Raw genomic sequence first — 67176 nt, forward strand, 5'->3', positions numbered from 1 at the left:
GTGGCAGGGCCCTAACCTCTCTTCTCTCTCCCTCCCCCCACCTGCCCCCCTGGGACAGTGACGAGGTGAGTACCTGCTTGGGGGTGAAACACGGAGGGGGTGGGACCCCCCAACTCAGGAGAGGGCAGAGGTCGGCGTTCCAAGGCCCAGGGAGGCCGCCCAGCCCTCCCCCTTCTGTGAAAATGCCTCACCGCACCCCCACCTCCCCCAACGGAGACACTGACAAACAGGAAGTGGCTGCCTGGAGCCCCAGTGCTCCCGGAGCAGGGGAAGTGCGGCTGCAGCCTGCTCACCGGGACTCGCTTCTTCTTTCTGATGGCTGCATCCCCTCCCCCGCCTCCTGGGCCCCGCCAGCATCCCCCTGCCGCAGAAGCACAGCCCCTTCTCCCGACCCCAGACCTCCCAACCCGAAGGGCCACCGGGGCAAAGGGTCACCGTGCAGCGCCGTGTCCTGGGCCCAGCCTCCCCTCCAGGCCCAGGCCCAGCCGCCCCTCGGGCAGGACCCCCTGGCTGGACGGCTGAGCCCCGCCGACCCTGACTCTCCCTCCTGCATCTTCTCCCTGCCCTGCAGAAGCGCAACAGGGCCATCACGGCCCGCAGACAGCACCTGAAGGTAGGTGCGGGCCTGGGGAGGGCCGCCCGGGGGGTCTGCAGGCTGGCGTGCCGCAGCCCCTCACCACCGCCTACCCCCCGCCCCCCCAAACCCCCCAGAGCGTCATGCTCCAGATCGCGGCCACGGAGCTGGAGAAGGAGGAGAGCCGCCGGGAGACGGAGAAACAGAGCTACCTGACTGAGCACTGCCCGCCACTGCACATTCCCGGCTCCATGGCTGAGGTGCAGGTACCCAGGCCCCCACCCCGCCCACCCGCCCGCCCAGCAGGCCCTGCTCACCGCCCCGTCTCCCCCTCGGTCCAGAGGGCAAGCAGAGTGGTCAGGGCGGGCGGAGGCCACCCACCCACCCACGGTGCCCGCCGCCCCCCCCCCCCCAGGAGCTCTGCCAACAGCTGCACGCCAAGATCAACGTGGCCGAGGAGGAGAAGTACGACATGGAGGTGAAGGTGCAGAAGAGCACCAAGGAGGTGAGAGGCCGGGGAGGCGGGCACGGTGCGGGGGGAGCCCCGACCGCGAGGTCTCGGCCTCCGCCGCCTCCCGCCCAGCCTTGCTGCCCGCCCCGCAGCTGGAGGACATGAACCAGAAGCTGTTCGACCTGCGAGGCAAGTTCAAGCGGCCCCCGCTGAGAAGGGTGCGCATGTCGGCCGACGCTATGCTCAAGGCGCTGCTGGGCTCCAAGCACAAGGTGTGCATGGACCTCAGGGCCAACCTCAAGCAGGTCAAGAAGGAGGAAACCGAGAAGGTAGGAGGGTCCCCACCGCGCGCCCCGCCTGCCGGGCTGGCTCAGACCCCACCGCGCACCCTGCCTGCCGGGCCGGCTCAGATCCCGGATGGGTCTGCCAGGAGGGGACTGGGAGGGGAAGTGAGGCTGGAGGCGGTGGGCCTGAGCCCTCTCCCGGTGCCCCTGCAGGAGCGGGACCTGCGTGACGTGGGAGACTGGAGGAAGAACATCGAGGAAAAGTCGGGCATGGAGGGCCGCAAGAAGATGTTCGAGTCCGAGTCCTAGGCCGCCGCCGCCCGCTCCCGCCCGAGGCCCTCCGAGTCGGGCTCAGCTCCTGTCAATAAAGGATTCCAATCCCCGACTGCTCTGCTCTCCTCGGGCTGGCCCTGCCCCAGCCTCTCTGCCCACGGGCCGCCGTGCGAAGGCCTCTGAGACCGGGGACCCTGGGCTGGAGGTGGAGGAGCCACACACGAGCTTCGGGGGGCTTCGGCTGGGCTGGGAGGGCCACTGCCAGGGCAGGGACCCCACCCACCCGCCTGCCGCCTGCCGCTGCTTGGTGATGTTGGTGTCAGACCCTGGAAGCTTGGACACAGGTGCCCGGGGCCGTGTCAGAGCCAGTTCCCTAGATGACCATTGGTCCACTGTCACTGTCACCATGAAGGTCCCCACAGGGCCCAGAGACCCTGTCCCTGTGGCACAAGTCCAGGCAGGGGCCTCGTGGGCCTGTGTCCCGTGCCCTGTGGGCAGCCCCTTCCTCCCAGGCTGCTCCTCCCCAGACCCCCCGCCCCCACCACCAGGGGGCACGCGGGGCAGCCCTGGATCAGCTGGCCCTCTGGGGAGTCTTGAGCGCATGGGGCGGGGGCACGCCGGGTAGGGTCCGTGCTCCCACTGGAGACTGATGACAGGCCCAGTTGGCCTGACACCGGGCCCAGTGAGAGGGCTAGCTTCTCCCTTCTGCACAGCCCCCGGCCCTGGCCCACGCCACACATCAAGGGACGATGTGCCCGACAGGCCCAGACACAAATGTCACAGCAAGGCCGCCGTCAGCCTCCTCTGTGAGGGATGATGCCGTGGCCCGCCAAGGTCCTGCGCTCAGATCTTTGGTGGGGAGCCCGGGGAGGCCAGGCTGCCGCCCCTGATGGAGTGGCTGTCCACCCTGCCCTTGCCCTCCAGAGGCCCCAGCGATTGATGTGCCGGGGCCGGAGCCTTGAGCCTCAAGGGACAGACGTCAGCCTGCCCCGCCGGCCTTGGCCAGTGTACTGTTCCCCGGCCCAGCGGCAGCCCAGGGGTCAGCTCCGTCCTTCGAGCAGCTCCCCACAGGCCCTGGCTGCGCTCGTCAGGCCCTCGGGCCCAGGCCTGGTGCCTTGGCTGCCTTTCCCGCTCACGGATGCAGGGTAGAGGGGACCCCTCGACGTTCCTGGCTGAGGCTCAGCCTGTGCGGAGTCCAGAGCAGGCAGGGCAGGCAGTGAATTCAAGGAGCGAGTGGGTTTTGGCAGTGAGAGCTGCCAGTGATAGAGGCAGTACCTGCCTCGGACCCGGCAAAGTGAACCGGGCAGCTGCGCAGGAGCCGTGCCCGCCGGGAAAGGGAGCGCGAATCTATGCCCAGGGCCATGGCGGGTGCAGGGATCCCAGGGATGCGGTTCCCACAGGCAGGACCCAACTCGGTCAGATGTGGAAAATGGTCTTCTTTTCAAAAGGCAAGGGAATGTCAAACACAGAATTCCAGACAGTGATCCCCCGGGGTGGGGGCCAAGCCGGGGACAGGTGGGGTGGAAACACGGAAGCAGAAGTAGGTTTGGGGGATGATGTTGTAATTCTTGGGCAGAGCAGTGGATTTATGGGTGCTTGTTCCATTTTCCAATGAATGAGTGAAGTGAAAGAGGGCCGTGCAAAGCAAACCAAGGCAGAAACACCTGGCCAGCGCCGCTTGGCCTGGCTCCACGCCCCTCTGCGCCCCTCTGCCACTGCCCTTGCTGGGTGGCCTCGGTGCCCCTGCAGCCGTGTGGACGCGGGGCTGAATGGGGCAATCCTGGGCAAGTGCATAATCCAGCACCTTCTAGAAAGATCTCTGCAGGGTGGAGAACGGTGGGGGCTGGAGGTGGGAGAGGGGAGAGGGGCCACTGTCACCTCCCGGGATGGGTGGAAGGCGGTGGTGGATGGAGAGAGATTCGAGAGGCGGAGCCCCCGGGACTTGGTGGACGAGGGAGAAGGGGCACCCAGGCCTGTGCTGAAGGGGAGAGGGCGGAGGGCTGTTCTCCAGGGCAGGAGCCTGGGGCAGGTGAGGGGCTGGCTTTGGGCTGAGATTTTGGGGGGCTGGGGAACGTGGCAGTTCCCAGGCACAAACAGCTGGGTGCAGGGGTCCGGGCTGGAGATGGGGTCTGGGCGTCCTCAAACGTGAGTACTGGGCGACGTCCCTGACAAAGGACGGAGTGAGACAGCAACCCCTGGAGGGCGCGAGCTGGATGCAGGGCAGCAGAAGGAGGGCAGCAAAGGTGCAGGGGACACGGCCCGCTCCGTGGGTGATGCTGGAGGTCAGGGAGGGAACGCAGACACAGGAAGCCCCGGGGCATGTGGCTCGGCTGGACTGCGGTGGCAGGCGACGCTGGCGGGCATGCTCCTGCGTGGTGCGGGCCGTATGCGGGATTGTGCCCTCAGCTCTCTCCCCGGCCTGCCCCTGCGAGTGTGCCTGGGCCCCCGGGCCTTGGTCCCTACACTGTCCTCCAGGAAGGGACCAGGTATCCGGGAGGAATGGCTGACAACAGGGACAGCCGGTGCACAGAGAGCCTGCACCCTCTCGGTGAGCCAGAAAGGAAGTGGGCAGAACAAACAAAAAACAAAGTCACCGAGGGGAGCCGGTCACAAGGACACAGACTGGCCGGTGAGATGACGGTGGTGTTTCACGTCCGCTAGACTGAGGTTGGTGTCGGCACTGTGGTCAGGGGAGAGGGCGGCTCCAGTTTCAGAAAACAGGCCACGAGGGCCTTAGGAGTAGAGGAGGGGAGAGAGTGAGAGGCAGCGACAGCAGGTGACAGAGTTAAAGATGCTCTTTGCGTTAATCTTGAAACTTTTCTGTCAGTTTGAAATCATTTCCCCAGATTAAACTTTTAAACGTCAAAACAAGAACACTTTTTAAAAAAAATTAATTAAATTTTGGCTGCGTTGGGTCTTTGTTGCTGTGCACGGGCTTTCTCTAGTTGTTTCGAGCAGGGGCTACTCTTCGATGCGGTGCGCGGGCTTCTCATTGCGGTGGCTTCTCGTGTTGTAGAGCACGGGCTCTAGGTGCGCGGGCTTCAGTAGTTGTGGCGCAGGGGCTCAGTAGTTGTGGCTCGCGGGCTCTAGGGCGCAGGCTCAGTAGTTGTGGCGCACGGGCTTAGTTGCTCCACGGCATGATGGATCTTCCTGGACCAGGGCTCGAACCCGTGTCCCCTGCATTGGCAGGCGGATTCTCAACCACTGCGCCACCAGGGAAGCCCCTAAACGAGAACACTCTTAAGCCCAGACTTCTGAAGATGGAGATGTGGGCAGACGAGCCCAGGGAGCTCGGGAGACCGGGCGGGGCCCGTGGGCTGATGACAGGGCAGCGGGCTTGATGGACGTGGGAGACCCAGACAGGGGTCTCGGGAGGGCTCTGGACACGCCCTTCTTCAGCAGGTTGGGTGAGTGCAGTGGGCCAGAGAGACGGGGCAGGGTGGGCGGTGCCAGCCTCGGGGGGGGGGGGGTTGGGCGGAGCCGAGGGTCCACTTGGAAGTGGGTGGAGCCGTAAGGACTAGTATGGGTTGCGGTCCCCCTGGGTTTCCTGCACCTGTGGGACAGGCCTCCCCTCCCCCTTCACCTGTATCCCCACCTGGCCAGGGGGAAGCCAGCGTGGCCTGGAGGACACAGAGCCTCTCCGTGAGCATCCACCTGCAGGGCTTCATGGTGCCTCACCCTCTCTCCAGCTTCGCCCGTGACCACCTGTCCACACCTGTCCCCTTTGGTCCCCAAGCACCAGCTCCATCCAGGCCCAGACCTGCTCCCCCTGCCCCTTAACCAGCAAGCCACAGGCCTCCCTGTCACCCTCCTCCTCACAGCAGCTGGACCTCGGTTTACCTGACAACAAAATGGGTGTGCATGTGAGTATACCCGGCTCACAGGATGGACAGGTGAGGAGGGAGCTCTGGCCCCTTCTGGGAGTCCTCCAGCTGCCCCCAACCTCTCTGCCATGCCACACCCGCCTCAACGCCAGTTCTGGAAGCGTCTCCTGGGCTCTCCCTCGGCTGCCCCCTCCCCACCTCCTCAAAGAAGCCTTCTGTGAGCCCTCAGCCCCGAGAGCCCGGCACATGGTCCAGGCCATGGTAACCCTGTGTAGAGGGCAGGTAGCCCTCAGGCGGGGCAGGAGTTTGCGTGCCCACTGTCCACACTGGGTCCCGGGGCTCCTCTCACATCTGACCCTACCTCCTGACCACCCCCATCACCAAAGTCCTTGCTGGACTCCCAGTTTTCATCCTCTGTCGTCCTTGGTGGGGGGGGGTGGTGTGCCCGTAGGAAGACCTTCTGGACAGCTTCTCCCTGCTGTGCCCGCGGGGGTCATCGCGGACCCTCCACCTGGGCCCCCTCCTCATGGTTTCTCCTGCTTCCGGAGCCCACTCCCTGACTCCCTGGGGAATTTCTGGCAATTCCAGGCTCACCTCAGCTGCCCCCTTCCAGGGAGACCCGGCCCGTGCAGGGGGTCTCAGCCGCACCCCTCTGCCTGACCCCCAGACCCCATCAGGTGACACGTGTGTGCACAGACACCTTTATCTGCTCCTCTGTCTCTTCCGCTGTCCCCTGTCCCTGGTGGCTCCTGTAACCCACCTGCCGCCCCGGACTCTCACCTTGCCTTGTCTCAGTGAATCTGCTCAGCACAGCCACTCCTGTCTGCCTGTCATCGTCCTCCCGGGCCTCCCTCAGACCTGTCTGTCCCCCGCCCACCCCGCAGACTCCCTGCCCTGTCCCTGTCTGTCCCCAGGCACCTCCGGCTCCAGGACCCAGCTTGCCTGATGGGGAGCGTGGAGGGAGCTGCACCAGCAAACCCTGCAGTTCCTCCCCAGGGCACACACACAGCATGTGTGCACACGCGCACTGGCTGACTGGCCTGGGAAGCCTGAGCGCAGGAATGAGGGTCAAGCCCCAGCGGGAGACCCTGGGCATCCCTGCAGCCTGCGGACCCGCTGACCATCTCCCTCCCCGCATCTCTGCTCTCTGCCCACACCCACACAAATGGCCCTGGCCACCTCTGCTTGGGTTTCCACAGCACCTCAGTCCCGGGCGTCCATGTCCACATCCTCTCGTGCCCCTGACCTTCTTCTGCTTCGTACCTGTGCTTAATGATGGCACCCCTGGCTGGACCCCTAGCACAGCTGGGCACCCCATCTTCTCGCTCCCTGGCCTCTGTACCGCGTGGTGACAGGAGCTGGCTGGCTGCCCACCACACTGCCCACCTTTTCCTACTGGGCACACACTTTGAGGACAGATGAGGCCATAGACCCACCCCCCCAGCCTCCCTCATGGTCTCCCCGCCCCTCCCCTGCCAGCTGGGACTCTGAGGTCCTCGGAGGGAGAAGCCTGGGGTCACAGAACGAATGTGGACCACCTTCCCGCCCACCTTGGCCTGGACTGGGCTGGCTAAGCCCCCGAGGTGTAGGATTGTTTGTTACAGCAGCTTCTTCCTTCCCTGACTAGCACATCCCTGTATCAGTGTCTGGGGCACCCATAAAACAGCACCACAGCCGGGGCGGCTCAAACAGCAGCATTCACTGTCCCCAGTCCTGGAGGCTGGAATCCCAGATCCAGGTGTGGGCAGGGCCGTTTCCTCCTGAGGCCTCTCTCCTCGGCGTGTAGACAGCCGTCTTCTCCCTGTGTCCTGTGTCTGTGTCCTGACCTCGTCTTCCTATAAGGACCCCAGTCCTATGGGACTAGGGCCCCACCCTGGTGACCTCGTGTGACCTGATCATTGGCAAAGACCTTATTTTGTGATAAGCTCACGGGTCCTGGGGGTCAGGACCGGAACATGTGAAATCTTAGGGGCCACAATTCAGCTCATAGACCTCCCAGGCCCCCTCTCTCTCCAGCCGCACCCCCCACCCTGTTGTCTTCAGAGCCTCAACATTTCCCTCCTGGATCAAGACGCCCTTCTCCTCATCCATCCTGCTTCTCCCACTGTCCCCCCTCCAACCCACGGAGCCCCCAGTGGGCTCCTAAACGGTGCTCCTGTGGCCTCTGCCACCCCTCGGCCCTGGAAGGCCGCTTTCCGACCCTCGGCGACATGCCCTCCTCCCACTGGCAGCCGGCCTCAGACCCGTGCTGGCCGACTTGTGCCCTCAGCGCTCCAGATAGACCAGACTGACCACTTCTCCCATCCCCTCCCCAGCATCTAGTCACCCAGTGTCACTTTGTCACTTGAGCGTGTGGTCCTGACACTGGTCTCCCTGGGGACCCGTCCCACCTGGGCCTTGGAGGCCACCTGGTCCATGGACCCAGCCGCCCCTGGACGTTCCTCCTTGATGTCCCACAGGCAAGGCAGAGTCAGTGTGTCCCGTGTCTCTCTGTCCCCATCTGCCTCGCCCAGACCTCCTCGGGGTCTGGGCTCAGCATCTCTGGGGCCAGAAGCCTGCCTGGCGCCCACCCCGCCCTCCTGCAGAGCCTGTTGCGTCCGGGCTTCGGACTAGCTCGTTGTTTGCCTCGGTCATTCACTGTGTCGCTGGACACTGCACCGGGCTTGGGAGTGAGAGGGGGACTACAAGGGGCCTCTGCCCTCCCAACAGCCCCTCTAGCTTGAGTGAGCGATGCCAGTGGAACAGATGATGGTGTGTCTGCTTCTTGGGTGGACTCTTAGTTCTTCCGAGGAAGTCCGGCTCTGCTTAATCTGCCAGCAGGGCACAAAGGCCCCCAAACCTGGACACTGGGTCCCCAGGAATGCCTCTTGCTGACCTTGGAGGGAGGAGTGAGAAGGGCGGGTCCAGGGCGCTTTTGTTTGAAGGTGTGAGAGCTTCTAGAGACACACACAAAAGTGGGATCAGTGGGGGCGCAGAGGCTGGAGGGATGGGAAGAGGCCCTGGGATCTGGAGAGGAGCTGAGTGCTGGGGAGAGCAGAGTCTCAGAGCAGGAGCTGGAGCTTGAGAGGGGCGGGGGACGGGGGCCAGATGGCAAGATGGGAGATGAGGGCAAGGGGGGGGAGGCCTGGATGACCATGGAGGGCGCTGCATCTGGGGGCCCACAGCACCCTGTGGGCCCCCAGATCCCCAGAGCATCCTCGGGCACGGCCGCCATGCACTCCCACCTCCCACGTGTGGAGAACGGGGTGTCTCCCACTCTTAGGCCCCAGGAAGTGTCAGATGGGGCGGTTCCAACGTCTCCCAGTCTTGGAGGTGCCACGGGAGCTCCTCCTGGGCTCTGAGGGAGAACCTGTTCTGGGCCCCTCCCCCAGCCTCTGGTGGTTTCCTGGGGACCTTTGGTTTGTAGACGCACCACCCCCATCTCGCTTTCGTCTTCACATGGCGTCTCCTGGCGGGCAAGTCGGCCTGCAAATTTCCCCTTTTTATAAGGACGCCAGTCATGTTAGATGAGGACCCACCCTAATGACCTCATCCTAACTGATTATATCTGCAATGACCCTATTTCCAAATAAAGTCCCATTCTGAGGTGCTGGCCATTAGGACTCCAACCTATGAATTTGGCGGACACAGTTCAGCCCTTAACAGGAGGGATCAGTTGTTTCTGGGCCTTCGAGGGTGGGGATGGGCAGAGGGGAGAGAGGGCATGCTTTGGAGGGCCCCGGGGTCTGGTGAATGCTTGGCAGTTGAGGGCCAGTTCCGAGGCCCCTGAGCGCAGGAGGTGGCAGAGTCCAGGGGCAGCAGAGAGACTGGGGACTCCAATAGTTCAGGAAAGTAAAGAAAACGGCAAGAGAAGACACGGGGCCTGCAGACAGGGCAGCTCATGCTGGGCCCCAGAAATCGCCTGGAGAGCACAGACAAGTGAGGGGTGAGCCAGGCGATGGCCCGAGGCTCTGGGGTAAGTGTCCGAGCTCTGGGCACATATCCAGAGCATCTCCCTCCAGAGAGGTCACCATGCCTAACGTGGAGGCTCGGGGACCAGGACGGCGCCCTGTGCTTGGGGCCACCAGCCACGCACAGGTGGGCTTCCGGGCCAGGGCTGCAGGGGGCCCAGGGAGTCCCAGCCCCTGCACCCCTGCACCCACGTCTGCCTCCACCCGGTCCCTCTCTGCCCTCCAGGCCCCTGCAACTTGCTTAACGTTTCCTGATGGCTGTTTTTTTTTTTTCTCTCCTCTTGCAGCAACAGATTAAAAAACAACACCCCAACCCAAGCTCCGATATGCTCCAAACCTCAACCTGCCGCCAGAAGGGGGAAGTGAAACCCGGCCGGGGGTGAGGGGAGGCTCCGGGGCAGCCGCCCCAGGAAGCGCTGAGAGCTGCAGCACACACGCACAGCAGGGACCAGCAGGGACCAGCTGGACGCCAGCTCCAGCCCATGGCCATGGCGGAAGCTCCCAGCCACCCTGGCTCCGAGGAGCTGCTGGTGGAGGAAGGCACAGGGTAAGGCCCGGGCCGGGCCGCGTGAGCGCTGTGGTCCCAAGAAACCTTGGCATGTACACGTTGTTGGTGGGGGGTGGGGGGGCGATGCTTAACTCGGAGGTCGATGGCACCCTTGGGGCTCAGGGGAGGCACACAGGCTGCAGGGGACCCCATCTCACCCAGGGCAGGTAGACGCCTCTTCTGTCTGCCTCTGCAGCTGGGCCTCACTGGGAGAGTCCGGGTTCCCCACCAGCTAGTGGGATGCTGACCCAGGACCAGGAAGCCTGGACGCCTGGTACAGGTCCAGGATGCGGCCTGGACACCTGGGGAAGAAACCAGGCCGTGGGCAGGCAGTGCCGAAGCCGTGTGGGCAGGAGGTGGGGAGGGCCCCAGGCCAGGAAGCCTGGCCGAGAGGGATGCTCGGCCTCGGGATCCTCAAGGCCTGTGCTAGAGGCCTGGCCGGGCCCCCTCCCCCAGGCTGCCCCCTCCCGGTGCTGTTGGAGGCCGAGGTTGCCGCAGGTTCTGAGTGCCAGGCAGGCGCCGTTGGTCGGCGGTGGGATGTGAGGGGACACAAGCCGAGGCTGTGCCGCTTGCCAGCAAGAAGGCCCAGCCGTGTGGCCGCAGCCAGAGCTAGGCAGAGGAGCTATGTGACCCAGGCTCCCTCAGGAGGCAGCTGTGCTCCATGGAGCACTCCCCGCGGCCCCCCACCCCCACCCGGGCCTGTGCAGGGGCAGAGGAGGAGGGTCCCTGGCTGGGGGAGGGCTGCTGAGGGCAGGCATCCACGCTGAGCCACACCGTGGGGGTCCGACTGCCCCAGGGGGCAGGTGCCAGAGAGATGGGAGTGGTCGGGGCTTCAGGAGGGACACGTGTTCTGACAGTCAGGGGTGGGAGCTGTGTGGAGAGAGACCACCAGCCCAGGAGGAAGGGGGCAGGGGCTGCGGCTTCTGCCCCTGCGAGCCGAAGGGAAGGAGCAGGGGCTCCAGGCTGGGGGACATGAGACGCTTGCAGCCACAGCACGGGGCTGGAGCCGCCCAGGGCCGGCCCGCACTTGCCCCAGAGCTGCTGCTGGAGGAGGGGGTGAAGGGGGCGGAGGGGAGGGGAGGGGGTCCCACTAGGACCCCCGCTGAGCCCCCGAAGGCAGGGCCCCCCACAGCCTCAGGGTTGACTTGCAAAGTGGATCCAAGCCCAGCTCTTCTGCCTGATTCTGTGATGCTGCTTCTATTGACAATGAGAGGACAGAAATGTGTGCAGGGCATGTGTGTGTGTGTGTGTGTGTGTGTGTGTATGTGGAGGAAGATTGTCTTCTCCATGCTGAATACCACGGGGACCTGGTGCGGGGGCTTCAGGGGGCCGAGCCCTGGGGGAGTGGAGAGGCTGGGCAGCTGGGATCCGGCGGGGGGGCTGTTGTTGTGGGGGAAGGGCATGCTAGCTGGGACCCATTGCTCGCTTGCCGCCAAGGAGGGGAGGGGGGCATGGCCCAGGCTCTGTGCCCTGAAGAGACAGCCCCGTTCTTCTAGGGAGGCAGGTCGCTCCACACACAGCAGGTGACTGGGGAACAGCTGTGTCCCCGCTCAGAAACGGCTCCGCACGTCAGCGCTGTCCGGCCCTGGGCGCCTCCGGCCACCTCATGCCCATAGAAGGGCACGGCTTGAGCGGCCTGGCAGGGCCTGCCCCCTCCTCGGCCCCCTCCTTGACCCCCTTCCCAGCTGTCGTGCATGCCGAGGAGAGGGAGGCGGCGGTGGAGGGCACGGCCGCCAGCCCAGGTCCCGGCGGCTCGCTGGTGCCTGTCCCCGGGCCTCGGGCTGCACCTGTGCGGGGTCCATCGGGGGCTCGGTTGGAGAACCGGCTGGATGCACCCCCCGGCCCCTGGAGCCTGGGCGCCCCAGCGACATCACCCCCACGGGGGTGGGTGTGACGCTGACATTTCAGAGTGAAACTGAGACCCAGGGTGGGTGGGGTTCTCGTTTCACAAGGTGACTAAGGGAAGCGGGGATTTTCCTGTCCAGGGTGAGGGAGAAAGTCCCCGACGCCTAGGCAGGGGACTGAGGCTGGGAAGCCCCACCCAGGGGCCCCCAGGGCAGCCAGGGTCTGCTGGGGTCGGAGCCGAGCAGGTGAGACCTGCCCCCCGGCCCCCCTGCCCCCCATGTGCTGCCCATGGGGGCTTTCAGGTCTGTGGATCCAGGGCAGGCCGTGCCCCTCCAACTGGCCAACTTGGGTCATCCCCTCAGACTGCCCCAGACCCCTCGGGGGCCCCATGTGCACCCCAATCCTCCCCAAGGCCGGACGGAACCACGCTGGGCCCTTCCCCTGTCTGCACCCAGGCAGGACTCCCGCTGCCGCCGGGAGATAGGCTTGTCAGCCCCCTGGGCCTCCCCCTGTCGCAGCCCAGCCCTTCCCTGGTTGGCCCGGATGACAGGGTGGTCTCCAGGCCCCTGCCCCTGCCATGTGCTCTTTCTCTGAAAAGCCATCAGGCCACGTCTTCCCATGCGTGGAACCACTCACCATGGAGCGGTGAAAATCCGTGCCCCAGGGCGGCCACTGCAGCCTGCCCTGGCCACCCTGACCTCACCTCCCCCGCCACCTGGCCTTCCCAGCTCGTCCCAGCTCTGGAAGGTGCCGGTATCATCGCAGACTTTGCACAGGCCCTTCCTCAACCTACCTGGCCGCCCCACCCCCTCTGCAGGCTTCCCTCCCCTCCCCCGGGGTGGTCGCTACCCCAGGCTCCCTTCGCATCTGCCACTGCCCGTGGTGGGGGCCGGCATGGAGCATGGTCTGTCCTCTCCAGCACCCGCCCCGGGTAGGCTGGGCTGCTCTCGCCCTGGATGACCCTGGCTGGGGCGGGATGGGGGGAGCAGGTGTCTCCCTGCCCCAGTCGCTGCCTGTCGCTGCCTCAGTCACTCCTCTGTGTGCTGAGCTAAGGGGGCAGGCAGGGTGGGGACAATTTGCAGGGCCACCCTGGGCAGGGTCCCTTTCCCGGCCACCTGTCCCTGCAGACCCTCTCGGCCTTGCCCTCTGGGCTGCAGGGTCTTCAGGAGAGAGGCCACAGGTCCCCACGGGGCTGCGGGCAGCTGGCGGCTGCAGGGAGGGGCTGAGCCAGCCGGGAGGCCTTGCATGCCTCGGTCCCCCTGAGGGAGCTGGGGGTGGGAGGAGCCTGTGGCATGTGAGGGGCAGAAACCCACGGGTGGGAACCCCCCACTCAGCCAGGTACCTGGTGGCCCTCCCGCCCGCTTGCCCTCTCCGCAGGACCGGCACCACCTGGTACAGCCGGGCACATGGCCCTGGAGGAGCGGGCAGTGCCAAAGGCCACTCAGGAGGATGGTGGAGCCAGGCAGCATGAGGCCCCGGCCCCGGCAGCGGGCTGATGGGGTGGAGGGGTTGGGGGCCGCACGCTGGGGCTCCTTCCCCAGGCCTGCCCAGGGCCCAGACCCAGAGGCAGCAGTCAGAGCTGGGTCAGGCCTTGGGACCCCCGGGTGGACCTGGTCTCCTCTGCCCCACGTCAGGGGTCTCGGGCGCCTGGAAATTTCCCAGGATGGGGGGAGGCCTAGCTCAGCCCAGATGATGGATGCCCTCCTCCTCCGCCCACCTCCCGCCTCCATCTGGACACTTCCCATTCCCTCCTTGGGTGGGGAAGAGGGAGAGGACCTTGACACACACTTGGGGAAGTCGCTGCACGGCCCGCCCTGCTGATCTGGGAAGCCGGAAACCCTTCCCTGCATGCCCACCCCCTTCCCGGTCCCCAGTTCTCTCCTCATAAACAACCCCGGAGCCACCGGGGCAGAGCCAGGAGGGTCTCCGGGCCAGAACGGGCGGGCCGCCCAGGGTGGCACTGTGGGTTTGGGCATTGCTGCCCTCCCCCCGCGACCCCCCCTCCCCCGCCTGCCTCGGCCTCAGTGTCCCTCAGAGGCCAGAGCAATGGGCCAGGCCTCAGGGGGGAAGGTGAGGGTCCTGGCGGCAGCAAGAGGCCCCTGGAGCTGGCAGGGGTGGGCCCGTGAGTGTTGCCTTTGCTCTCCTGGGCTCTGAGTTCCAGGTGCAGGCGGTAGGAGGCGGGTGGGCACAGAGCCCCAGGGCACACGGCACCGGCTGCCGCACCTGGCCTAGTACTTCCTGGGGCGACTAGCCCCTGAGGCCTCAGTTTCCCCACGTACACGGTCAGAGTCGTAGTACTCAACACTGACTCAGCCACGCCAGCCTCGCCCAGCTCTGCAAGCCAAGGTTGTCGCTGTGCAGCCCGCGAGGCAGGTGCTGGGCCCTCCCTTTCCAGGGGCACAGGGGATGCTCGGTCAAACGGGAATCCGGGCCCGTGGTTGGGAAGCCGGCCCAGCCCCTGCCCCTTCCCCCATACCCTTGAGCCTGAAGGGAGGGGGCTGGGGCCTGTGCTGGTGTGGAGTTTATAGGAGATAAGAGGATTGAGAAAATCAGGCCTCCTAACACTGCCCAGCCAGCACAGCCCTGCAGTGCCAGACACAGGCAGATAAGGGGGGTGGGGGGTGGGCGGGCGGTGTCGGTGGCAGGAGAGGAAAGCCCCGGCCCTTTCCTGGGGTCAGGCCAGTCTGTCCAAACTCCATCAGCTAACTGCCTCCAAGCCGGGAAGGTGGGAGTTGGTGGGTTAGCAGGGGGAGCACTGTCTGGTCTCACTGGCTGGCAGGGAGGGGCTGTCTGGGAACCTAGGAACTGAGTCCACCTCACCCCGTAGGAGTGGGAGGGCCTCGGGGCTCTGGCCTCAGAGCCTGGAGCAGGGCCAGCTCTGGGGGTGGGCGTTTGCAGAGGTCAGCAGGGACAGCCGGCAGAGGGTGGGGGTGACAGTAACTGGGAGGTAGTAGTGGTGGGTGCAGCCTCGGCTTCCCCACTACCCCAGGAGCTGTTGGTTAGGACCAGAGGCTCACTGCCCTGCTCTATGTCTGGCAGGTGGCATCTCAGATGCTGCTCCTTCCTGCTCCCAGGGAAAAGCACAAGCCCCTCACTCTGACGGTGTCTGTACCCCCTCCTCCCTAGGGAGAGGAAACTGCTTTGTTGATGGTTTCCCTTCTGAGGTCCCAAGGCTGCCAGCTCACCCTCTCCTCCTCTCTCAGTTGCCTCCCTTCGAAAGATAAATGGGACATGGGACAGATGCACCTAGCTAGTTGATTCTAGAGGAATCTGGAAAGAAGCCTTCAGCCTTTCTCCTCGTCCCAGCCCTTCCCCAAATCCCAGCTTCATCTCTATACCCACCACTACACCACACTGGCTCCTCTCCCTTTGCTGGACCTAGGCACATATAAGACAGATGAGTACTCAGAAACACCGCTCTACTTGGAGTCACCCAGGAGCCACTGAAACCACCAGCGCTGACCCCTCTTCTGCATCCCACCCCCCATGGGCTCTCACTGCTTAATGCATCTTTCGTTGGGATACAACTCTATAAGCGTGGACTCGTGTGTGTGTGTGTGTGTGTGTGTGTGTTGAGAACATCTGAACAAGAGGGCAGATCCCTCCCTCTCCAGCTCTATTTAAGCTCTATTGTGGTACTCAGCCTACTGGGGAGAGGGTATGCTCTCTTATGTTCTTCAGCCACAAGCTTATGAGCCATGTCTTAGTCACAGAAGAAAGAAAAAAGGAAAACAAAAGGCTCGACAAGAGAGAAAAGTGTGAATGAAAGAAAAGGTAGATGAAGAAATGTAGGAAACAGGAACAACTGGATGATGGATGGATGAATGGATGGATAATAGGTGGATGGAGGGATGGATGGATGGGTGGATTGATGAGTGAGTAGATGGATGGATGATGGGTAGAGGGACAGATGGGTGGATGAATGGGTGGACGGATGGATGGTTGGATAGATGGGTGAATGGATGGGTGGATGGATGAATGGATGGTTGGACAGACTAATAATGGCTGAATTGATGAGTGATTGGATAGATAAATTGTTAGTAGATGGATGGGTGGATGGATGAGTGGGTGGATGGATGAGTGAATGGATGGATAGATGGAAGAGGGAATAGATGCATGGAAGGATGAAGGGTAGAGGGATAGGTGGATGGATGGAGAGGTGGATGGGTGGATGAATGGATGAGTGGATGGATGGAAGGATGAAGCGTGGATGGATAGGTAGATGGATGGATGGAGGGATTGATGGATGAGTAAATGGATGAATGAGTGAGTGGATGGAGGGATGGATGGGTGAGTGAATGGGTGAGTGAATGGATGGGTAGATGGATGGATGAATGAATGGTGGGAAGATGGATGCATGGGTGGGTGGGTGGATGTGTGAACAGATGGGTGGATGGATGGATGAGTGGATGGATGGATGGATGGATGGATGAGTGGATGGATGGATGGATGGATGGATGAGTGGATGGATGGATGGATGGATGAGTGGATGGATGGACGGATGGATGGGTGGGTGATGGGACAGATGAGTGGTGGGTAGGTGGATGGGTGGATGAATGGATATAGGTTGGTGGATGGATAGGTGGATGGATGAGTGGATGGATGGATGGATGGATGGATGGATGGATGGATGGATGAGTGGATGGATGGATGAGTGGGTGGATGGACGGATGGATGGGTGGGTGATGGGACAGATGAGTGGTGGGTAGGTGGATGGGTGGATAATGGATATAGGTTGGTGGATGGGTGGATGGATGATGGACGGATGGATGGGTGGATGGGTGGATGGATGAGTGAATGAATGGATGGAAGGGTGAAGGGTGGATGAATAGATGGATGATGGGCAGATGGTTGGATGAATGAATGGATGGATGGAAGGATGGATGGAGAGACGGATGGATGGATGGATGAGTGAATGAACGGGTGAATGGATGGGTGGGTGGATGAGTGTATAGATGAATGTTGGGTAGAATAATGGGTACAGAATGAAGGGATGGTTGGATGGATAGATGATGGGTGGATGGATGAGAAGATAGGTGAATGGATGGATGAATGAATGGATGGATGGATGGATTATGGACGAATGAATGTGTGGATGGACGGGTGAATATATGGATGATGGATGGATGGATGGATGAGGGGTGGATGAGTGGATGGCTGAATGGGTGGATGAATGGATGAGTGAATGGTTGGATGGATGGATGGGTGGATGGATGTTTGGGTGGATGGACCGGTGATTGGATAGATGAATTTTGGGTAAATGGGTGGGTGGATGGATAGGTGAATGGATGGATGGATGTATAATGGGCAGATGGACGGATAGATGGATGGGTGATGTATGCATGGATGAGTGAATGAATGGATTGATAAATGTATGAATGGAGGGATGTTTGGATGGATAATGTGTGAATTGATTGGTGGATGGGTTGATGGACGGATGGATGGATTGGTGGTTGGATGGATGAGTGAATGGATGAGTGGATGGATGGATAATGGGTAGATAGATGGGTGGATGGATGGATGGATGGGTAGATGGATGGATGGATGTGTAATGGGTGGATGGATGGATTGATGGATGGATGGGTGGATGAAGGAAGGGATGGGTGGATGGAGAATTATGGGTGGATAGATGGGTAGATGAGTGGATAGATGGATGGACGAGTGAATGGTTGGATGCGTGGATGGATGGATAGATGGAGGGATGAGTGAATAGATGGACTGATGAATGATGGGTGGCTGAATGGGTGGATCGATGAGTGGATGGATGACTGTATGGGTGGGTGGATGCATGAATGAGTGAATAAAGGAATGAATGGATGGATGGATGATGGATGAATGGATGTGTGGATGGATGGGTGAATATATGGATGATGAGTGGATGAGTGGATGGCTGGATGGTTGGATGGATGGATGGGTGGATGGATGGTTGGGTGGATGGACGGGTGATTGGATAGATGAATTTTGGGTAAATGGATGGGTTGATGGATAGGTGAGTGGATGGATGGATGTTTAATGGGCAGATGGGTGGGTGATCTATGTGTGTATGGATGGATGGATGAGTGAATGAATGGATTGATAAATGTATGAATGGAGAGATGTTTGGATGGATAATGTGTGAATTGATCGGTGGATGGGTGGATGGATGGATGGATGGATTGGTGGTTGGATGGATGGATGGATGAGTGAATGGATGGATGGATGGATGGATGGATGGATGGATAATGGGTGAATAGATGGGGGGATGGGAGGTTGGATAGGTGGATGGGTGGATGGATATGTAGTGGGTGGATGGATGGATGGGTGGATGGATGGATGAATGAATAGTTGGATAGATGGAGGTTGAGTGAATGAACAGATGAATGATGGGTGGATGAATGGGTGGATATATGGGTAGATGAGTGAATGGATGGATAGATGGATGGATAGATGAATGATGGGTGGATGAATGGGTGGATGGATGCGTGAATGAATGAACGGATAGATGGATAGATGGATGGATGAATTGGTGTATGGACACACGGAGTGGAATTATGAATTGGTGGATGGGTAAATAAATGTAATGTTACAGATAAACAACTGGACAGATGAATATAGATGTAATTGGATACTGGGTAGAGTTTTAGATGAACAGATAGGCAAATATAGAAAGGGACAGGATAGGAAGACAGATACTGAGTAAATAGATGTATGGCTTGGTGCTGGATGAACTATTGAAGAGATAAATTGGTGAAGAGTCAGACCTAAATCAGGGATTTTTCACTCACTGTTCTCTTTCCCTAGAGCACTTTCTTCCATCGATGTATGGAGCTACTCTACTCAAGTCTCTTTACAAGTAAGGAAAGGCTTATTCCTCCCCATGAGGCTTTCTTTGACTCTCATATATAAAATATCACCCGCCTCCATAACTCCATATCCTCTTACCCTGAATTCCATCTTCTATAGCATTTACCACCATCTGATACATTGCAATATATATTTCCTTGTTTATTTATTTTTTATTCCCACTAAATGTCATTTTGTGAGAACAGGAACTTTGCTAATTCTAAACAACTCCAGCACCTAAAAAGTGAATACAGTCAGCGTTCAATAAGTTTGTTGTAAAATATATGGATAAGTGGAAAAATATATAAAGATAAATTTAGAGAGGAATGACTAGGTGGTTGTTTGGATGAGATGTGGATGAATGAATAGATGAATGAAAATAACGGTAACTAACATTTATTGGCAATTTACTATGTTCCAACTACCGTTTTAAATATTAACTCATGTGGATGGCCTTATGGGCAAAATAATGGACAACTATGTATATGGCAGGACAAACATATACGTATTCATGCACAATTGGATGTCTGACTTGCTAGGTGGCAAGATGGTTAGACGTATGGATGGATGAATAGACAGACATACGAATGGATCTATGAATGGGAAGGATAAATAGTAAAATATTTAGATAAATGTGAGGACAGTAGAATATTTGGAGAGATAGAAGAATGTATTAAAGAATGAACAAATAGTTCACCAGTTGCATATATGGGCAGATAGATATACAAATTGATGAATACATAGATAATAGTAATTAACATATTGAGTAGATATTATGTTCAGGATAGGTGGATGACTAGCTAAATGCTTCTTTTAAGTGTTTTACATGTTTTACATGTATTAAGGCATTTAAATAAATGGATGCATGGATGGGTATGTACATGGATGGATGAATGGAGGGATAGATGAGTGGGTGGGTGGGTGGACACTTGCTCAATGAAGAAATGTAAAGAAATAGGGATGGACATGAGTATATACGCATTGAATGGATTGAATGAATTGATGGAAGAATATATTGCTTACATGGACAATTGAATGGATAGGTATATTGAGAAATTGATGGATTCATAGATGATACAAGGAAAAACAGATAGCTGTATAGAGAGGACAGATGGAGAGCATGGATGGATGGATGGATAGAGGATGGATGGATGGGTGGATGGACTTACGGAGTATGGATGGATGGACGATGGATAGAGGATGGATCAATAGATGATGGGTGGAGGATGGATGATGGAGGATGGATGGAGGATAGGTGGATGGTGGATAGATGGATGGATGGATGGATGGATGGACAAATAATGGTACAGTTGACATCAAATACTCTGCCCTATTGTTCGTGTTGGGACATGACCTAATTGGGAAACTGAGTCCTGACCACTGCATTTAAAGATCTTCTCTTGCTACCTCCCACCCATCAGTCTGATAAATAATCGTGCAACACTATTTAAGTTCTAGTGACAGGAAACTCCTGCCACCCCAAGGCAGCCCTCTACCCTGTGGAAATATTTTTCCTTCTTTTGAATCAAAATATACTTTGGCACATTTCATGCCTGGCTGTCTGTGACTGGGATTCCAGCAGTAAGAGCAGGAGGCAGGAGGAGACGGGCAGGTTGAGATGGAAGGGAAACACACGCTTACTTTCCCTGGGTGATCTGGCTCAGCTCGAGGTCTGGCCCCGTCGCCCTCCCTCCTCCCACCAGAATCCTGAGGTCTCCGCAGCTCCGGCTGGAGGCTGGGGATGGGCAGTGGGCACAGCTGTTCTCTGTGGCACACCCCACATTCTCTGGCTCCTCTGGGTTGTGCGGGGGGAGGGGCAGGCTGTGGGCCACGGGACACGGCCTGTTATGTGGGGGGGGCGTCTGAGCCGGACGTCCCGACCCCCACAAAGTCTTCACCAGACAGCCACCGCCTGAGCCACTGGGACCTATGGGCCGCGTGGAATTCTTCTGACGCCGCTGCCCCCTCCAACACCCAGGGATTCACCCACGTGTCCACCTGCTTGCCGGTCTGAGCCTAACCTGACCCTTTGTCCACTCACACATCTGCAGGTGCTCACTGGCCCTGACCGCCTGGCACAGCCAGAGGGCAGACTAGCTGGGGAAGCAAGAGGGCCATTGCTCTGCGTGCGGCCGTGGGGTGGAGGGAGGTGGCCGGGCCAGTGCTGTGGTGGCCAGCTGTCGGCAGATGGGCTTGGTCCCGGCTGTGCCGGGCCCCTGCTCTCCGACCTCGGGTACCAGTCTGAGCCTCGGTTTCCCCATCTGGGACACAGGTATGGTGATGTCTGCCTGTCAGGGTGATCGTGGGTGTTGGCGAGCCTGGTGAGCTCCTGGATGTGAGACGGCTCGGCCCGGAGCTGGCCCTCGGCGAGTCCCGGCGAGTCCCAGCGAGCGAGCCCGAGTCTGGTCCCTCCCTGGTCCGGCCACTCGCCTCGCGTGTGCTCCAGTGAGTCACGGCGACTCAGCCCAACCGGAGAAACAGTGGGCTGGGCTGCTCCTCCTGGGGCCTTGGCCAGAGCCCGGGGGCAAGGGGGGCCGCTGGCCAGGCCACCGCACCGACCTCGTGCCACTGGCCACTTCTGGGGAGCATGGCTCTCCCATCCCGACGGGAGAGGCTGTGTTGGCCTCTGCCTTGCGGGGTGTCGCTGCTCCGACCTTCCAGTGCCATCTGGCAGGGGACGGGGGAGGGCAGCAGCCTCCCCACTGGGGAGCAGACAGGATTCCTGGGGTGCCCCGGCCTCCCCTGTGAGGTGATAACAGGAGCAGAGGGCTGGAAAGAAACAAAGGGAAAATGGAGAACGGGAGGGAGGGGAGAGGAGGGAGGGGGAGGAGGGAGAAGAGGAAGGGAGGGGAGAGGAAGGGAGGGGGAGGGAAGGAGGGAGACAGAGATAGAGACAGAGAGACACCAGAGGGAAAAGAGAGGAGAGAGGGGCTGAGTGTGGGACCAGGGAGGCCGGGGGCAACGGAGGAAGGAGCACGGGCCCCGGGCCGGGCTGGGCAGGGCCGTGGAGAGGGCCAGAGGGCAGCTAGGCCAGGGCTGGGCAAGGGGAGAGGCGGGCAGGGATGGGGAAGCAGATGTGGGGGACCAGGCACCAGTGAGCGATGGAGATGGGATGCAGGAGGGAGGAGCCTGCAAGGCAGGGAGCGGCCGCCAAGGTGGCCAGGGCAGGGGAGGGGGGAGGCGGGAGAGGAGGAGGGAGGGAGGCTGCCGCCTGCCCATCACAGGCCTCTGAGGTCCTGCTAAGCCCCCAGGCTGCTGGGCTGCGAGGGTTTTCTCTCTGACATTTTTACTAGTCTCAGAAGGAGGGGGAGGTGGAGGTGGAGAAGACCGAGGGGGCAGGGGAGGGGGCTGGGGGGACCAACGGGGAGCAGCTGCTAGGCATCCTGGAGCGGGAGACGGGCCGCAAGACCCGGAGTCCGCGAGGCCGCACAGGCAGGGGCAGAGGGGCGCTCGGACAGCCCGGGGGCAGCCAGTGGGGAGCTGGCCCAGGGGACCCCCAGGGGCCAGAGGGGCCAGGACAGACAGGCGGAGGGTCACAGACCAACGGGCACAGAGAGGAGGCAGGGGAGGGGGTGTCAGAGCCAGAGACCAGCCAGCCAGCCAGAGGGAGAGACAGAGCAAGAAGGAAGGAAAGGGGGAAGGAGAGAGAGAGGGGGGAGAGGGTCCCAGTGGCAGGGGGAGTGGAGGGGGCAGGGCAGCCGCAGAGGGCCGCAGGCAGGAGCCTTTGAAGAAGCAGCCGCAGCGTCCCGTCCCGTCCCCAGGGCTGGGGTCAGGCCAGGTCGCCGGCCAGGCGGGCGGCCGCATCATGAGCAGCTCTGCGCTCCTGAGAAGGAATTCTAGCAAACAGGGCCTGGAGAGCCTCCTGAGGTAGGTCCCTCCGCCCAGGCTGGGGCGCGGAGGGCAGGGCAGGGTGCCCGCGCTGGTGCCACCCACGGAGGACTGGCACCGCGGAGCCTGGGCCGCCTGGGCGTGGGGCTCCCCAGCCTCCCCCAGGAGCCCGGCCCCAGCCCGGCAGCTCTGCGGCCCCTGTGCCGCGGGCAGGGTGTGGGGTGCACCAGGCTGTGGGCCTGGCGCGCGCACGTGCGTGTGGGTGCGTTCACGCGGGCCCGTCCCTTCCTCTGCGCCCCCAACATCGCGTCCTCTTCTCCCAACTGCACCGCCGGGCCTCAGGCAGTGGCCACTCTCTGCTCGAAGACCCTTCCCCGGGCCCTGGGTCTCTGAGCAGGCTCTGCACTCCCCGGCTGAAGAGCATGGCCCCAGCGTGGCTTCCGAGGCCTTCTCTGGTCCTGCAGTCCCTCGGGGACTGTCCAGTCACCCCTTACTTTACAGATGACGAAACTGGACTTAGTACCACATTCACCACCCCGGCCCTTAGGGCACCAGCCCAGCGTGGAAGGGGCCGCGGGCCACGTGAGTGCTTGGGCCTCAGAGCCGCATCTTCCCAAGCTGGAATCCTGGCTCCTGCATCCTTGGGCCATGGGCCAGTGCCCAGTCCTCTCTGGGCCTCAGTTTCCTCCTCTGTAAGGTCGGGGTGTGGTGGCACCTGCCTCGCAGAGTCCTGGAAAGAGAGCAGAAGCAAAGTGCCACAGGTGGGCTCAGAGCCACTGCGCACTGTGGGCGGCTCCCTGCCTCCCTCTGAGCCGCCTGCAATGCCCTTCCTCCTCCTCCACCCTTCCAGGCATCTAAGGCCCAGCGGAAACGCTGCCTCCTGCATGCAGCCCGCCTCGGCTTCTCCTGAGCTTGGAGGACTGCCCTCTTCCGCCAGGCCTGCGGGCCTGCTCCCTGCCCCCTTGGACGGCATGGCACAGGCTGGGCAGGCTGCCAGCTCCTGGAGGGGACCGGCGTCCCTCAGCATCCCCAGTCCACCCCTGCTCTGACTCTGGGAGGAGGGGGGGCAAGGTGTGCAGATGGGCTTAGCAGCATCTGAGGGAAGTTGAGAGCAGCCCCGGGCCCCGTCAGCAGGGTCTCTGCAGTCACGGAGGGATGGCTCTCTCCCTGCCCCACCTTGGCCTGGCCTTAGGGCTGCGACCCCAGGGTGGGGACCAGAGAGGGGGTTGGAGGGGGCCCTGCTGGGCGTGCTCCCTTGGGGCCCCGCTCTGCCCGTGGAGAAGGCAGGCCCCCCTGGGTCTCCTGGGCTTCACACATGCCCAATCCACGTGTCTCAGGCGGGACCTCCCGTTCCTGTCAGTTGGGATGTGTCCTCCCAGGAGTCACTGCTGTCCCCCTGTCCCCAGCCTGTGGTCCAGGAACAGAGGAGTGCCTGCTGGGTCAGTCCCCGGGGCTCCCCAGCGCCACGTAACAAATGGGGAAACTGAAGCCATGGGGGCGCGTTGCCCAGCCCGCGGTGGGGGGGTGGTGGTGCAGGGAGAGCCCCAGGGCCTGGCTGTGCGCACAAGCATCCGTCCAGTTACGGCTCTGGCTCAGTTCCCAGACCTGGTGCCAGGTTGCTGACTTGGGTGAGCCGGGGGCGAGCTGGAGGCGCCAGCGGGGCTCAGAGGGTGCAGCTGCACTGGGGGTGGGGGCAGGCTCGGCACGAGCCCCGAGGACCCAGACAGGGGCAGGTGGGCCTGCAGGTGGCCAGCCAGGGCAGGGACGGGAGGAAACCTCCCTCTGAGCTCCCCGGGGACTCCGGCTGTGGAGGGTGGGGCAGGGGGGGAGCACACGAGGGTCCCTCGTGAAGAGTCGTGGAGCGCGTCTGTCCGTCCGGCCACGCTGAGCAAGCCCCCTGCACGTGGTCATGCTCCCGACGACGTGCACAGACCCGCACACGCTCCAGGCCCCTGACCCAGCGGCCGGCGGGGCTACACACTCACACACCACACACAGAGCAGGTGGCACTTTGCCACCCTCTCTCCCGAATCTAATGGATCTGCTGAATCTAATGGGCCTGCCGGCCGACAGGCCCCTTGTCCCCGATTGGCAACAGAAAACAAGACTCAGAGAGGCTATGAGTCGCCCCAGGTCCCCTTGGGAGTGGGGAAGCCGTCCCCCTTGCCCCCTGCCTCACCCCAGTCCCTCACCTCGAACGCCTGGGCGCAGGGGAAGGGGGCCAGCAGAGGGGGCGCCGTCCCCTCCATGACAAGCGCCGCAAGGGTTTGCTGGCACCAGCAGTGGCTGGGGTGTAGACTGAATCCAGTTTAAGTGGATTAAAAGCGACCCTATGGGCCAGTAGGGAAATCGCCCTCCCGCCCCGCCCATACCCCTCACCTAAGTGGCTCACTCTGGGCTGCGGCGTGTGGCCACCCGGGTGCTGAGCGGGAGCCGGTAGGCGGGCAGGGCCGGAGCCCAGGGCTGACCCCCTCCCCAGCCCCCATGCCCCCAAGCCCAGCTCTGGCTGGGAGTCACTCCCGGACCCCTCCAGCCACCCTGGGGGATCCAAGCCTCTCCCCAGGCCCCCCCCCCCCAGTGTTTGGGGCCATCGGAGGGCAGCGAGGGGACCCTGGGTCCATCCACTCCCAGAGGATGCTGGACTCGGGGCCACCTGCCGGGTCACACAGTCCTCAAGGGCCTGGCTTTTTAAGGTAGGGGCTGAGTTGGCACAGTGCAAGGGGCTCCTGGTCCCCCAGGGGAAGCTCTGGGCGCCAGAGGAACCCCCAGCCCCCGGCTCCCAGCACACATCCACCTCGGACACATTGGTGATCTCCACGCCTGGCTCTCCCACCCTGGCCAGCCTGTCGCAGGAGGCCTCTAGGGAGCCCGAAGTGGCAAGAGGGCAAGGGATGGGGCCGGCTGTGTTCTGGGCTGGCCCATGGGGACTGGGGGAAGCCAGGCCTGAAACTACGGTGTCAGAGGGGCGTGGCTGCTTTGGGCCCACCCAAGGGCCCGCATCCGGGGGTGGGGTGGCCCCTGCCCTGGTCAGGCCGGGCGCCTGGTGGGCGGTGCTGCCACGGGTCCGGGTGGTCTGTCGTTCAGAGCGGGTACTGCCCTGGGAGCCCGGGCGAGCCAGCAGCAGGGGGTACAGGGACCAAGTGGCCCAGCCCCTTGGGCAGGGTGTCAGGGCCGGAGCCCAGAGCGCTGAGGTTCAGGCCAGGCTCCAGCCCCGACCCGCAAACCAGAGTGGGACAGAGCGGCAAGTGAGCGGCGGCCAGCGCGCACCGGGCACCTGGGGGCTGGTGCTCCTGTCCCTGCCAGAGCCTCGAGACAGCGCCCCACAGCTCCTGGGCCCTGAGGGATGGCTGGACAGGGTGTGGGCCCCAGGAGCGGCTCAGCACAGGTGGGTGGCCAGGGGCTGACCCACTGCAGGTGGGCGCTGGGTGGCACCAGACCCCGGCCCACCCCGGGAGGCGAGGGTGCCGGGGACATGAGGGACGGCTGCTGCCCATGACGGACGGGGAGGTCCTGAGGCTTGTGGAGGTGAGGCTGCGGCTGGGGTGTGCCCTGTGGACCCTGAGGCTCTCCCGCCGGGATGTGTCCTTCCCGGTGGTGGGTGGAAGAAGTGGGGGGAAGACAGAGTGGAGAGGGCAAGGGGCAGCGGGGCCCCTGTGAAGACAGAAAGGGGACGTGTGGGGACAGGACGGGATGAGGGCAGGGGACAGGACAGTGGTCAAAAGGAGGGAGAGGCAGCAAAGGAGGGGCTGGACAAGGCAGGAGATGGGGATGCTCGAGGGGTCCTGGGATGAAGGAAGGGGCCCCCGGGGGCCGGGCAGAGTGGGCACCGAGTACGGGGGGATGGGGAGGGCAGCAATGACCACCGCCTGTGGTGGCCCTACCGGGAAGGTGGGTGAGGGCAGGCAGGTGAGAGAAGGGAAGGCGGGGAGAAAAGGGAAGAGAAGGAGAGGAAAACCCAGTGAGGAGAGGGAAGGAGGCAGGGGGGCGCCCCATTCCTGGGCTGGGCCCTCCTGGATGGTGACCCAGGGGCTGCGGGGTTGGGACCCTGCCTGTGCCTCCTTGGGGTGGGGGGCCCCCAGTGAGACGCTGCATCTCTGAGCCTCAGTTTCCTTGCCCGTGGAGGGTCACTTTGTCCCTTTAATGGGGTCGTTCCGGCTGAGCCCCTACCTCTTGGCCAGGACTTTTGGGACAGAGGACCGGGGTCTGGTGGGACATCTGGAAGCGTGGCGCCCCACAGAACCACTGAGGCTGAGCCCACGCCCCCACCTGTGCGGGGAGGCCGGGGTGTTGGCCCCGCCCTGGGGGACAGGCAACAGGGTCTGCAGAATCAGAAGACACACAGCCAGGGGTGGCATGACAGAGAGTGAATTAGGGCCGGTCCAATGGCAAAGCCCCTGCACCCCCAGAATGATCGATCCCAAGGGGTTAGGGATGAAGGAGCACCTCGAAGGAAGGGCTGGGGGCTGCGTGTTGGGGGCTCCGGTGGCACAAATGGTGTGGAGGCATCAGGGAGAGGGTCCCGCTGCTCCGTGCACGTGGGGACCCAGGGATCTCTGGGAGGGCGGAGCCAGGAGCAGACGGACAGGTGGTCAGATGCCAGGCTGCGCCTCCTGCCCAGGTGGGCAGACAGGTTTGGATGACGTGCAGACCCCGGGACTCAGCTGAGGAAGAGAACCCCTTTGGTGCCAACCGCGGGGAGAGCCACGTGTGGGGCCTTGGGGAGTGGGAGGTGGACCCAGGGCTCCACACAGGAGGAGGGGGAGGGGGTGGCAGAGGCTCCAGCCGGTGCCAGCCACCGGTCGCGTGTCCTGGAGCGTGCCAGGGCCTGGCCCCGTGAGCGCTCTGAGGGCTGTGCCAGGCAGTCCCAGCTGGGCTCGGCAGCGTCCGGCTCTCCTGGAGGGCTGTCCGGCGCCAGGAGGAGACTGGGCCGGGCCCGGGGATGCGGCTGGAGCTGGTGCTGTGCGGTCAGCCCCCGGGTCCCGTCCCCCGGAGGTCGGCCCGGGTGAGGCAGTGTGTAGGCGTAGGGGTGGGCAGGGCGACTCACTGATGTGAAGGATGGGGCGGGGGCGCCTAGGGAGGTCTCCTGGGCTGCCGCGGCATTTGGCCCAGGCCCCCGCGGCGCTGTGGTCAGTGACTCGGAGGGGAAAGGAAAGACCCGTGTGCGTGGGGCACAGGGCAGAGGGGGGAGCGGCGAGCGCAGGGCCAGTGCCGGCCACAGGCACGCCGGCCACCCCCAGCCCAGATGGGCAGGCTGGTCTGAGCAAATGGGGGCAGAGATGTAGAAGAGCCAATGCCAGGAGGCCGACCATGGAGCCCATCACAAGAGGTAGGCCATCCAGCCAGAGGGAGGTGACAGGCTGGGCAGCGGGACATTCAGCTCTGCTGTGGACCCCACTCTGGGGACCCAGCCTTGACGACCCAGGGGAAGCCTGAGGTAGAGGGGCTCAGGGGCCACGTGCCCACTTTCCAGGCTCGGCGGGGTCTTCGGGGCCCAAGGCGTGGGGCTCTGTAGGGCTGAGCTGTGAGAGGGGGTAAAGCCCCACGAGGAGGGTCACAGACTCCTTAGGCAGGGCCGTTTGCCAGTGCGTGGGCGCCTGGGTGGCAGTGAACTCCGGCCGGGCACCTTTCCCATCTGGCTGTTTGCCGGGGGGTGCTGGGGGGTCCACCCGACCAGCCTGGACGACTTTGGGGCCAGTGGTGTGACGGGCAGGCCTGCCCTGCTGTCGCCCCCACCAGCATCAGAGCCTGGTCCCCCGGGGGCCGCGTGGGTCCCGAGGCAGCCTCTGCGTCCCAGGTCTGGGGAGGAGGCAGCAAGAGCCCAAGCGTCAGGCGCTGCACAGTGTGCGGCAGTGACTGAAGCAGGGATGGGGTCCCAGCCAGAGGGCAGGGTGGGGTCTTGCATGGGGCGTGCAGCGAGCGGGCAGCACCGGGGAACGGGGCTGGCACAGGTCTGGGACCGGGCAGGTCTGCGGCAGGATGTAGAGCCGGAATCCATGGGAACAGAGGCCCCTCCCACACCACCCTGTCCTGCAGGTGGGGAGGCAGGAGAGGGGCGCACCGGTCTGGGAGGTACCGGGACTGTGGGTCACACAGTAGAGGGTGGGCTTCACCTCTGGACCCCGGGGGAGGATGGGAAGAGAGAGGCGGGGCTGTGGTGGGGGTCCCGGCTCTGTGTGCTGTGCCCCGTCCATGCCCGCCTCCCTTGGCCGCGATGCCCCTCGTCGTCGTGTCTTCTAGCGGCCACCTTCCTCTCTCCAAGGGCCTCCTCCCACTGTGGCCCCTTGTCCCTCCAGGCTGGGTGCAGGCACAGGGGCCCCCTCACCTGAGAGGGCCTGTTGCCAGTGACTGCCCCCCAAATAAAGCTTGCTATAGGGGTCCTCTTCTGGGGCCCTCGAGCCACAGTGTGGGGTCAGCACTGGTTTTCCTGGCAGCCTCTAAGATCTGTAAGGGCAGAGGAAATGTCACCCATCTCTGGGTCCCCAGCACCTAGCAAAGCAAAGTGCTGGCAAAGAAAGGGAGGGGGAGGGAACGGGGGGGTGGGGAGAGGGAAGGGCATGGGGAGACAGAGGCCCTGGGGATGGAGGAACGCGAGAACACAGGTCATCCCAGGCAGGCTGAGGGGAGCTGTCTGCGCTGGCTGGGAGGCTGTGGAGCAGGTGTCAGGTGTCGGGGTGTCGTCCGGGGTGGCCCGGCCCAGGGAGGGAGGCTGGGGCGGTGACGGTGGGGGGCTGTGGTCCCCCATCTCCCCTTACCAGGGGAGACCTCAGGCCCTGCAACATCATCTCCCGCCTTCTGGTCAGCTCTAAAGTGGGGTGCCGAGCCGGCCGAGAACCGGGCGGTGGAACTGCCCCAGCTGAGTGGGGTCTGGAGCCAGCAGACGTGGCCCCCAGGGACCAGTGGGGTGAAGGCTCAGAGGAGACGGGGACGGGGCTTGGCCCAAGGGTCCCTGGTGGCTGGAGGGCTGAGGCAGAGGCAGCCTCCCCAGTTTGCCCCGGGGCTGGCTGGAAAGTCGTGCAGGAGGGGGTCGTTTCCTTTGGGGGCTCTGGGCAGGGCAGCTAGGGGTTCCCCTAAATGAGACGCCCCCAAGAACTGCCCCACTGGGAGAAGACGAAGGGGTGTTGGGCACGGAGGCCACACTGTGATGCGGAGATTCGGCCCTGTCTGCTGTGAGACGGGGGCGGTGCCCCCTAGGGGCAGGAGGCAGTGCCGGCGGCGGGGTGGGGTCTGCGCTGACGCACTGCTGATGGACAGGCCCCACCCACAGGCTGCTCTGGCCGCTGCCCCAGGGCCACCGGCCCAGGTCCCAGAGCCCTCCCCTCCCTCGGGGCTGGGGAGCAGCTGCGGTCCTGGGGGGGCAGGACGCTCTGCCCTTCATCTCTGGGCCGCCCTAGGGTGCTGTAGCCTCGGGGCGCATGAACCCCTGCAGGGTTGGCCTCTCTCCTGCTAGCTTCGGGCTCCCAGAGGCCGAGGCTGTGCCACCTCCCCCAGGCTCCAGCCCGGTGCCCTGGAGACACAGCCGCCCTGGCCCGCGCCCTTTGGGGTGCCGTCCTCTCTGCGGTTGTGGGGAAAGCCAGCTTTGCAGGTAGATGTCCCCTCATCCAGGGAGGCTTCCCGCACGTGACCTGCTCACGTGGCCAAGAGGGACATGGGGCAGGGTGTGGGCCGGGCCTCCCCTGCTGGGACTGCAGCCTCCTTCTTGGGGACACAGGTCTGCCGGCAGTGCCAGCCGTGGGGAAGCGGGAGCTGGGCCCGCCTCAGGGGGTGGTCTCAGTTCTCTCCCTGCCCAGTGGGTCAGCACCCCTTTTAATGGCTGGGGAGCTTGAGGCTGGGCCTGAGGTCTCACCCTGCAGAGGAAGGTCAGGGAGACAGTACAGAGCCACAGCCTGGCACGCCCGGCCTCTCCTCCCTGGAGCGCCTGGACTGCTTCCCAGGCCCAGCAGCGGCCCCTCCCTGGGCAGCCTGGGCCCTCCCTCCTGCCGGGGTGACTGACAGCCATCCCTCCTGCCCCTCCATGCCCCGTCCCTGCGGGCCTCATCGGGTCACCCCGAGGATGGCAACGGGCTCCCCACCTCAGGTCCCCTCCAATCACCCTCCCCCCTGCTCGGAAACTTCGGTCTCCCCCAGACCCACAGCTTAGCCTCTGCACCCCATCTTCCCGGGTCCTTCTCTGCCCCTGAGTCCTGCCCCACAGGACTTTGGAAGAGCTGGCACTCCCGCACCCCCAGCAGAGGGGGACCCCGAGGCCCCCAGTGGAGGCTGACCGTGCAGGCTGGGCCTCAGCCATAAACCCTGTGACTGCCCCCCTGGACAGCAGGCCCTGGAGGTGCCCTGCAGGGCGGGGAGGGGCCGGAGGGAGGGAAACCAGAGGGAACGTCTGGCCTAGAGCCCCTAGGGGCTTGGTGCCCCCCAGCCTTTCCCTCTTGGGGTCCCCATGGCTCCCTTAGAGGTTATTCATCCCCAGGTGAGCCGGGGCCCCTCCCCACCTGCCATTCCTTCCTACTGGCTATCTCCCCGAGGTCTCCACACACCCCGCACGTCCAAGCTCAACTCAGTGACACCCCCCCCTCCGCCCACAAGGCTGACCCCTCCCAGGTTCCCACCTCTCCCCTCCTGGGGAGTTCTGGAGGCCTGTCCCTTTGCCCCTGCAGCACCCAGGCTGCAGCTTCCCCCTCCTCACTGCCCCCCACCCCCAGCTGGCATCTCCCCCTTCTCCACGTCCCAGCTGGGCCTCCTTCCCAAATGCTGATCTGACGGCACCTGTGCTGGCATGGGCTCGCCCGGGGACACCCCACGGGGGAGGCGGGGCACCACTCGGAGCTCTCCCTCCTGCTGGCCCTGCCTCTGCTCTTGCCCTCAGCCTCTGAGGCTCATCTTTCAGACTCAAGTTCAAGTTCGCTTCCTGAGCTTCCCTGGACAGTGGGGTGGGGCTTGCCCTGTGGGGTGTCTCCCTGGCATAAGACACCCAGTGGGGTACAGACACGCCCAGGAAGGCACTGCTGAAGGGGGGTGGGCCGGGAGGGGGGCTGGACCAGTGCCAGGGCAGTCGGGAGGGCAAGGGGGTGGTGGCCAGGTTCCCAGCAGCCACGGCTCCCATGCCCACACCCTCTGCCACCCCGCCCACTGCCCACCTGCTCGCTCGGGGCCATCTCTGTGCCTGGCTCACCCCTCACAGCTGCCTCACTGCACGGATGAGTGACAGCCAGCATCCCGGTGCCCGCCGTGGACCCTCCCCCGGGCTGCCTGGGCGGGACCCACGCTGCCCACCAGTGAGGGGCACCCCTTGAGTTGTGGGGCGCGGGTGCTGCCCAGGCACCCCTGCCCTCTCCTGAGCTCCCGGCGGGGCCCAGTCTCTGCGCTCGGGGGCTGCTCTAAGCCGAGGTGGTGGGGGGTGCGTGCTGTCCCCCAGCCCCGGAAGCCAGGCTGGGTGGCCTCTCTGGGGCTCGGGCCCCCCCACACCCCGTCCCTTCACGCGTGGGCTCTGTGGTCACTTGAGGCGCCGGTTGCTCTGCAGATGTCCACCTTGGCGTACAAGACCCCAGGGCGGGGGGCACGGGAGGGGACTGGACACCTTGATGGTCACAAGGAGACAGGGGCCCCCTGCTCCGGCTGGGTGACCAGCCCAGCTCCCCAGGCCTCCCAGCCAGCTCCTGCCCGTGGTGTCCAGGGTACAATGGCCAGGAGGGTGCCCTGCAGGTCTCAAGGGGGAAGTTCCCCACTTCTGGCCTGGCCCGCAGGCCGGTCCTCCCTTGGGCTCCGGCCCCCCAGCTGAGCCCCGAAGCTCTTTCCAGAAGGCTGAAAAGCTTTCAGCGCCGAGAAGCAGGTGGGGTGGCCGTGAGCTGCCTGCAGGGGGCAGAGTCGAGACGGGACCGAGGCCTGATGCCCCCTCTGGAGCCACCACAGGGCAGGGGAGGAAGGAGGTTGGGACAGCGGGGAGGGCCAGACCAGGCCCGGGACTGGCACCATCGAAGCCTTGGTGGAGACTGGGGGGCTGCGGAGGAAGGAGAGGAGGGGCCCGGTAGGCGGTAGACGTGTTCAGCAGGGGTAGCCCCTGAACTTGGGGAGCCCAACTGAGGACAGGGGGCCATAGCCGGCCCGTTGGGGTCTGTGCACACTCGTGTACCTGGTGGGGCGAGGCGCCACGCTGGAGCGTGACACAGGGAGGGGGGGGTGCAGAGCCCATTCAGCAGCCCCTGGGGCTGAACCCTGGGCGCGCCCGGAGCCAGAGCAGACGCAGGAAAGAGATAATTGCATTTGTGCAGGAACACCAAATCCCTCGCAGCTGCGCACGGGCTGAGCCAGGGCCACGGGCGGGCCGGCCAGCCGACGCCAGCATCCTGACAGCTCCGCCGAGCGTGCCAAGGGGTCTGGGCCGCCGGCCGGGGGCGCCTTTCCCAGGCCAGAGGCCCCCACCCCACCCCAGGAGAGCCGCCCCCCTCTCAGTTCCCAGAACGAAACCCAGCTGTGGAACAGTGAGGGGGTGAGGTCATGGGAGGGGCCAGGAGGGGCGGCATTACTCACATCCTGGGGCAGGCGGGCGGGAAGGGAGGAGGCCCAGAGGAAAGGGGCTGCGCCGGCTCCGTCCTTGGGCCGCCGGGTCAGGGGCTGGGGGCCAGCGCAGCCTCTCCCAGTGTGGGGCTCTGGCGAGACCCCTACCCTGCTACCCTGCTCTGGCCCCCCTGAGCTCCCTGCCCCTGAGGGCTCAGGGGTCACATGCAGACGGCAGGGAGCAGGGGTGGCCCTTGCAGGGGCCAGCTCCTCAGGAGTAATGTTCTCAGAAAACATGCCTTGGCCTCTGGCCAGGCGCGTTGTCAGGACGACGGCAGGAAAACACTAAACAGAGTGCTGGGGCCCCCTGGACGGCCCGGGGCCTGGGCTGCCACCTTGCCCTCACCTTGCTCCCCTGCCCGACTCTGTCAGCACATGGGCGTCCGTGTGCACACGTGTGTGCACAAGTGTGCCTGGTGGGGGGCGTTGGGACCCATGCGTGGAGTGTGGGTGTGTGCGCCCACGTGGGCCTGAGTGTTGGGCTCAGGAGAAAGTGTGTACGTACACGTGTGCATTCCTGCCACGTGTGCGTGTGAGTATGTGTTGGTGTGTGTGTGTGTGTGTGTGTGCCAGGGAGGCCCACTGTGCATTGCGCGGTTGAGTTTAGGCCTGCGTGGGGCTTTGCTGGCCGGGACACATCGCCCTACCGGTGGGCTGACCAGGCCGTGTGGCCTCTGCACTCAGCTGTACCAGTGAAGGGTCCCCGGGGCTTGGGGGAGGGGCCTGGGGGGCAGGAGCTATCGTCCTGAGAGAGGCCCAACCTGGCCCACCCACACATCCCACTGGGGCCCGTGTACACACCCCCACACATTGGCCAAAAAAATCCCAAACGCCCAACGCAGCCACAGGCGTGTGCCGCTTCGACATGGCAGTGAAAGGGATGCAGTGCCGGTCTCACCCCTTGGAGGAATCCCCCCGGGCGCCCCCAGGCTGCCCCAGGAGAGGCTGTGGGCACCTTCTTTCCCCCCACTGCCCTGCTAGGCTTCTGTCCTCCATCTGGAGGGGCTGTTGGTGCTCATGTGGGGAGGAGCCCTGGACCCTAGGTCCCCAACATCCCCGAGATCACCCCAGGCTCTTCCTCCCCAGACAGGACGTGGCCCCCAGCCCCCAGCCGAGGGCCTGGAGCAGGACGCTGATGGGAGCCAGGTGTGGGGGATTAAGTGGCTCCCTGGGGCCCGGGTGGGGAGGGGGTGGGAGTCAAAGTCGCTTCTGAGGAGCGGCACGGGGCGGGGGGCGGACAGGGGGTGCCGAGGGCTGAGCAGGCGGTTCGGTTTGCGTGGCTGGGGTCCCGTGTGGCTGCCGCGGGGGGAGTGGGCCTCGAGCTGGGGCTATGGAGGGGCCTGGCTTTTGTCTGGGAGGCTCCGAGGAGACCTAGGAGAGATTAGATCATGTGCTGGCACGGCTGCCGGGACCACAGAGCCGGCCCACCCTGGCCAGGGGACGGGGGCCCTGAAGGAGCGGGCTGCGGGGTCAGGTGGGGGACACGGCAGGAAGGGGCTGAGACCCCAGCTCGGGGCAGTGAGCGCTGTAGAACGGAGACCCAGGACCCCTCTCCCGGGCTCTGGGGGAGCTGGAGTGGGCAGGCCGTGCCAGCTGGCCGAGACCTGCGGTGCCCACCAGATGCCAACAGCCTGAGATCTGCTGGGCCAGGGCCAGGGTCGTCTGGCCCCGGACCCCCGGTCTCAGGCCGACCTTGTGTAGACCCGAGGGAGGAACCCCAGGAAGTGTGGGAGTGAGGTCCCTTGAGCCTGACTCTGCGTGGGCCTCCGTTTCCCCATTGACGGCACAACCCGGAGAGACTCTGCACAGGGGCCGGGGGCGGGGGTGGTGTTGGGTGAGCTGAGAGGTCAGGTCCCGGCTGAAGGCAAGCCCTTTTCGGGTCCTCCAGCAGGGCCGCCGTCTCCCACAGCGCTGTGCTCCTGTGGGGCAGGAAGGATCGCCCCTGCTGGGATGGTCGCGTTAGGGGCGTGGCTGCCCAGCTGGGCCGCCTCTGGCCTGACCTCAGCCCAGGCCACCAGCGCCCAAGTGGCCGAGGCTACAGTCACTTGACTCAGGTAGAACGAACGAGTGACCCCAGCTGTCCGGCGGCCACAGCCAGCTCTCCGCACCTCAGCCGGCTCTTCCTGTACCCTCTGGGCCCTGCCTGGGGCCAAAGCTACACTAGCCAGTGTCCTGGCTCTCATGAGGTCCAGGGATCCAGCCTGCTGGAAGGGGATGGAGGGTCTGGTCCCATCCTTGGGGTTTCCCCAGGCCTGTCTGACCCAGGGGCCCCCACATCACCAGGAGGCACGTGGACGCCCAGAGACCAACAGCACCCTGGGACCTCCCCCAACCCGAGCACCCCTTCCCGACCACCCCTCAAGATCTCTGTTCTAAAGATGGGGAAACTGAGGCCTAGAGAGGCCTTGCTGGGGCCTGCTCGGACGGGGGAAGTGGGGTACGGGCCCCGGTGTTGACTCTTTCTCTGTGTCCCTCAGGCTCGCCACTCAGTGGACCGTGGAAGGAGAGGAGGGTGCCGCCTTGGGGCAGCGCCAGCAGGAGAGGGCCTGGCAGCTTCGGGCCCAGGATGAGGGCGAAGGAGGCCAGTCCCTGGAGCAGCTAGAGCAGGAGAAGCTGTAAGCCGACACTGCCAGCTCACTTGTCCTGCGCCCCTGGGCAGAGGGCTCCCCCGGGGGTCAGGCCCTGGGCTGGAGGCCCCAGAGCAGCTGAGACGAGGAGTGGGGGGCCCAGCCCTGGAACCCGGGCCGGGGGGTGGGGGTGTCCTTAGGGTGTGGGTCATCACCCAGGTGCCAGCGGAGTCTGCCGGACACCTGGCCGGAGATGTGTGGAGCCACCCCCTACCGGCCAGCCTCCCGGGGTCCTGACTCCGGCCCTGGTCACCCTGCATGGTCCCCCTTGCTTGGACTGACTCTGAGCGCAGCTGTGGGGCCCTGGCCCCCGAGCCCCTTGCCCTAGTCCTTGCCATCTGTGACTCACTGAGGCCACATCCAACTTGGCGGGCCGAGGGCCGGCTTGTTCCCTCCCGGGGCCCGGGAGGCCTCTGTAGCTGGGCTGGGCTGTTTTTCCAATAACGTTCCCCCTCCCCCAGGCCCTGTTTTGTTCCATTTTCTCCGAGTCAGCAGCTCTGGGTGGAGTGGGGTGCTGTAGCGGTCAAGGCCCCTCGGGCCAGGTCCCTAGCCTAGCAGGCAGGGGCTGGGGGCAGGCAGGGACCACTGGACCACAGGCCCGCCGTGGGGGACAGGGTGCAGGGCTCAGGCGGGAGAGCAGAGGGAAACTCGGCCCTGACCCGCGGGGACCGTAGGTAGCAGGGGAGAGACACAGCCCAGCATTTGGGGAGCCCCAGGCTGAGCGGGGAGACGTAGCCCTGTTCTTGGGGAGCCCTGGCTTAATAGGGTGTGGCCCAGTCTTGGCCTCAGGTAGCTCCAGTCTGTGGGGGAGGCACAGTCCTGCCCTCAGGGATTCTCTGACAATGGGGGGGCCTCGGCCCGGCCGTGGGGTGCTGCCCCTGGGGCAGATGGGGTCTCCCGCACTTGGAGCCCAGGGTGTGAGAGAGGGAGGCGCTGTGGACGGGGTGGGGGTGGGGGGTCAGCCCCCTGCCCAGCATCTGGCCCAGCCCTGAGAACGTGCCTGCTCTTTCAGCCTCAGCCCGAAGCCCTCGGAGGGCCCTGAACTGGACGAGGACGAGGGTTTCGGCGACTGGTCCCAGAAGCCGGAGCAGCGGCGGCAGCACTGCGGGGCTGGGGAGACCGCGGACGGTGGGGCCCCCCCTCGGGGCGAGAGTCCGGAGGGGGGGCAGGAGGAGGACAGGCAAGTGGGGGTCAGAGCGTGGAGGAGGGGTGCTCTGTCCAAGCCCCCTAACCTGTGTCCGAGCGGCTCCCTCCGCTCCCGCCACCCCAGTGGCCCCCCAAAATGCCCCCGTGGCCGTAGGGGGGGAAGGAGGAAGAGAACGAGACAGGAGGGCGGCGGCGGGGGTGCTGGTGCCGCGGGTGGGACGGGAGGAATCTCGTTGCTGGGCTCCCCAGGGCCCCGGCCTGTCCAGACCAGCTGCGGCCGCCGGGCGGTTACTCCATCAGCACATCTGCAGCCCACTGACGTCAGGGAGGCCCTGCGCCCCCGCCGCCGCCCCTTCCTCCCCCGGGGCAGCGAGCTCCATTCCCACGGAGGGGAGCAGGTATTTCCAGATGTGCGGCCGCCAGTCGGCCTGGGGGGACAAGCTTTCCAGATGTGCAGGCGCTCTGAACCAGGGCAGGCAGGGGGAGGGGCCCTGGGCTGGGGTCTGCTCTGGAGCCTCACCCACCCCCACCCCGGGGTCACAGGCCGGGGTCAGGGGCCCAGCTCCGCTCGGCAGCTCCAGGCTCGGGGCCCTGTAGCCTCGAGGGTCGCCGGAGCCCCTCTTGGCCACCTCCCGTCCCCTCCTAGGTCCCTGAAGCAGCCCCGAGCTCTCGCTAAGACCCCTCCCGTCACTCCACCACCCCTTCCCATCCACGCTCAGAGCCAGCTGCCTGGCCGGGACCCTGCTCCTGGCGTGGCCCTCTACCCACGGCCGCCCTCCAGGCCTCAGTTTCCCCCATCTGTCTCTGCGTTTCTGAGCTGGGGGCGGGGGGCAGGGGCAGCAGGGTGGCCCGTCCACTGGCGCTGGGATGGCTGCAGCCCTGCCGGTCCTGTTCCCTTTGTCCCCAACTGGCCGCCCAACAGCAGGGGGCACTATAGCTCTTCTGTGGACCCTCCTGCTCTCGCCAGGCCTCCCTGCCCCCCGCACCTGCCTGGCCTCCTGTAGCCCAGCTGAATGGGCCCTCTGTGAGCCTGCCGCTGGCTCGGACCCCGGCCCACCTTGGGTGGTGGTCTGGGTCTTGGCTGGCACGAACACCGAGGGGCCTGAAATCATGGAAAGTGCGAGAATTTCCCATCTTCTTCTCCAGGGTCAGTCCCGCTCCAGTGCAGAGTCGCGCAGGCTGCCAGCGGCTTGGCCTCCCCCGCGCCCCACAGCCAGCCTGGTCAGCCCTGCTCCTCGCGGCTGCGGCCCTCGCTGTGACCCCAGCCCTTGCCTTGTCCCTCAGTTGACCAGCCCCCAGACAAGCCTCAGACCCCACCTAGCTCCCACCTGCCGCCCAGGCCCGCTCGCCCCAACACGGAGCAGGCCAGGAGCAGGGGGCCCAGGTGGCCCCGGCCCCAGGAGGCCAGCCGGCAGGGACACCAACAAGCGAGACACGGGCCAGGGATGGTCCTGAGGGCCTGGAGCCTGGGCCTAGCCTCAGTGTGCGGGGATGGGGCGGTGGGCACTGGTCACATGGCCCTGGGGACAGAGGGCAGGCTCTGAGGTCCTTGGGCTCACTTCCCCAAAGAGGCCGGGGTCTTGAGATTCCTGGGCACTTAACTGGTCTGACCACCCATCTTACAGATGGGGAAACTGAGGCTTGGAAACGGGAAGGGACTCGAAGTGATCAAATGACCTTCGATCTCTTGGATTGCCTCCCCCTCCCCGCCACAGGCCCCGCCAGCACACCTTTGGGAGCCAGGGTGGCGACGAGCTGACCCCAGCCGGGGTCTGTCTGGAGGAGCTGCGTCTGAGCCCCGACTCAGAGCCCCAGGAGGGGCCGGGAACAGAGGACACAGAGCCCAAAGGCCCCGAGGGAGCCATCCAGGGCAGCCCAGGGCTGGCAGAGACCAAGGAGGTAGAGGATGAGCAGGTGCCGGCGGCTCCCCTAAGGGTCTGGGCACACCCTGGCCCCCGGGCTGCCTCTGTCTCTGCTTCCTGCATGCCCTGCGGGCCTCGTGGGATGGGCCCGGAGGGAGCCAGCACCCCCGCAGTCTCAGAGGGTGGTGGGGTTGGTGACCCCGCCTGATGGAACAACGCTTTCCCGGACTCACCAGCTCCTGCTGCCGAGAGTTCCAGAACCAGAGAATGGCAGGGCGGGAAAGGACCTGAGGCCCAGGGAGGGGAAGGTGTTTCCTTCAACCAGTCCCGGGTGGGGCAGGAGGGGTGCAAAGGGGGCGACCATTCAGACCCCGTAACCGCAGACGTTCTGTTCCCAGCACCAGAGATGCCAGCAGCGCAGGGCACCCAGCCCCTTGGTCTTGGAGGGGACGGACCCGGGCTCGCCTCCCCTGAGCCCCAGCACCAAAGTAGGTTAAGCCCCAAAGCCTAGTCCTCTGTCCCGGACTCATGACCAATGACAGTCCCAGAGAGGCAGCCACAGGGCAGCTCCAGGACAGGAGCACGGCCTCCTCCTTCTCTGCCAGGATGGCTCTCAGCAGAGCCTTGTGAAACGCATAAACTGGGCGATGGGGCTGGTGGGTGGGAGCAGCTGGGAGGGGTGGGCTGGGGGCCTTGCTCTGGCTTCGGAGGCTCAGTCTCCGCCCGCCCTCCACAGCTCAGCGACAGAACTGAGTCCCTGCACCGCTCCATTCAGAAGAGGTATGTCTGGTTGCTTCCCAGGCAGGACTCGGGGATCTCCAAGGGAGGGTTGAAGAGGGGACCCTACTGGAATGGAGATCTGGGGGCCCGAGAAAGCTCTGGTAGGAGCTCAGGGTGGGCATAGAAGCTGAGTGAGGGGGCCTGGGCCATGACCCTTCTCCTCTCCTCCAGTAACAGCATGAAGAAGTCCCAGCCAGCCCTGCCCATCTCCACGATTGAAGAGAGGCTGGAGCAGTACACGCAGGCCATCGAGGTGCGCACAGGCCCCTCCGCTTCTGCAGGGCCTCCTCCATTCGTGCACCCATTTCTCCAGCCAACCAATGTCTCTCCATCCAACCAACTCCTGTCCTTTCACCTGTACTCTTCCATCCAGCCAACACCCTTTATCCAACCAACCCACTCCATCCAACCAGGGTCCCTCCATTGATCCTACACGCCCCCACATCCAACTAACTAACACCCTTTTATTCAACTAACACTCTTCCATCCAATCTACACCCCTCCATCCAATCAACACTACTCCATCCAACCAACACCTTTCCATCCAACCAACACCCCTCCATCCTATCAAGGTCTTTCCATTCAGTCAATGTCCTTTCGTCCAACCACTATTTTTTGTTTGACCAATGTTCCTCTACACAACCAACACCACTCCCTCCAACCAACACCCCTCCATCCACTTTCATCCAATTAGCTCCCCTCCATCCAACCATCATTCCATCCAACCAACACCCTTCCGTTCAACCCCTGCTCCTCCGACCCTGTGCCAGGGGCAGCACGAGGACAGCCCCACATTTGTCTCATATCTCACCCATCACCTGTGCTCTGCAGAGCAAGGGGGGTGTTTCACAAGTACACCGAGGGGAGGAAGACACGTTTCTCCAGAGCGCCTTCTTCCAGCCCTGCGTTGGATAAGCAGTCCTGGGGGAATGCAACCATACAGAGGACATCATCTGTGTGCCGAAGCGGCTCACACAGGCCTCTCTGATGTGTTCCATGTGGCTGTCCAGTAAAGTGGTCCTGGGCTCTGTCTCCTCTGCAGACCTCTGGCCGGACCCCAAAGCTAGCCCGCCAGCCGTCCATCGAGCTGCCCAGCATGGCCGTGGCGAGCACCAAGAGTCGCTGGGAGACGGGAGAGGTGCAGGCTCAGTCCTCCGCCAAGTCCCCCGCCTGCAAGGTAGGCTCCCATCCCGGGGCACGGCTGGGCTCCCTCTGGAAGGCTAGCGTGAGACTGTCCAGGCTGAAGTATGGGCAGAGGGCACTGTGGTGCATGGGGGATGGGGTCTCTGCCAGGCTGGCTCCTGTGGAGGGCTGCGTGGGAAGGCTGCTGGGCCAGGTGAAGATGGACCATGTCACCTTCCCTTCCCGGCCTCTTCCCCTGGACTGTCACCCAAGGAGGCAGGTGTGCGGGCCCCGGGGCCTTGGCCCTGCGAGGCCAGGCAGGAGAAGTGACCAGGGCTCCAAGCCCCCACGTCAGGGCTCTGCCCCTGTGACGTGGCCGCTTTCTGCCCCCAGGATATTGTAGCTGGAGACCTGAGCAAGAGGAACCTCTGGGAGCAGAAAGGAGGCCCCAAGGCTTCAACGATGCTTAAGGTAGAGTCGGAATGTGACTGACGCGGGAGGGCGGGTCCAGCGGGTGAGGGGAAGGAGAGCTACCCTCAGCACACCTTGGGGGGCTTCCAAGAGGCAGCGCCATCTCCCTCTGCGCCTCTCACCTTTGCTCTCCACCTCCTTCCCCGACAGAGCACCCCGTCTGCGAAGAGGTACAAGTTTGTGGCCACTGGACACGGGAAGTACGAGAAAGTGCTCGTGGACGAGGGCTCGGCGCCCTAGGCCGTCCTTCTCGGTGAGTCGGGGGCGGCGGCCAGAGCACGACGTGTCGTGGGCAGAATTCGCTGCTCTGGGTGCGTGGTGGCAGGGACTGCGAGGTGACATGTGAGGGCTGAATGCCCGGCCTCAGAGCTGGCCACAGCCCGTCTCTGCTGGTCCTCCAGTCCACAGACTCGTGCCCCCTCCCACCCCACCATCCCCTGGTTCCTGCCCTGCTCCCGTAGCCCACAGGGAAGCGCAGACTCCCTGCTGGGAGGAGGCCCCCATCTCCCAGCCGGGCTCCTCGGGCAGGTGAGCCCAGCCCGGCCACCACAGGGTGAGCGTGGCAGGAGGGGGTTGACACGGAGCCCCGGGAGCTCAGGTTCCCACCTGGCAGTGGGCTGTGAGGGTTTCAAAGGAGCCAGAACCTTGTCCTCACCCTCCTGCCCCAGTGAGGAGCCGCTCCCGTTTCCACCGCCCACCCCGGCACCTGGTGAAGAGTCAGAAAGGTGATCCGCTGCCATGGTTACGGTTACGCACACTTTTATTAGCGGCCTGGGTCCCAGGATCTGTTTACAGCATCCATCATGTCCCCTCCTGACGGCTTCCTCCCCTTCTGAGTCCTGCTCCGGGGGCTGCGGCTGGAGCTTCCCCCCAGCACCTCCGTGTCCCCCTCGTATCACGGCTGCCCCGTCTGGGCCCCAGCTCTTGTCCCGAGTCAGACCCCAGCTGAGTGCAGACTGGGGGTCCCCATCGCTGCCCCCTCTGGGCCACAGCCCCCCCCCCCCGCCACTTGGCCAGGCTGACTTCGGACCTCCCTCCTCATCCAGCATCTAGGCTGAGACCCCACCCCTCTGTCTCCCATCAGCGAGTCCCCCTCAAGCTCTGCACCCAGGCGGGGGGAGCAGAGGTGACAGTGAAGGGGCAGGGGTGTGGGGCCAGCTCCCACCCGGGCCTGGACCTGGCTCCCCGCACCTGTCAGGCCTCCGTCCTTGGGAGGCGCGGCTGTCAAGCCGCCGATGCAGCTAACGGAGCCCACGGTGCCTGCGACTGAGTCACCCCAACCACTCCCACTCCGCACGACAGCGTAACTCGTCCCCCCAACCTTTCTCGGCAGAAGGGCGGGGGCCCCAGAATCCTGCTCATCCTGTCAATCATCAGGGCTCATCACCCAGAGCATGTGGGGCTCAGCTGGGCCCTGATCCCCGCCTGCAGCTTCCCTGGACCCAGGCAGGCCCTCCCAGGTCTCGCTGGTGACCACCTCCTGCACTCCTGCCGCAAGCCCCGTGAGGACACTCAGGCCGGCCCTGCCCTGCAGGGTCACGCATGCAGCCCCAGCCTCAGAGCAGACTTGTGTTCGGTCTGTCTCCCCAGAAGTTCACCCCAGAAGTCCCCACCCCCCACCCCAATGCAGAGCCCTCCCTGCCCCTCCACACCATCCAAACCCGCCGCCTCCTTAATCCCAGCCGCTCCCGGCCGCGTCCCACCTCCCACCACAGTCCTTTGTGGCTGCGGCTTCCCAGCTGGACCCTCAGCCCCTCTTCTGTCCACCCCACGGTCCTGGGGTCCCCCCCGGCCATTCACTGGAGCCTCCAGCCAGCTGCCGAACGATTGAAGTTCTTGGGCTGGGGGCTCAGGGCCGGGATGGGGTAGCGCATGGGAGGGGGCTGGGCGGCCACCTCCTGCAGTTTCCGGGCGTTGAAGCGAGGCCAGCAAAGGAAGGGCAGGCGGCTGAGGCCAGGCGGGGCGCGCACCCCATCCCGGGGCCCCACCTGGCCGCCACGGGGCTCTGCCACTGACATGCGGCACAGCACTGCGTCCCACATCCTGGAGGGCCGTGAGGCGGGGGCCGGCCGGGGCGCCGAGTCAGTGGGGGCTGCCCCTCCCAGCCCCGCGTGCCCCGGGCTCGGCTCCGGCCCCGGGAGGGGGGCCTCTTCCAGCAGCTGCTTCGTGAGGCGTGTCCAGCCGCTGAGCTGGGGCTTGGGCGCGACTCTGGGGACAGGGCACGGGCGGGGGCCTGACGGTGGGGCAGGGGCTGAGGCCTCTCGGGGGCTGGAGGCCTGCTCAGCTTCGGCGGCAGGGCCGGCCGGGGCGGGGTCCTCCCGGTACCCAGCTTCGGGGGCCACGGAGGCCGGCCTGTAAGGTGAGGGTCCCGGTGAGCGGTAGGTGGGGGCAATGGACACCACCACCCGGCTGCTGGCCTCTCTGGGCCCCGAGGCCTGGAAGCCGGGGGCCGGCCTGGGCACAGAGGGCTCGCCGTGCCGAGGGCTGGCAGCCTGGGCCCTGGCGGGCAGTGAGTGGATGCGGACCACAGGCAGCAGGGGCTGAGCCCTGGGAGGGCAGATGGCTGTGCCCTGGGCCCGGTCGCCAGGCCCACCATCCGGGGCCATTGGGAAGGGCTCAGGGGTCCCGGCCTGTGGGGACGGTGCCTGGCGGAAGTGCACCTGGCTGATGTGGGTGCCCCTCACGGTGGGGCCTGAGACCTGGGCAAAGCCGCAGGGGGACTGGGCGGGTTCTGGCACCGGGGCTGTGAGCCGGGGCCCCGTGGGCTTGGAGTGTGAAGCCAGGCTCCTGAGCTGGGTGAGGCTGGTGGAGAACGTGGACCTCTGCAGGGGGGACGCCACGTGGTGGATGACGTGGGTGTGGGGGGAGCAGGGCAGGGTGGCCACCGCCCGTGGCGCCTCCGCGAGCCGCGGGGCCGGGGTCTCCTGGTCATGGCCGGCCTCGCTCACGGGGGATAAGGACGTGCGGAAAGGCCCGGGCGGGGCAGGCGGCCCGGCCCTGCTCGTCCTCTTCCGGGCTGCCTTCCTCAGGAGCTTCTGCAGACGCAGGTTGTCCTTCCCGGGCTTGGGCAGCAGCGGTGGGGGGGGTCCCGGGGGCCCCGGGGGGCACCGGCCAGCCATCTCAGGGGCCACGGAAGCAGCCGAGGTGAGCATCGCTGCACCCTAGGGTGGGCGGGAGGGACAGCCGTGGGCCCAACCCTCCTCCCCACAGGCCGCCTCCCTGCGGGAGGGCACACAGCCCCTAGTCACGCAGAGGACCCAGGCCCAGAGGGCCTGCAGCCTGACCGTCAGAAGCTCTGCTCCCTCAGCACGTGGCCCCTGCCACGCGCGCTCCAGGCATGAGCGTTTGCACGCCCATGGGGCGGCCCCACCATCATTCCGCTTTAGAAACGAGCCCACGGAGGCCCGAGGTGCTCTGTGGGTGACGGAGGAGGGCTGGGACCTGGCTCCGGGTGCCGCCCGTGTGCACAGTGGGGGCCAGGAGACGCACAGGCGGGCGCCAAGCGGGGGGCACGTGCTGGGCCGGCCGCCTGCGAGGGCAGGAAGAGTGCCCGCCCGCAAGCGTGAGGGCCGCCTTGCTGTCGCCGGCCTGACCACAGGCGCGTCCGCTGCGAGCCAGCGGAGAGGTGGCGGCCAGAGGCTCGGGAAGGCTGCGGCTGTGTCATCAGAGGTAGACGGGGTGGGAGGTGGGAGCGGTTTTCGCTGAGCTACGCTAAACGGGATGTTCCCACAGACGTCCCGGCGGGGTGGTCCCGGCCAAGCCGCCCGCCCTGGTTTCTGGGCACCACGTGCTCCCGAGGACGTTGACAAATGGCGGCTGGGCCGAGCCAGGGCCGCCGGCCTGGGGGAGGAGGGAGGCCTGGGGGCTGCTGCCATGAGGCCGGCTCTGTCAGGCAGGAGCGCGTCGTCTGCTCGGGGAGGGGCCCGAGGGGTCTGCTGGGGCTCGCTCTGGGCTGCTGCCCACCTCGGTGAGGGGGGGCCGGGACCCCAGGGTTAGGCTGGGGGCTGTCAGGCCAGCTGGCAAACAGGCAGTAGGCAGCGTCCCTCCACCCTGAATCCCGAGCAGGGCCCAGGGCACCAGAGCGCGGTATCAGGAAGCAGGCTTCCAGGCCGGAGGTGAACACAGGGTTTCGGGGGCTGTCGCAGGGAGGCTGCTCCTCCTGGGCTGGGGGGAGCGGGGTGGGATGGGCAGGCCAGGGACCCCCAGAGAGAGGCTGCAGGCCCGGACAGGCAGAGCCACGGCCCCTCCTCGGACTGCAGCCTGATGCTCCTCCGACCTGTGTTTCAGCTTTCCCAAGGCTGCAGCACCGCCGGCGGCACCTCCTGGCTCCCGACCCACGTGCCCGGGGGAGAGGCCGGCCAGATGAACGCCCCCCCGCCCCCCACTGGCCCCGCCGAAGAAGCTGCTTCTCATGGTCTGCCTGGCCCGCGTGCACCCCCGACATCCGTCACCTCTTGCTCCTGGACCCTCCAACCTTTCCCTCTGACCCCCAGCTCTGCCCCTCACAGTTCCGGGAGGAAAGGAACTCTGGCTGTTGGTTGGCAAAAGGACCACCTCCAGAGAAGCTGCAAGCTCCCAGGGAAGGCGCAGCCGGTGCAGAGAGAGGCCACGTGCTGGGGCCTCCGTGTCCAAAGCCACCAGCACCCGCAACAGCACTGGGCCCCCCGCCCCGCCCCGCTTGCAGCCCTCCACTTTGTGCAGTAAACTCCCTTTGGTGTCTCCACGTGCTGGCTCTCTGGGGCTCACTGACGGGGGAGGGGCAGGGAGCAGGGCCCATCGGAAAGGCCATCCGCCCTGCACAGTGGTAGGGCCCAGGCCTCTGGCCTTCAGATTTGGACACTGTCCTGTCCAGTGGCCTTCTGTGTGCTAGGCTCTGGGGTCTCTGAGGGTAGTCAGGGTGAATGTGATGGGTGGGGGCTCAGTCGTCCTCTTCCACTGTGGTACTTGCCCCTTGACTGGCCCCTTATAAACTCTACAGCCCCTGAAACACTGTGCCCTTCTGGTCTATGCCCCTAGACTGTGCACCCTTTGAGTACAAGACCCATCTTGGGGTCATCCCTTCCCAGCACCCAGGAGGTGCTCAGTGAAGATTTGGTGGATGGATGGATGAGTGGATGATGGATGATGGCTGGATGCAGGGATGGAGGAAAGGACGGATAGGTAGGTGACTGGATGGCTGGATGGATGGGTGGATGGTCAGGTGGTTGGATAGATGGATGGAAAGATGGATGGATGACTGGATGGAGGCATGGATGGATGGATGGATGGATGGGTGGATGGTGGATGGGTGGAAGGATGGATGGATGGGTGGATGGTGGGATGGGTGGAAGGATGGATTGGTGTATAAATAGAAAGAGAGGTGTTGAATCCTTGGGTGATGGGTGGGTAGTTAAAGAACAGGTGGATGGGTGGGTCTGCAGAAGGGATGAGAGGTCAATGTGCAGAGAGTAGACAGGAGAAGAGATGGAGAGGCAGTCAGATCAACGCCTGCTTCACAGGACGGTGGGTGGATGGCTGGTGGGCGGGTGGACACTCGGTGGGGGTGGATGGATGGGCGATGGACGGGGGAAGGCAGGAGGGAAGGAGGGAGGGAGGGAAACAGACAGTGACGGCGAGGATGTACCTGTGAAAATGGAGGTGCAGTGGGTGGATGGACACGCGTGTGAAGGCGGGGACAAGGTGGGGCTGTCCTCCCGAGCCCACCCCCCACGCCCGGCCTGTGCACAGGTCTAACATGAGGCCCTGCTGCCCTCGGAGTCAGGGGAGCCCCTTCGAAGAGCAGGCCCTCTAGACCTTTGGCATTCGAGGCCTGGGTCTGCTCAGAACCTGTTTTCCAAAGTCTTCGTGGTCAAACTCTTGCTGCCTCCCAAGGGGAGCGTGAACACGGACAGCTCGGAGGTGTTAGAAATCAACTATGTCACGCCTTTGTCGCCCGTGGCCCACTTCTGAGGGTGCATCAGGGCTGTGCTCTGCCAGCTGGGGAGCTTCTCCCAGGGGACGCGCCCCTCCTGTCCACCTGGCTGGGTGGGACGTTAGCCGAGGGCAGCAGGCAGAGGCAGCCACATGGCCCACTGGACGGCCAGAGGGGACCAGAGTGGATGGCACTGAGGGGCGAGTGGCGGGTAGGGTGGGCAGTGCCAGGAGAGCAGCCAGCCACTCAGCCCTGATCCAGCACAGCCCCTCTCGGGCTCCTTGGCACTTGGCCCGGCCTCGGGGACAAGGACACAGGGTCTGTCTCCTCTGCGGTGGTGACAACCGGCCCCTGCCTTGCAGAACCTGGGGGTCAGGGCCTGCCCACCACAGAGGTGGAGAGGCTCAGGGGAGCCATTGCCCGGGTGCTGGCCCTCTGCCCTCCGTTCTGACTGCCTGAGAGGCCCCGCCAGGCACCCTTCTGCTCCCCTCCTGCAGGCACTGGATGCCAGCCCCGCACAGAGCAAAACTATTACAACTCCCGCAGAAGCCCGCAGGGCGTGTGGAGCAGCAGCAGCGCAGGCTGGGAAAGGCTCATCCCCGAAGTGCTGTGTCAGCAGCTTCTATCTGGGGCCTGGCAGAGCCCGAGCCCGTGGGCCGGGCTGACCGGGAGCTTGGCTGGCACTGGCGCGGGCACCCAGGTCAGCTCAGGGCTACCAGGCGAGGTTCGAGGTTCAAGGTCCCCGGGCCTCGCCACCCTCAACCGTGCACACTGCGGGCCAGGACCAAGATTGAGGGACCCCTGCCCTTCCCCACCACCCTGAGGGTCGCCCCTGCAGAAACCTACAGCCAAATCTTTGGGGGGACCGGGCCCCCACGGCCTCCCCACTGCTCCCCGGCTCAGCCCAGCTTTGCGGACTTGAGAAGCCCACCCCACTCCTACTGTCTCCGGGTGGAGGCCCCGCCCCAGCAGCCCTCAAATCCTTCCTGGGGTTGAGACCAGTCCCGTGCCTCCACCCCAGGTCTCCAGCCCCCTCCAGCCCCTCGGGGCGGCCCTGCCCTGCCCCCCTCTCCTCCCACCCCAGCCTGGCCTGGCCAGGTGGACCGGGGTGTGGATTACCTGTCGCAGGCCCTCGGCGGCCAGCAGCCCGTCCAGCAGTGCCTGCTCGAGGCTGTCCTGTGGCACCACGGGCCTGGTACCCCGAGGGGTAGGTTGCCGATACCCAAAATAAAATCTGCTCCATCCCTCTGACCTCAGCGCCCTCTCTCTGGCTCAGCTCGCTCACGGGACACTGAGCAGACAGCCACCTTCCTCTGCTGGCCGAGCAGGGCCACTGCAGGGCCATGGAGTGCCCACCTGTGGGTGCAGCCCCCAAGAGCACCCCAGGCCCGTGGGAGGTGTGGCCGGCAGCTCCCAGGAGCGAGACACCCACAGTCGGCGGGACTGGGTGCACAGGGGCTTCCCAGACTCAGCGCTGCCTGCTGCGCCCTCCCCACGCGCGCACCTGCCACCGCGGGGGCGGGGGTGGTGTGTCACTCTAGCAGAGTGAGGGGACCCAGCCCTGGAAGGGCTGTCGGCTCCCACCGTGAGGGCAAGCTGGGCCAGGGCGGCCCCAGCAGCCGCTCGGGGGCCTTTTGCAGAAGTGGCTCTACAGCTGACCCCACAGGACAGACAGTTGGTCAGAATCAGCCGAGGGTCGGGCACGCGTGTGGCCCGTCAAACGCGCTCCCATCCGAGGACATGGACAGGAGGAGGAATTCAGAGTTCCGACAAGGGAGGCGGGAACGGCCCCAGCAGCTCTGGCCTTCGGGGGCTTCCCGCCCCCAGGAGCTCTGGGGAGGGGCTCTGTCCTGCCCACTGGGGGCCCAGGGCTCTGGCTCCCCTTGCTGTGGACGGTGGGCCCACCCTGCCTATCTCGGGTCCCCGTAGCCTTGTCTCCAATGTGTAGAAATTGGATGAGGTGCTGAGAGAAACCTTCCAGAAGGCTCTGGGGACCCAGAGTGGGGCGCAGAGCCAGGGGAAGCCCGGGCTGGGGTGTGAGAGCCAGTCGTCCTGACGCCCCTAAGCCTCCAGAAGGCAGGCGCTTCATCTGAGTCTCCTTGGGGCCAAGCCCTGTCCCGCGCTCCAGCCCACCAGCCGTTGCTCTGGATCAGGTCAGCATCCATGGCCCCCGCCATCCGTGACCGACCAGCCCCTCGCCTGGAGCCTTCCACGTTTGGAAGGAGGCTTGGGGCTTCTCTTCCCTACTCTGTGTCTCAGTTTCCCTGATTCGAGGCGGGGGGCGTAGGAGCTCGTGGCCTCACTGGCCAGCGTGGGGACCATGGAAAGCCCCGGGTGAGGTGTCTGCCGGTTGGATGGTGCCACCTGGAGTCCCGAGCAAAGAAAGACTGGGCTCCACGGGCGAACGGTGGAGCCTGCTGTGGGCAGCACCCTGAGCCTGGCCCGTGGCGAGAGAGAGGCCTGCAGGGTCAGGACCCCCACAGAGTGAGCTCCCGGGCAGACCTCAGAGGTGTGGCCCCTAGCGTTGGGAGGCACCAGCCACTGGGGAGATGCCAGACCCCCCAGTCAGACTTGAGTTAGTATTTCTGTTGCCCATTTATGCTGTATGTCCTAACGCCATCACGCAGAGAACCACTCAGTGGGGCTCGGACCTGCTGAGGGCCTGGCCGAAGACTCACAGGGTCTTCCACTCCTTGGGGGTCTCAGGGACCTCCTGCCGCTGCCTCTGATGGGGAGGCGGAGGGGGCCTGGGGCCTGCGTAATGCAAACTGGCTGGGCAGACGCCTTTCCTGGGCAGACACCTCGGAGGGAGGGGCAGCTCCCCCGGGGAAGATGGGGCCCCAGCTCTGGGGACCCCACACCAGCCTGGCCCAAGGAGAGCCCTCAGCTTCCTCCCTAGGGCCACCCAATGCCCTCCTTCACCCGCCTCCTCCCGTGAAGAATGTGCCCACTGTCAGAGAGTAAAAATAGAAGCTGACACTTCCTGGGGGAGGAGGGCGGCCCTTGTCTCCTTCCCCCCCATCCTCGCCTCCTTGGGCCCCCTCCTCTGTTCTTGCTATACTTGGTAAGGGGCCTCAAGGCACAGCCCCTTCCCTCCCGTCCCACGCACCCGGGCCACACAGCCCCTGGCCAATGGGCTGCCGGGAAAGATCGAATGTCACTATAACATGAGAGCATGCGGTGAGCGGGCAGTGCCTGAGCCGGTCCTGTCCGCAGGGAGCTCCTGCCCATCTCTCCAGACCCAGCCGCAGGTCAGTACGTCTGAGAGCAGCCCCGGGACCGGGCCGGCCTGCTGTGTGCCGGTGGGCCTGGGTGCGTCCTGGGGTCCCGGGTGCAGGACGCTGTGCCTCCCTAGCCTTTAAGCATGGCGTCCTGGAGACCCAGGAAGCCACTGCAGGGTCCCAACGGTCTGGGGTGCTAGCATCGCAGGGTGACGTTCTCTGAACATCAGAGGCAGAGGAAGCCCTTCCAGACCAGAGTACAGGGGCAGGGGAGGCCCAAGAAGGAGGAAGGAGGGGGTTCCCTGGAAGGCCCGGGGGTGAGCGGGTGGTCCCAAGGCAGACGGCTAGACAACGGTGACGATTCGAGGTGAAGAAGCCGGGAAGGGGCGCTGCCCAGGGCTTCGAGGCCACCTGCTGCGGTGCGGCCGCCCTCCCCGCCCCGGCCTTTCCACGGGGCTCTGCTAAGCTGAGGGGCGCCTCGGCCAGCTTCTCCCAGGAGGCTGGAGCCCTCAGCCCAGCGGCCACCGCCTCTAACGCCGCCGTCTGTAAAGACGACAGCTACGACGGTGGCTGGTGGGGTTCACCACAGGAGTGGGTCTGTGGGGAGGGGTGGCGGGGACCCCAGCAGCCCAGGGGGCAGTGTCCGGAGGCCAAGGCCTGGAATGGACGGGGCCTGGGCTGGGGGGTGCAGAGGGAGGAGTGGGGAGCTGGGCGTCTGTCCTGTCTGCCCAAGGAAGACGTGTCCCACCTCAGCCTGGACGTGAGGAGCACGAACTCCCAGGAGGCCCCTCCTGTCCTTCCTGTGCCCCCTCGAACCAGGGCTCAGCTGACCCTCCTGACGTCACGGGACGGGGCGCCTTCACCGGGCAGCAGCCTCTCTGGTGCCCTCAATCATTCTGGGAGGAGATGGGATGTCGGGGAGGGGGCGAGGGTCAGGGAACAGGGTCAGGGCCCACAGCAAGCGAGCGGCAGGGCCTCCTGCCTCCCCGCCCCCATCTTGTCACTTGGGAAGGAAGGAAGGAGAGGGTGTCCCCAAGGAGCGGTGACCTCAGAGGCTGTTTTCACAATGGCCCCTCTGGGGGCAGGACATTAAATGGACAACTGGTTTCCTTCTCAGCTGTCGAAATGCCACCCTGCCCCCAAGCACACCGCACCCTGGGCCCCTCTCAGGGGGAGGGCGGGTGGGACAGAGCAGCCCGTGGTGTCAGCCCCAGGGCTTTGCTGGGAAGAAAAGGAGCCCAGAGCGGCCTCAGTTTCCCTCTTTAGAGGGTATGGCACCCTGCCTGGGTATGCGGGAGCCCGCCTGCACACCCCCTGGGACTCTGGTCCAGAAGACAAGAGGGCCAGCCCCGGGGACCGGCGGGGGGTCGGCAGGGGCAGGGACGCAGGCCGAGACCTGAGCGGGGGCTGCCTTCCCAGTCCCCCCTCCCATCGTCTTGGGTTTCTGGGCAGAGGTGTCTTGGCTAATTTGGGTGCCTATTTCTGGACGTCTCAGCTGCCACTGGCTCCTTAAAAATAACCCATCCCTGGACTCAGGCCACGACCACCCCTTTTCAAGGCGGCTGACAGGTGTCGGGCCCTGCCAGGGGGAGAGGTGGGCACAGTAAGGCGAGGACAGGGGCCTGGGTGGGGCGGGGGCCCGACACCCAGGGGCAGGGCCCACCAGGAGGGTTTGGGCCAAGGGACCGTGAGACCCCAGCTGTAGACCGAGCGAGAGGCTGTAACCTGAGGGGGCAGCAGAGCCCCGGGAAGGGACCTCAGGATGCGAGAAAGCTGCTCGGCTTCCTGGAGGGCTTAGCAGAGACCCATCCGTTGGTTAATTTTGCATGGAGCTTAAATTGCTCTGGGAAAATTAACATTCTTGACAGAGGCTTTGGAAAACTGTTCCCACCTTAGCAATGCGATGTAAACGCATTTTTAGATGATGAACTTGTGTTTTTCTTATGCAAACCTCCCGGGGCGGGGGGCCATAACTGTTGTCTTCAAGTAAGCTGTAGCAAGTTGTCCTGAGCTCTGCTTTTCGAAACCCGGGGCCAACATTCTGATGCAGCTGCTCCGAGCGTCCCCAGGCCCGGCTGCCTCAGGCCTGTGCGGCGGCCAGCTCACGGATAGACGGTCCCCGAGAGCGCTGGCCCGGTGCCGGCCACACCTGGACACGTGCAGCCAGGCCCGGGTACAGGCTTCCCCGCAGACGTTGACACGTTCAAGGGCATCCACAGGGCCTGGGAAAGCAGGCTGAGGGAGGGACGGGGCCGTCCACTCAGTTCTTGGAGGCCATGTGCACCTGGCACAGGCACCAGGCTGAGGGGCCCCCACAGAGAAACAGCCCAGACCCCGTCCTCACGAGCCGGGGCTCAGTCTGCTGTCTGCTGGGGCAAGGGGGAGACGGGGGTGCGTGTGGGGGAACAGAATGTCTCGTGCACGCTTGTGATTCTGGAAGAGGGCTCTGCAGAGGGCCATGGGAGACCCCAGGGGATCCCTGGGCACCCCCATAAGAGGACACGGGGTCCTCACGGGAAACCGTCAGTCAGAGAAGGGAGCCTGGGCTCACGCCTGAGGAGGGGGCCTTGTGGGGATGGCGGGCGGAAAGGCCAGGGAAGGTCCAAGGTTCCCACTCGGAGGTGCCAAGCTCTGTAATTTGGGGGCTCCCTGGGAGCCCCCCCATCTAGGCCTGAGAGCAGAGAGCACCGAGAGGGAGGCTTTGAGGCCACAGCAGCACCACGGCTCCGCCGTGCAGAGCAGCCCGCGGGCCCCCGCCCCCGCCCCCCGCCGGCCTGGACGAGCTGCGTGCATCCTGGATGACCCTCCTCGGGGAATGCTATAGAGAGGATGTCTGCCCTGCCACGACCTTCCAGCATCCCGTCCAGCTCCGGGAGTCCAAGCTCCAGGCTGGAGCCAGGGCAGGAAGGGGGGCGGAATGGGATCAGATCGGGGCGAAGAGGGCTGGGGGGCCTGGAGCCCTGGAGGAAGCCAGGCGGCCTGCTGGGGAGGCCCCGAGCGCAGGAGCCGCCCGCCCAAGGCCGGAGAGTTGGCCCAAGACCCCTGTTGACGGGCGTCCCCTTGCAGCCCCACTCCAAGGGCCCATCCCCCACCCATTCCAGCCCCTCTAGGTCAAGGCAATTCGTAATCCTCGCCCCGGTCTCCCTCCACCCCTGCAGAAACCACCCACCCACCATGTCTGACGAGGAAGTGTGAGTACCCGCCCTGCCTCGGGACCCCTGGACCTTGGCTGTGCTCAGAGGTCAGAGGACCCCCCGCCGAGAGCTCCCACCCCCCTCACCCCCTTCCCCCTCTCTCCCCCACAGTGAACACGTCGAGGGTAAGTGTGGAAGCCAGACTGTCTCTGCATCGGCCTCTAGACAGAAAGTCCAGGTGGGGAGGGCCTCGCCAGCCGCTGCTGGCGCCTCTCCCGGGGAGCCCCCGTTGGAAGCCGCGTCCGATCGCCCCCTCTGCGAATGGGCTCCCACTCCTGCCCTGCACCTCTTCTCAAAGGCCAGGGCCCTGGGCCCAGTCCCTGAGCCACCCGGCCTGCACTACAGGCTCGTCTGGGCAGCGGGGCCGCCCTCCCAGGATAGGACCTGGGCCTCCGCAGCCCAGACCCCTCCCCGGGAGCCACAGTCATCGCCAGAGCCTCTTCCTCCTCCCGGGCCCCTCTCTGGCCAGCCGGAGTTGCGTGGCAGTGGGCGACGGGGCAGGCGGGCGCCACCCTCCTCGCCTCCCAGGCTGGCCCGCAGCGCGCCCTCTAGCGGGCCCCCCTCCTTTGTTCTACCCCTGGCAGAGCAGAGGAGCAGAGAGGGAAGGTAACCAAGGCAGCCCCGGAAGTGCCCTCGCCCCACCCCCTGGCGTCCCCCCGCCCCACATGTCCACTCTCGTCCCCAGGGGGCCTCCAGTCCCCCCCCACAGACTCACCAAGTAACTGCCCACCTTCCTCATCCTTAATCCCCACTTGCCATCACCCCTAACTGCCCACCTCGTTACTCGATTAATAGGAAGCACTCATTGATCCCTCATTAATACCTTTTGCATTGTTATGTATTATTTATACATGATAACCTCATCCACGGTGTCCATGGTGTGTGGAGTTACCTGGGATTTGGTTGTGAAGACACTCACCTCATTAATAGCAAGTCTGGGTGTGTGGGCCCTGCCTGCCTCTCCACAGCTCTGCCTCTCTCTGTCTCTGCCTGTGTCTCTGTCTCTCTGTCTCTCTCTGTTTCTCCCAGCATCCTCCCCCTCCCCCCTCCCTCTGGGAGCAGGAACCTCCAGGCAGATCTGGAGACCCCTCCCTAGCCAAAGTCTGTGGGAGCCTCCTGGTGGGCCGTGCCCAGGCAGGCGTGGGAGCGGAGCCACGGCCCCTGGGAAGGGTGCGCACGGGTGGTTCTCAGGCCCGACGGGCGCTTGTGCGCGGCCGCTGGCACCCGCTCAACCGCGGGAAGGCTTTCCCGAACTCCACCAGGCAGGCTTCTCCTGTGGGGCGTTCTGGGCGCTAGGTTTTGAAAATATTTTGAAAACACTTGGCTGCCCTAACAACGTAAGCAAAACATTTCTTTTTCTGCTGAAAAGGTAGAAAGACTCCTTTCTGAGAGGGAGCCATGGTCCCGGGTGCCACCCTTCGCCAGGGAAGGCGATGGGGCCGGGGGGACAGGTCCCCCGAGCTGGGTCCTCTAAGACCTGCCTTGGCCGCCCGCTTTCAGGCCCATATCTCCTGGGCTTGTCCCATAACACCTTCAGAGTCAGTCTTAGCGAGACCCTCTGGTGCATAGGCACCGCAGTCCAGAGCAGGCTCCCCGCGGATGGGGAAGGGGCTCGGAGACCCCCAGGGCCGGAAGGAGGTCACACTGCAGAGGCGAGGCCGAGGCCTGAGCTCTCTGAGGTCCTGCAGGCCCTCGAAGCAGGGCCAGCCTCCCCCTGTCCCTGGAGCGCCTGCTGCCCACCACCCTCCCCCGCACCTGGGACTGCCTCCCTTCCCTGCCCCCACCACGTGGCCCCTAACAGCTGTCCTGTTCCCTCTCTCCCTCCTGCACCCTCTGGCTCCCTCCTCAGAAGAGGCCCAGGAGGAAGGTAAGTGGGGTCCGGACCCCAGCCCCCCGCCCGCCCTCCAGCCCTCTGCCCCCCGACCTCAGTGACCCTGCGTGCCCCCGCCGCCTAAGGACGTGCAGTGTGCTCCTGGCCTAACCTCTCCTCTCTCCTCCTGTCACCACACACCCAGCGCCCCCCTCGCCTGCAGAAGCCCATGAGGTCCACGAGGAAGGTACGAGGACACAGGGCTTCTGGCCACATGGGGCGCCCGGGGCTGGCTGGGGCGCGCAGCGGGGGGAGGAGGGGAACAGTCAGGCGCCAGCCAGCCAAGGGGCCCCCACATGTGGCCCCAGCGTAACCCATTAACCACGGCCAGTGCTTGACCAGATAGGGAGCCCCGAGGGCCCGCACCCCCAAACGTGGGCAGGGTGGCAGACGGGGTCCTCCACCCCCCGGCCCAGGGAGGGCTGGTCAGTGGGGGGACTGCTGGACCAGATGTAGACCTAGCTGCCCCAGAGACAGCCCTGAAGCCAGCCTTCCACCCCAGGGTGGGTACCTCAGAGCCCCGCAGCGCCTGACCCCTCGGCAGGGCCAGGGACCCGGGCTGGATCTCGGTGAGCACAGGGCAATGGCGGAGCAGGCCCTGCGGTCAGCGCCCTGAGCTGGGCCCGTCAGCCCCCCGCTGGAGCCCTTGTCACTCCCCAGCCGTGCTTGGATCCTTGGTCAGAGCAGCTGAGGGCTGGCACCTGCTGCCCAAGCACCCTGGCAGGCGTGTCCCCCACTCTCGGGCTGGTAGGAAGCTTCCTGGGCTACAGGCCCCCAGCCCCTGGTGCCATCCCGCCAGGTCACAGCCCTGCCCCTGCATGGAAGTCCTTCTGGGGGGCCTGAAGAAGGCGGGAAGAGGGGAGGCGGCAGAGGCAGGCAGGGCCCCGACAGCCCCGTGCCCAGCAGCGAAGTCCTGACAGGAGCAGAGAGGGGGGCTGGAAACTCCGAGGAGAGGCAGGGACGGGACCTGGGGGGACGCTGCCCCGGGCCAGCACTGCCCTTGTCTCGCTCACTCCCCGCACCCTCCCCACCCCTCGGCCTCGGCCACTGACCCTCCCATGGCCACCGGCTGTCTCCATTAACCTTGGATCCTTTCTCCTTTGACCTATGACCCATGCATGGCCTCTTGTTCCATGGCCTCCTTAGTCCATGAAGTTCATGAACCAGGTATGTGCCATGACTTCAGTCTCGTGTGGGTGCGTGTGCACACGTGCCCGTGTGCGGGTGTGAGCTGCCTCCCGGCCGCGAAGGAACGAGAGGGGCCGCGTAACCTACTCACCGTGTGTTCTGCTCGCCTGCTGCTCCCCTCCCCTCAGCCTCTGCCCCAAGGTTCACAGCTGGTTCTCTCTCTTCCCCCCCTTTCCCCCCACGGTGCCGCTTTTGCAGAGGAAGTCCAGGAAGGTAGGTTCGCCCCCGACCCCAGTCCCCGTACCGGGGCCTGAGCCCCCACCACTTCTTCCTCCTTCCCTGCATGACTCTCGCTGCCATTCCTGCTGGGGACAGGGTGGGGACAGTCAGGCCTGCGGCGCTGGCTCAGGTGGGACTGGCTGCCGGGAAGCAGGCAGAGGGCCTTCAGGGCTGGGGGGACGAGGCCGTTCCCGGGTCACCGGCAGGCAGATGGAGGCGGTCAGCCTCGAGGTCAAGAGCAGAGCAGAGTGTAGGGCCTGAGAGGGGTGTGGGCCTCGGGAGGGTTGTGCTGGGGTCCACTGGGACCCTCGGGATCCACCAGGGTTTGGTGGGGAAGAGCAGAGGAGGAGAGGCAGGGCAGGTGGCCTCCGCCCTGCCCCAGATAGCAGGGCAGAGAGGGGAAGTAAGGCGGGGGCTAAAGGAAGGGTGGAGAGGCAAGTGGGGTGAAGCAGAAAGTCAGGCTGAGGCTGAGGTGGGGATGTCGGGGACCCGGAACAGCTGGGGGCCTTGCGTGCAAACGAGCAATCAGTCAGGTCCCGGCATCCCACCCATCGCCTGGGCCGGAGCCAGACACACCCAGGCGCGAGGAGGCCCTCTGGGTGGGCCTGCCCTACCCGCAGCGGGGCTGGCCGTACCCCGGGGTGGAGGTGACGGCGGTGCGGGCTCAAGTCAGCGCCCTAGTCGGGCAGCCCCTGCCTTCACACAATGTCTCAGGGGGCCACAGGGGGCCTCCCGGCTGGGCCAGAACCCGGAGCACAGCGAGGCCACCTGTAAGAGAAAGGGACGTGCCGGCCCTGAGGGTCGGGTAGTGAATGCTGAGCCTTGCAGGAACCAGCGTGCAGGCAAGGGCTGTGGTGGTCACAAGGTCACCAGGTCACCCTGGAACCAGCCCTGAGGCCAACAGACAGACAGACAGGGCTGGGGATGCCTGGCCGCTGCCCGCTTGCCTGCTGCCTGGGGAGCTTTGCTGCATGGCACCTGGCCTCCCCCCATACCCTCCCCTGGCGTCTGCTCCCCAAGCGCCGTCTCCCTCAGTCTCCCCAAGCTCATAGCCCCCCACCAGGTGCGGGGGGGAAGTGACGTCAGGCCCACCTGAAAACTGAGTAGTGCCGGGGGCTGGGGGCGCTCTTTGTGGGAGTGGGGTTGGGTGCTAAGGAACCGTGCGATCTGTGAGCTGAGGGGGATGTGAGGGGAGACCCTGCCAAAGGCCCTCCCACCCCCAACAGGCCTGGGGCCAGACCAAGTGCAGGGGGCTGTTGGCGGTTCAGACAGGCTGACGGCCAGGCGTCATTGCCACCAAAGGGCCCAGGGCAGGGACTGAAGGATGGGGCTAGGGTGCTGCCAGCCCCCCTGCAGATCCCGGGCTGCATCCAGGCTGGCCAGGGCCTCCCCAGGGCCCGGGGAGGCAGGGAGGGTCAAATGAAGCAGCCCCCCACGTGAGGGCGGCTGGGTTAGCCCAGCCAGGTGGGGTCTCAGGTCTGAAGGCTGCAGCCCGGACAGGCCACCTGTCATAAGGCCAGTCCTGTGAGATGGCCCGGCCAAGCTCTGGAAAAGAAGCCTCTTAAGGGGCTGGGACAGGCTCCCTTGGGAGTCAGGAGCCCCCACTTTGGGGCCGAGCTGACCCAAGGCCCTTCGGGGCTCTGCGTGAGCACCTTCGTGGCCTTGGGCTGGGACTGGAACTAGCCAGGCTTCTGCAGGTCTGAGGCCCCAAGAAGCTTTGTTAACGGAGTTGTTCCAGACCCCCTCAGGCTTCAGCCCAACCAAACCCAGGCGTTCGGTCCCCAGAACCGCTCACCCCCAGTGGAAAGACTCAAAGAAGCCAGCAGCCAGCACCCACAGGCCGCCAGTGGCCTCTCCAGCCACGGCCAGCCTCCTGGGGTGGGGCCGGGTCTCTCCTGGGGCATCCTGGCCGCACAGCTCCTCCAGCCCCTACCCAGACGCAAGTTCTCTGGCCTTCAGCTGGGGTCACAAACAGGGTCCAGGCCAACGCACACCCAGGGGAAGAGGGGTCGGGGTGTGCCCCCTGGCTGGCGTCTGCCCTGGGCCCTCACCCGTGCCCCTGCTCGCACCCCGACTCACCCCTGCAGCCCTGCCGCTTCCTCTTGCGTGTGCGCTTTCCTGAAGATGCCGAGGAAGGGTGGGAGGGTGAGGCAGGTAAGGCCCCTGGCCGCACGCAGCTCGTCCACACAGACCCGCAGACGCGCCTGCCCGCCTGTCTGTCCTCTTCTCCCAGCACCGGGGCCTCCAAAGGCCAGGCCTTGCTGCTTCGCTCTGCGTCTGCCTCGGGACTTAGCACTGCCTGACACCATGATGGGGCGGTCAGTGGGGAACGGCCAGCAGACTGGAGCCTGGGCAGGGGAATGCTCCCCCCACTCCCGGTCTTTGCCCCACCCCCACCCCCCCCACCGCCATCTCTGGTCTTTCTCTCCTGCCTCTGCCCCCTGAGGATGCTCTATGTCTGAGCTCCGTTTTCCCTTCTCCCGCCAGTGTCCTGGGCCCCGCACCCAAGCTCCCCTCCTCAGACCCCACAGGGACCTCCGTGGGCCCAGAGTGGGGGCAAGACCCCCTTTGCCCCTGGTGGGGTCTTTGCCCCCAGCCTGAGGCCCCCAGGGACCCGTTGGCCGGAGTGCGCTGTCCATCTCACTTGGTCTCTCTCCCCTCTCCCCTCTCCCCACGCCGGTGCCCTGCTGACCAGAGGAGAAGCCAAGACTCAAGTGAGTGTGGGGTGGGCAGGGATGGACGTCGGGCGGGCGGGGCGGGCAGGGTGAGGCCTGGAGCCCATGCTTGGAGGAGAAGCCCAGGCGGGCAGGCTGGACGGGGCCCGAGGCCACCTGCGGAACCAGGTGCCCCAGGGCTGGGCTCCGGGCCCCCCGAGGAAGGCAGCAAAGTGCATTAGGCTCTGGAGACCCAACCCCCTGAGAGCAGCAGCCGTTTCTTTGCTCCTTGGTTTGGTGTTGAAGGCTCCAGATTTCTGCTGAGGCATCATGGGAATGGGGTCACTGGGGACAGCCCCCCCCCCACACACAGGTGGGGGTCAGACCTCCCAGAGACGGGCAGAGACAGACTCTGGAAGTCCATTCGGGCGTGGTTCTGCCCCGGATCATCCAGTGTTGGCAAGGAGGACTTCCTGCAGGAGGAGACAATGGACGGAGGGAGGAAGGGGTGCAGGAAGTTGGGGAAGACAGGGCAGAGAGAGGGAGACCCCACGCAGCTCCCTGTGCCCTCTCCGGCCCCCCTGTACCGGCCTGCTGCCCTCCATCTCCCAGGGCCCTAGATGTGAAATAGGCGTGAAAGTGGGGCGGTGGGAAGGAGGGTCTCACCCCTGAAATCCACTTGGGAACAAAACCTTGACCGCAGCCACGATCCCTCCCTTCACGGGGGCCTCGACCCTCTCTGGGGAACCATCTTCCTTGCTCGAAGGGACTTTCTTTCCCTCGTTTTGCCCACATGTCAGTGAGTGGTTCAGAGATGTTTTGTTTTAATCCGACTTTCCTGACTTTTCTGTTTCTGATAAGTACGTACGAACCCACGGCACTTTGCACATGCTTCATCCCCCTTATCCTTCAGAGGATTCATGCCTGCCTTTGCTCTGCACGGGATGGAATGTCAGCGCGTGTGAGCACACGCCAAGTGTTCGCTCCCACTTAGGGGAGCCTTACGGACTCTCCAAAGAAGACTGGAAATATGTGAACGAATAGCCAGCACATTTCCGTCCGTTACACTTTATTTTTCAGCAGTTTTAAAGAAAGCTGCCGGGTCACAAGATATTTTCTAGTTTTAAAAAAATGTTTGTGTTTTCGTTATGAAAATAAAACACCTCATTAAAGAAAATTTGGAAAATACGTAAAAGTCCAATGAAAAAAAATCATCTATAACTCTCCCACCCCGCCTGCCAGACTGCGGAAAAGAGTAGAAAGGAATAAAAAGGCCTTATTTCTTCCTACTCTTTTTCCATGCATAGGGCTCGGAAAAAAAGACTGAAACTGAGCTGTTTTTCAAACATCGTCCTGTCTATACAGCCTTGAATTCTGCTTTTTTAAAAAATGCAGCGCTGTTTCTAAGTATTTTTCCATGTTTTTACATAGTCTTCTTAAATATTTTGAATGGCCACATAATATTCCATCAATTGAACAAACCATAATTTTCCTAACCATTCCTCTATTGCAGGATATTAAGGCTTTCCCCAATATTTTACTATCATAAATAACGCTGGGTGGAAAGCATTTTCTGTCTTTCGGGTTATTTCCCTAGGCCTCATTCCCGGAATGGAATTACTGGGTCAAAGAGTAGGAACGTTCTTAAGGCTTTTGATATCGTCTGCCAAACGGCTTCCACGAGGGCCGCCAGCGCGGTCTCCACGCCGCATGCCCGGGGACCGCGACGTGCCTGCACACGGAGCCTCTGACGGATGGATGAGAAACGGCCTCTCTGGGTTGTTTTCCTTCGCATTCCTTTGATGGCCTTTCCCTCGTGTGTTGACTGGTGGTCTTTCTTCTTGGGGAGCTGCTAGCTTACGCTCTCTGCCCATTTATCTAACGGCGGGGGTGTCTCTGTGTTTTCTTAATCGTCAGTTTGCATAAGGATATAAGTCTTCTCTGTATTTGCTGAAAAGATTTTTCTAGTCTGGTTTTTCTTTCCCCCCTTTTGCGTTGTGTCTTTTTCCATGTCCATAAGTTTTTCATTTGCATGGAGTTCCCGAGCAGGACCTTCCGAGCTTAGAAAATCCTTTCCTGCGCCAGCACCCCGGTCCATATTCAGTTCCACTTTCTTCTTTTTTGAAGAAACTGTTGTTGTTCTTGTTGATTTAACTCTTTGCTCCATCTGAAATGTATTCAGGGGAGGGTGGAGACCATGACTGTTACAGCCGGCCGGATTCAGGGAGAGGTCTCATTTCTTCTTCGCACTGCTTTCTGCCCAGCCCCCCTTCCTCTGGGTCCCCAGAAAGAAAGATCAAAGAGAGGCCAGAGAAACGCAAAGGGTCATCCGAGACAGCCGTTCCTGACCGCAGAGGCCAAAGGCCCTGGGAGGGTGTGCGGTGACCACCCTGCCCTCTGGTCTGACCTCGCCACATTTGTTTATTTGTTTGAGAAAGAAAGCTAGGCTACCCTTCCTGGACAGAGGGGGGTGAAACAGCTCTTGCGAGGTCCAGAAGTTGGCAAAACAGCGGGATGCTTGAAACCTCCTCGAAGGGTCAAGCCATTCTGGGGACAGTGGGTTATATGTGTGATAAGAGCAAAGGTCAGGCAGTGTGTCCTCAGCCAGGTGCCAGGCTGAAAGGAGGGCGGGCCAGGCCAGGTTGGGTCAGGCCAGCTGTCCTGGTGGGGTCCCCACTCGTCTCCACTCATGAGCCTCTCTCTCTTCTTCAGACTCACTGCTCCTAAGATCCCGGAAGGGGAGAAAGTAGACTTCGATGTAAGTTTCCGGGACCCAGGTCAACACACCCTCCCCACAGCCCCCAGCTTTCAGGCTGCAGGCTAAGCCTGAGGAGGTCACCTCCTCTAGAGCAGCCAGAGCTAAGGCTCCCTGGTTCCATGCAATTCTGCTTTAATTCATTCCTGGACCAGAAGAAACTCCTCCAGTAATAGATACTTTTCTTCCCTCCTCCCCCACCCATCCATCCATCTGTGCATCCATCCATCTGTCCGTTTCTCCATCCGTCTGTATCCTTCATCCCTCCATTCATCAGTCCGTCCATCCATCGCTCACCCATCCATTTATCCATCCATCCATCCATCCACTCAACCAGATACTCGCCCACCGATCTACACATCCATGCTTTCCTCCACCCACCCACCCACCCACCTATCCATCCATCCTCCACCCACCCAACCATCTATCCATCCATCCATCCATCCATGCACTCAACCAGATACTCGCCCACCGATCTACACATCCATGCTTTCCTCCACCCACCCACCCACCCACCTATCCATCCATCCTCCGCCCACCCAACCATCTATCCATCCATCCATCCATCTGTGCATCCACCCATCTGTCCTTTCCTCCAACCATCTATAGCCTTCATCCATCCATTCATCTATCTGTCCATCCGTTTATCTACCCATCCATTCACCCACCCATCCATCTGTGTATCCAACAGACTACCTCACTCCCCAATTTCCTCTCTGCCCGATCCACGCAGGGCACCTCTGGGCATGACAATGGGGCCATGTCAGGGCCAGTCCGCCCTGGGGGGCGCTGACTGACCTCAGGGCCGCGCCCGGCCTGGACTCACCACGGGGAGGGCACCGCTCCTACCCTGTGGCTAAGGGAGCAGGCAGCCGCCGGCCCCCAGGAGGGCCAGGGAGCCCGGAGTTCCGGAGGAGGGCTGGGGGTGACGGGCCTGTCCCACACAGGACATCCAGAAGAAGCGGCAGAACAAAGACCTCATGGAGTTGCAGGCTCTCATCGACAGCCACTTCGAGGCCCGGAAGAAGGAGGAAGAGGAGCTGGTCGCGCTCAAGGAGAGAATCGTGAGTGCCGGAAGCTGTGGGCGGGCGCGGGCCCGGGGTGGCCAGGCCGCAGTGACCCGGCCCTCGTCCGGCTGCAGGAGAAGCGCCGTGCGGAGAGAGCTGAACAGCAGAGGATCCGGGCCGAGAGGGAGAGGGAGCGCCAGAACAGGCTGGCGGTGAGGCACCCCCCGCCCCCAGCCCCTGGCCCCAGAAACGCCGGGCTCCCAGACCCCCCTTCTCCCGACGTTCCCCTTGACACTGGCCAAGGACCCGGGCCGGTGGCTAAGGTCCCCCCGCCCTGCAGGACCCCCGCGAGAGGGCTGACCCGACCAGGACCTGGACCTTCCAGAAGGTTCCAAGCCCAGGCAGTCCTCGATGCCTGCCCTGAAGTCTTGGGGCGGGGTCTCCGCAGGAGGAGAAAGCCCGGCGGGAGGAAGAGGACGCCAAGAGGAAGGCCGAGGACGACCTGAAGAAGAAGAAGGCCCTGTCCTCCATGGGCGTCAACTACAGCAGCTACCTGGCCAAGGTGAGCACGGGGCCTGTGGCCCGGGGGTCCCCGCCACGCCCTCAGGCCGGCCGTGCCACGCCCCCACTGTCGTGTCCCCTCAGGCTGACCAGAAGAGAGGCAAGAAGCAGACGGCCCGGGAGATGAAGAAGAAAGTCCTGGCCGAGCGGCGGAAGCCCCTCAACATCGACCACCTCAGCGAGGAGAAGCTCACGTGAGGACGCCCCTCAGGGTGTGGGGGGGCCCGGCCCCAGCCTCCCGGGGCTGACCTGCCAACCCTCCCTCTCTGCCGCTCCCTCCCCAGGGACAAGGCCAAGGAGCTCTGGGAAACCCTGTACCAGCTGGAGACCAACAAGTTTGAGTACGCGGAGAAGCTGAAGCGCCAGAAATACGAAGTGAGTGAAGCACCTCTGCCCTCATCTGCCAGCGGGCACCCCTGGACACCCCCGAGTCCCCTCGGACCCCGACGAGGCCCCTGTCCTGCGGTGGACCCTGCCTGGGTGTCCTCCAGGCCAGTCTCCCCACATCATTCTGGCTCCCAGGGCTGGCGAGAGGGAGCATTGGGGCAGAGTGCCCTCGGGGGGCTGGGGGGAGACCGTGGAAAGCCAGCAGTGTCCCAAGCCCACCAGGTTGGCACCAAGCTCCTCTGTGGTGGGGGTCCTCCCCAGTCCCCTCCCAGGCCCCCAAGCTCAGAGCTGGGGAGGGGGCTGGGACAGTGCCCCTCCCCCGGGGGTTGGGCGCCAGGAGTTGCCTGAGAGGGGCTCACGACTCAGGACGGCAGCCCTGGGTGGACACCGTCCCTCGGAGTCTGGGCCTGGAGGGTGGGGCTGGGGGCACCAGTCCTGGGGAAGGACCCGCTGCGTGAAGCACAGACCCTTCTGGCCTCCAGGGTCCCGGGGAGAGGACCTTCCACTCTCAGGGCACCTCTCCCAGCTTCCTCTACTGGCCCCTGAGATGGAGGGTGTGGGAGACCAGTACTGACAGGCAGGCAAGTCCTGCCTCCTTCTCAGGATCCCGGTGCCCTTGGGCGAGTTGCCTGGTCTTCCTGCGCCTCGATTTCCCCACCTCTAACTGGAGCAGGACCACGCCCATCCCAGGCCACCCCCAGGGGCATGTGTATCGCTGCCGGCCCGCAGGCAGGACCAGGTGCGGGGGCATCACGGCTCTCTGCTGATACTCCCCTGGGAGGGCCGGCCTTGGAAATGGGCTTCAGAGAGAGCCCAGAGCGGCCCTACTCCTGTCCAGGAGGCTGAGCCAGGGCCTGACAGACTGTGCATGGCCCATGATGGGTCCCCGGGTGCTAAAAGAACCACACGAGCCCCGGCCCAGAATAGCCCAGCGCACGGTGGGTGCCGAAGCCTCAACTACCCACCCAGCCCCCTAACCGTCTCGGTCTTTCTAGATCATGAACGTCCGGGCCAGAGTGGAGATGCTGGCCAAGTTGTAAGTAGCCGGAGTCCACCCTGGACCAGGCTCTGAGTGTTCATGCACGGTGGGCCTCTCGCATGGCGAAAACCTGGGTCGTTGCAGGTGTCGGCGGCAGGGGGCACGGAGACCCCGGAGGCCTTCCTCTTCTCCTCCCGCCTTCCTCCTCCCCCCTGCCTGCCACCTGGGGGCTGCTGAGGCTGACCTGCTGTCTTGGCTGGCAGCGGGGGCCGGGCCTTGCCTTCCCCCAGCCTCCCCCCGGGCAGTCGGCAGGAGAGAGCAGCTGGGCGGAGGACTGAGAGGCCGCAGGGCTCTGAGCTCGGGCCCACCAGGTAGGGGCTCTGTTTGCAAGCCTCACCTCCGCCCCGTGCCCCCTGCCCCACATCTCGCAGAGTCTGGAAGGTAAGTGGCAGCTCCTGGGCTGTTGTGTGTCATAGCCCAGGTCTCCAGCTCGGGCCATCAAGAGTAGGTCAGAGGCACAAGCCCAAGGGTCCTCCAACCAAAGGAGCCGGGACGCAGTAAGAGGGCCAAGACCTGCCAGGGCCGCCAAGGGGCCCACGGGGCAGGAGGCCACTCCCCGGCCTGGCCCTGCTTGGACGCGGCAGGTAAGTCGCCTGTGTTGTTTGCAGATTACCAACCTCAGGAGCCGCATCGACCAGGCCCAGAAGCAGTGAGTAGCTCTGCCTGTCCCTTGCTCTGCACGGGACACACGGCCGCACGGGTCAGCTGCCACGGGTGCGCCAGGGCCCTGGCTATTTCAGCCTGTGTCGGTGGCAGCCGGCCTTCAGCAGGGTAGTAACAGGACTAGCCAGACGGCCACCTGGGCCAGCATGTCGGGACCCTGCACCCCTGGACCCAGAGCCTCCTCTCAGCCCTAACCCCAGAGCCCAGAAGGATGGCAGCTTGGGGGAGGGCTGGCAGGAGCCCCCTGGGCAGCCTTCAGAGTGGCCTGGTGAAGCCAGACTGGGCTCCTGGACGTGCCAGCAGCGTGTCACTTCAAAGGTGACCTGGGACCAGGAATCAGGGGGCCTGGGCTTTGTCACTAGCTCCTCCGTGGCCCTGGGTGAAATCACTGGTTCCTCAGGACGGTGAACCCTCGGGGTCCATGGGACCCTTTACAATAACTGCTGGGTAAGGCCTGGAGAGGGATTTTGTCCCGGAGCCTGGTGGCCGAGATGGGGCACGCCCCAAGGTGGGCAGTGGGGCTGGTGAAGGAGACGGTCCCTCCTCCCTGCCTCTGTGCAGGGCAGGGGTTTTTGCAGGTCCCTTCGAGAGGGGGCCGTTTGGCCAGGTATGTGCATGAGCACGTGTGTGTGCGTGCGTGTGCATGGCTGGGAGGGTTCTCAGGCTGTGGGCACAGCCCCAGCGCCAGGCCTTCTCCTGAAGCCTTGGGAGCTGCAGGGCCCATTCCAGCCCCAAGTTGTCCAAAAAAGAGCTCTGATCACCAGCCCATCCTAATGCGGCCCCCAGCTCGCTCCTGGCTCACTGGCGTGCAGAGGGCTCAGCCAGATGGAGCCGGCTCCTAAGGACCACCGTCCGTTGGGGTGGGACCTCCCGACCCCAGGGTCCAGTTCTAACCAGCGGCTGATTCTGGAACGAGACCCTCCCTGCTGCCAAGTCCATCAGGCTGGGACTGCTGGCCTGGAGTGTAGGACCAGGATAGCCCACTGCCCCAGGAGGCTGTGACTCAGGGGGCAGAGACTCTTTTCAGGACAGAGTAACTGGGAAGGTGGCAGCTTCCCACGCGGGCTTGGGTCTGCTTGACGTAGGGCCCCAGAGTCTCCCTGCCGCCTGTGTCTCGAGCCCCTCGGGTGGGGAAGGGAGGGAGGGGGAGGGGGACCAGGCTCTCGCCAGCCCCCACTTAGCCTCACTGACTCCCTCTGCACAAAGCCGCCCAAGCCTGGCTAGGCAGGTACAGGGGAGTCACTGCTGCTGGATTGGAGCTGGGGGATGCGCTGGGGCTTCCAGAGCCGGACCGGGCAGAGCTGCCAGGGTCTGGGGTCTGCCAGGGGCCAGGGGAGGGGTTGGCCAGGGTCCCGGATACCCTCATGCTCAAGACCACCTTGCTTCCCATTTGTAGCAGCAAGAAGGCCGGGACCACGGCCAAGGGCAAAGTCGGCGGGCGCTGGAAGTAAAGCAGCCGAAGAAGTTCCCAGAGGCAGAGACCCTCAGCCTGTGGGGCCCACATGGAGGCATCCAGCTCCCGGGCACCTCCTGTGTCTCTGTCCTCGCTGCCCCCA

General features: G+C 64.1%; 4 protein-coding genes across 5 annotated transcripts; 3 read left to right on the forward strand and 1 right to left on the reverse strand.

The window, feature by feature from the left end:
• Positions 1-299: 299 nt before the first annotated feature.
• TNNI2 (troponin I2, fast skeletal type) lies at positions 300-1691 on the forward strand. Its single transcript, XM_030764352.2, has 5 exons — positions 300-613; positions 712-840; positions 990-1079; positions 1178-1354; positions 1523-1691. The coding sequence occupies exons 2-5, from the start codon at positions 718-720 to the stop codon at positions 1616-1618; spliced, it is 486 nt and encodes a 161-aa protein (XP_030620212.2). The 5' UTR covers positions 300-613; positions 712-717; the 3' UTR covers positions 1619-1691.
• A 7497-nt stretch (positions 1692-9188) lies between these two features.
• LSP1 (lymphocyte specific protein 1) lies at positions 9189-45674 on the forward strand. 2 transcript variants are annotated; one of them, XM_022565251.2, is made up of 12 exons: positions 9189-9361; positions 9644-9903; positions 35421-35558; positions 36583-36750; positions 38432-38630; positions 38977-39066; positions 39315-39358; positions 39530-39611; positions 40401-40535; positions 40874-40951; positions 41102-41204; positions 45239-45674. In XM_022565251.2, the coding sequence occupies exons 2-11, from the start codon at positions 9839-9841 to the stop codon at positions 41189-41191; spliced, it is 1089 nt and encodes a 362-aa protein (XP_022420959.1). In that variant the 5' UTR covers positions 9189-9361; positions 9644-9838; the 3' UTR covers positions 41192-41204; positions 45239-45674. The 2 variants fall into 2 exon arrangements, with proteins under 2 accessions (XP_022420959.1, XP_022420961.1); XM_022565253.2 differs by having other exon boundaries at positions 9190-9361; positions 38432-38615.
• On the reverse strand, positions 42748-44103 carry PRR33 (proline rich 33). Its single transcript, XM_030764354.2, has one exon. It carries the CDS (start codon positions 44101-44103, stop codon positions 42748-42750), a length of 1356 nt encoding a protein of 451 aa, XP_030620214.2.
• Positions 45675-62931: 17257 nt separating the features above from the next.
• TNNT3 (troponin T3, fast skeletal type) lies at positions 62932-67137 on the forward strand. Its single transcript, XM_030763189.2, has 7 exons — positions 62932-63027; positions 63105-63182; positions 63419-63532; positions 63616-63725; positions 63816-63906; positions 65566-65606; positions 67017-67137. Exons 1-7 carry the CDS (start codon positions 62944-62946, stop codon positions 67069-67071), a joined length of 573 nt encoding a protein of 190 aa, XP_030619049.1. The 5' UTR covers positions 62932-62943; the 3' UTR covers positions 67072-67137.
• Positions 67138-67176: the final 39 nt, after the last annotated feature.

Source organism: Delphinapterus leucas, chromosome 7 (genome assembly GCF_059928025.1).
Source record: "Delphinapterus leucas isolate spDelLeu-1000000601 "Yukka" chromosome 7, BTC_Dleu_Yukka2, whole genome shotgun sequence".
Taxonomy (NCBI): domain Eukaryota; kingdom Metazoa; phylum Chordata; class Mammalia; order Artiodactyla; family Monodontidae; genus Delphinapterus; species Delphinapterus leucas.

Coding starts and splice junctions, on each gene's coding strand:
- TNNI2 (XM_030764352.2), top strand. CDS start 718: ATGCTCCAGATCGCGGCCACGGAGCTGGAGAAGGAGGAGAGCCGCCGG. Junction 1,080..1,177: donor TGCAGAAGAGCACCAAGGAG/GTGAGAGGCCGG, acceptor CCCGCCCCGCAG/CTGGAGGACATGAACCAGAA. Junction 1,355..1,522: donor AGAAGGAGGAAACCGAGAAG/GTAGGAGGGTCC, acceptor GTGCCCCTGCAG/GAGCGGGACCTGCGTGACGT.
- LSP1 (XM_022565251.2), top strand. CDS start 9,839: ATGGCCATGGCGGAAGCTCCCAGCCACCCTGGCTCCGAGGAGCTGCTG. Junction 38,631..38,976: donor AGGAGGTAGAGGATGAGCAG/GTGCCGGCGGCT, acceptor TTCTGTTCCCAG/CACCAGAGATGCCAGCAGCG. Junction 39,359..39,529: donor CACCGCTCCATTCAGAAGAG/GTATGTCTGGTT, acceptor CCTCTCCTCCAG/TAACAGCATGAAGAAGTCCC.
- PRR33 (XM_030764354.2), bottom strand. CDS start 44,103: ATGCTCACCTCGGCTGCTTCCGTGGCCCCTGAGATGGCTGGCCGGTGC.
- TNNT3 (XM_030763189.2), top strand. CDS start 62,944: ATGGAGTTGCAGGCTCTCATCGACAGCCACTTCGAGGCCCGGAAGAAG. Junction 63,907..65,565: donor TGAAGCGCCAGAAATACGAA/GTGAGTGAAGCA, acceptor TGTTGTTTGCAG/ATTACCAACCTCAGGAGCCG. Junction 65,607..67,016: donor ATCGACCAGGCCCAGAAGCA/GTGAGTAGCTCT, acceptor TCCCATTTGTAG/CAGCAAGAAGGCCGGGACCA.